This window comes from Vidua macroura, chromosome 7 (assembly GCF_024509145.1).
Source record: "Vidua macroura isolate BioBank_ID:100142 chromosome 7, ASM2450914v1, whole genome shotgun sequence".
Classification (NCBI taxonomy): domain Eukaryota; kingdom Metazoa; phylum Chordata; class Aves; order Passeriformes; family Viduidae; genus Vidua; species Vidua macroura.
Genome location: NC_071577.1, coordinates 26,974,015 through 27,046,103, shown reverse-complemented (window position 1 = coordinate 27,046,103; position 72,089 = coordinate 26,974,015). Strand labels below are relative to the sequence as shown.

The 72,089-nt window shown below is 39.6% G+C and overlaps 1 protein-coding gene across 1 annotated transcript; it reads left to right on the top strand.

The window, feature by feature from the left end:
- Positions 1-14,612: 14,612 nt before the first annotated feature.
- GYPC (glycophorin C (Gerbich blood group)) lies at positions 14,613-47,951 on the top strand. Its single transcript, XM_053982304.1, has 3 exons — positions 14,613-14,760; positions 39,740-39,790; positions 42,063-47,951. Exons 1-3 carry the CDS (start codon positions 14,727-14,729, stop codon positions 42,257-42,259), a joined length of 282 nt encoding a protein of 93 aa, XP_053838279.1. The 5' UTR covers positions 14,613-14,726; the 3' UTR covers positions 42,260-47,951.
- Positions 47,952-72,089: the final 24,138 nt, after the last annotated feature.

Sequence of the window (72,089 nt, the reverse complement as noted above, 5' to 3'; positions counted from 1 at the left end):
ACTCTTCAGCTTCTATAAACCTTAATGGCTACTAGCATGGTCTCAGCCAGCACAGTGCAAATGTGTGACTGAAGACATGACCTCTCTGCAGCCAGTCATGAGATACAAGTGGGCAGATCAGTCTTCAGCACTTAGAGGGGTTGAACTGTGTGAAACATGCTGAGAGAGGCTGGCTTCTCTTCTGGCCTCTAGATTATGACACCACAAGAAAGAACAAATGCCCCAGAACTGGGACTTGGTCCCAGCGTTGGACCTACACATGCTGAAAAGTAGGTGGACTAGTTGGGTGGCTGATGTGCAAATGCCACTATTTTTTGCATGAAATAAGTGTGTAATCACACTCACTTTCTTTCCACATTATGTCTTAATTGACTAGTGTATCAGCAAACCTCACAGATAAAATGATCAATTTCTGCCATAAACTTCCCCTCAAAGTTTTCAGTTACTTGGGATCTTGTTTTTTATTTCTTTTGCCTACAGATATTTCTACACAGACAGGAATTACAGGACTTTCCACATGTTTGGTATAGAATTATTTAGACATAAGAGTTTAAAAATTATGAAAAATATTCATCATAGCAAAAGGAGTAATAAAAGACATCTCAAAAGGCAAATTATGATTCAAACTTTTTGTCAAGACAGGTTTTACTGCTACACTTAGATAAACAATGGCATATCTATATATGAAAAACTATAGCAGGCTCCTCTGCATAAAGGAATAATAAAATAACTGCCCAGACATCAACAAAGCAGCCTTTTTCTAGTGAAAACATCCACCAGCACTAGTCTGGAGAATGAATAGTAAGATTTAGCATTGCCATTGCTGGTTCGGAGCCCCCCTTTCTGTGAAAAGGCTTTCAGTGACAGTTCATTAGCACTGGTCTCCATCTTTTTCTTCATTGCCTCCCAAGGATATATTCCCTTTCTGAAGAAATGCACACAGACCTTTGAAGACTACTGGCAAATCATCAACTGCACTATGATACAAGGAGTTTTTTCCAAGGGGGTACATTTTTTTTCCAGAGTCTGCAGCCCCATCCCGTGGCATATGGACCCACTTTGATACAAGCTCCTTCCAGAAACTTCAGTGGAATTGCACATCATATAAGTCAAAGTGAGGAAATTTAGGGACAGGTGCCCTCAGCTTTGAAAATTAATGCCTCATAAATAGCATTCAGATGTTAGAAAACCCAGGGATTCCAGAGGACTTCATAAAGCATAAAAGGGAGAAACATTAATACATTGTTTGGAGAAATCTGGTGTCAAAAAAAAAGTAGATATTAAAAGTAAACATGGAAAAGAAATAAGAGTTGTTTTGAAGAGTTTCTACAGTATTAAGCATTGGGAAGCTGTAAAACCTCCTCAGTCATTCTTGTTGCTTCATTTTCCTACATTGTTACTAATATCCAAGGTACTATAGTGATTTAATTTTACTTTATTGTGCTGCTTTTCCATCCCTTCTAATGAGATAAACATTTCTGACAGTGTTGAAAATTGAGCTGACAACAATTTTCAAGACAGACCAGACACAGAATACAAACTACACATATAAGTTGTTTATAAGTTATAAACAAGAAGGAGGAGGGGGAAAAAAGAAGTATATTTTGCATTCCTTAGAGTCATACCAGGGAAGAAGGACTCCAGTTCTCACTGCTGAGAAGCATTTGAGGCACTGAGCACTTGGCTCAGTGCATGACTATCCATAAATTTGGCTCCAACACAAAACTGGCTTTCTGATTACATTAAACAAGAGGATGGATGCCTTTGTGGTTCATGCCCTTGAACTCTGTTCAGGACCACACTGAACCTTTTACAGGGCCCATAGGAAAGGCCTGCTTTCTGTGGGGAGGGCATGTCATGAAAAGCCAGTTTATTTAGTAGAGCAGCAGCAGTACAACCCCAGGAGTGCAGAACTCTGCCAGAGCTGCTTTCCTTTCCAGAGCTCCACACGGTATTGGCACACCTACCCTGGTTCCTGAACGCTGAAGGACAGAGACAGATAGATCATCTCATTCAGAGGTAGCTTGGTGTACTTTATTACACTCCTACACTAAACTGAATAGAAACAATCTCTATTCCTCCTTTGCCTGTTTCTAAAAGGAGACTTTCTTCTCCACTCCTTTTTCTTCCCCTTTGCATCTTCTGAATGAGTTTGCAAAAATATCACATGCTAAAATACTTCAACTACTACTGTTTTTTATCTTGTTACCTTCTACTAAATCTCCTACTTCTCACTTTCAGGCACCAAACCATCCCTGACCCCCTTGTTTGCCATATGTTTTGTCAGCAAAACCTTTGCTGGTAACACCACATCCTTCCAAGAGTATTTTGGGAAAGGAACAACAAGCAGGTTATTTTTGGTAGGGCACATTTTGTCACACCAGGGAAGAAGAGGTTACACTGTAAGGACAAATATTTCATGATTTCCAGGGGACACCAATCTGTTGAGGAGTTGTAACTGCAGGTGAAAGAGAGCTCATGGCATCAACCACAGCAGGGTAGCAGAGAAATCCTGTAGTGAACAACTCTGCAGTGAGAAACTTTGATGCCTTGGGCTCAAGCTGAGAAAAGTAGTTGTACTGAAATCGTGGAATAAAGTAGAAAACAATATATATTCCTGCTCAATTGTTCTCTCTGGGTAGTTTCTAAATATTCTGAATACCAGGTCAGAATCTCTTTTATTTGCAAGTGAGTCCCTATTGCTTTACATTAGCAGAGAATTTGGCCCTCTCTTTCACACAGGGATGGGTGATGTTAAATCTAACATCTAATGTCACTCTTGGTAGCACAGTGATAAATCTGAAATTACTCTACTTTTGAGCTTAGAGTACTGAGTGCAAATACGAGAGGTTTGTCCCACTTTTACAGGGAGATAACAGAAAATAAGCTGAGCTTTGGTGCATTAAGAACAGAAGAAAAATACTGCAAAATTACTAACTTTGGACATAAATTATTTGTATTATACAAATATAAGAAATTAAAATCTTCAAAGGCAAGGAGAGAAGAGTTAAGACATTCTGCCTGGAATTGCAATCTATTTTCTTTTCCCAGTAGAAGCTGCCCTGGACCTGATATGCCAGCTGCTGCCTGATATATGTCTTCTGCCTCCCCATATGCTTCATGTATATGCTTACATATCACTTTGCAGTCAGCCAGCAGCTTGAAAATGTCACTATGATAGCTTGCTTGGTGACACCCCGCACCCTCTCTGCTCATGACTGAATGTGTAGGTCCCAAATCTACTTATATGTACAAAAAAAGCAGAGCAAAGACGGTAGTTTACAGTGAGATTCTTGAGCAGAGCTACAACAGTGAGCTCTGGAGTGAGCCAGTACAGATGGTTTCACCTGCCTGGGGCCTGTAGGGACAGAAGAGACATCACGATCGTGTTGTCGGATACTCTGCCCTTTACAGGCCATAGATTTTCACTGGCTGATTCACAGATTAATATCTTCAAGGCCACTCAGGCCACAGAATGATATTGAACTAATAACTTATGTTTGACTCATAAATCTTTCAGGAAGGTGTGTGTAAGATTTCAAGAAATAGAAAAATTCACCCTTTCCCTCAGTGCTTTCTTCCAAATCTTGAATGCCAAAAAAGCGTCTTTTTATTACTTGCAACAGAGTAATTGCACAATTGTTAACACTCATTAAAATTTACTCCCCTAGATTAAAAACCTCTTTTAGTACCCAATTTTTGCTTCTCATTGAGATCCTTGTGAGCAATAAACATATTGCTTCTTTCTGATAAGCTAAACAGAGGCATTTCTGCAGCAAGGTCTTGGCCTTGCATGGATCATGAGCCCAATATACTTTAATATATTTATCTTCCATGCTTTAAAGATGGAAAAGAGAGAGGTCTTCCATGCTCTTGCTTCTTGTTTTTCAAATGTAGACAAGAACACAGATGTTAGCTCAAGCCACCAGTTTCCAGAATAGGTGAGGTTAGCCATGGGTTGTCCATCACAGACTTTTTACAAAGAACTGCAGCTGATGAGATATTTTTTGTAGGACTGGAAAGGCACATTCGGTTTCAAGGAGCCAAATGGCCTAGCCAGGAATTTCAGCTAGTATATAAAAGAGAGGTAAAGTCCTTGTACAGTCATTAGAGGAAAATTAAATGACACCAAAAGGCAAGTTAGTGAGCCTACGAGCCATATTCCTGTGCTCTCCTTTCACAGGTAACCTCTGTTTCTCCATGGGGTGATCAGACCCTCTGACACTCTGGATCCCTACAGTGGGGCTCAGGGAAACTCCAAATATGAATCCAAGGAAATCCTGTATAGCAAACATTCTACCTTCACAATGATTATTGCACTATTCAAAACAGATGCCTGATAGTGGAAAAATCAACGAAGAATGAGCTCTAACCACAGCACTATGCCATGACCCCAGTGGAAGGTTAACTTCTCAGCAGAGAGTTTCAATATCTATCTGTGGCAAAGACATCATTTAAGAGTAAAGTGGACATGAGCTTAATTCTCATTGTACTTGTGCATATTTACAAGGAGACATTTTATTCTGACATACATTTTTTTGCTTTATTTATGTCAAACGAATGTGATTTCTAAATGGAGAAAAGCCCTTTATAGCTCAATATTGTAGGTGTATTTCTCTTTATAGATAATATTTGCAGTGCAAGATGTTTTAAAATCTTTTTTTCCCCCAGTGATCAAAAAACTCAGCATTTCCAAATTTTTCTGGCAGTACATTTTAGATTATGTTCTGTTCCTCCAAGGAATCCGAATAATAGGTCTCTGCCAGAAAATGGCAATTTTGCAATATCAGCACACTGGCAGAGTACAGAGAATTGTTAGAAACACATAATCACAGAATATTTGGGGCTGGAAAAGATCTCTGGAGATGATCCAGTCCAAGCTCCCTGCCAAGACAAGGGTCACCTAGAGCAGATTACACAGGACCTTGTCCAGGAGGATTTTGAATGTCTCCAGAGCTGCTATCTGAGCAGCCTGTTCCAGTGTTTTTCCACCTTTAATGTAAGGAAGTTCTTCCTCATGCAGAGGTGGAACTTGCTTGCTTGTCTTTTAGTTGATGGTCATTGCTCCTCATCCTGTCACTGGCCCCACTGAAAAGAAGCTGTCACCATTCTCTTGACGCCCAATTTTGAGATATTTATATGCATTATGAGATCTCCTCTCCTCTTCTCCACACTAAACAGGCCCAGTTCCTGCAGCCTCTCCTCTGACCCCACACTGGAACAGGGGAAGGGTATGAGGAGCCCTCCCATGAGGAGGAAGGAGCAGCAGTGATAGCATGGGATGGACTGACACCGTTCCCTGTCCCCTGTGCCACTGATGGGGAAGAGGGAGGAAAAATCAGAAGTGAAATTGTGCTCTGGGAAGAAGGGCAGTATGGGTAGAAGGTGGTTTAAGATTTGGGTTTCTTTCTTACTATCCTACTCTGATTTGATTGGCAAGAATTTTTTTTCCTAAGGGAGGTCTGTTTTGCCCATGACAGTAACTGATGAGTGATCCCTCCCTGCCCTTATCTCGATGCATAAACCTTCCATTATATTTTCTCTCCTCTGACCAGCTGAGGAGGGGAGGGCTGGACCAGGTTTGCTGGGCACCTGGAGTCCATCCAGGGCTAACCCACCACAGCAGGACATTTCAGAGGACATCTGAGAATTGGTTTTTGAAGATAAAAATTGCAGATGATTGTGGCAGGTGAAAATTTGAATGGTGGAATATTGATAGAGTGTGTTAATTAACACAGAGTGTTTATTCATGCTACATAGTGCATGTAATCAGTTACACTCACTAAATGAGGATTTGATTGCCCACTGTTCCAAAGCATACCAGCACTTTCGCATCGTAAAGACAGGGACTCTGTCCATTTGCATTTGCTAAGTACAAGCAGAATGGCCTCTGGGAGGAGCACAAAACAGTACCAGAATAGAAATAGCAAATTTAAATATTCCTAGAAATGCTACAACATCCTTTATGTCTGGATCTCAGCAAAGAATACTGTTGGCTTTTTCTTACGGAGAGAAAATTTTTGAATGTGATGTAATCCATTGCACCTAATTTTAGCCACAGAATGAATAATCTTCTGGAAACCTCTATCTCCTCCTTTGACTCCAGAGGGTATGCAGAAGATTAGGATAGATTATGTGACTAATATTTCAAACACAAAATGTACATAAAATGACACAAACCCCTTATCTTTAGAAAGTTTCTTCAATAGACTGCCTTGTCATAGAATCTAATTAGGAAATTTAATTTGGGTGATGCTGTAGAAGAAGAGTCCGTATATTAATATTTAAAGGAAGCCTTTGGGAATCAGAAAAATTTTTCAGCATGCTTTCAACTTGTAACAAGACCTCATCACATGCTTAAAATTTAGAGTAATCTTTATGCTTTCTTAAATCCTGGAAGCCATAAGGGCATTCTTCAGTGCTTCTCCAATAAAAGTTTGACCTCCCAGAGATGAATCAGCAGTGTAGCACTGTGCTACACAGCATTACTCCAGCTCTTATTTCAATGTTTGAAAAAACTGACAAGATCCAGGGATCCTAAAGATTTCTGAACTAAGTTTTTTCTCATGACTTCCTGATATAAACCAATTCCATTCCTGAACTCTCCCTGTAATATTTTTTTCAGCCTGACTTCAAAAGAGAGAATTCATATTTATCTACCTCACAGGGAAAAGATATGTTTAGATTACTCAGATATTTTCCATGTAGTTATGTTTATTGTTCTGAATTATAACTTCCTGGGCAGCTCTTTGATTTAATAAGGAAGAAAACTATTTCCAAATAAAGCATTGCCTATTTCATAGTGAAGTGTATATATTTATCTCAGTTGAGTTTGCTTGTAGCTCACTTCAAGAAAGGAATCATTTCTATACATTGTCTTTCAGAATCTCATCTTTCCCTTGCAGTTTAATGCTTACCATGTCTAACAGGAGCACAAGGACAATAAAAAAGTAGAACTGCATGAGTGTTGCTGAATTGACAGCTGAAATCTTCAACCACATTTGTATGTGTCATTTAAATAAGGTTCGAGGAAGTCCATGACATTGTACCCAGACGGAAACTATTGTGCCCATTTGGATTCTGCATTAAACAAAAACAAAACTCATTGTGCAATTTTGCCAGCAAAAGCATTCATTGTGTGTCCCAGTGCCCGAGTCGCTGTGAGCGTGAGCTGCTGCAGTTGGGCTTGTTGCCATCCCAGCATGTGCAGTTTGAGATTTTTTAGCGTTGTTTTGTTTCTTGCAGCTGTATATTCTCCTGCTGAACATCAAAAATCTTGAACTAGTGCCAATCAGATACAGCTGAATTGCCTTTACTGCAGTAAGAAAAATTATCAGCATGCAATTTATTATTAGAACAGACCATTCTAAATTTTTACTTCCATCACAGCAGACAGCTATGTCCATTTTTGTATAAGAACTCACTCAGCACAAATAAAAGGAACAGCAGATTAGCTGGCTTTAAAACCATATCCTATTTTCAGCTGGACTCTCTGGAAAGTGGGCCTCAAGGATAGCCATGTCCAGGGCATTTAGTTGCACTTGGAGAGCTCTTTCTCTCCCACACCCTGTATAAAACCAATAAAACAAACTTCTTATCAGTGGCTTAGGAACCTCACTTCAGTGAGATTAATATTTTATTATTTGAGAGAACTACAACCACCCATTTAGTAGGGGTAAGCAGGAAATGAAAAATTCTTTCTACTGTAGCTGTAAGTTTACCCAAGGGCTCTGTGGATCCTATACCAATGGTGTTTTAGGGGTTGTTTGAAGTAAGATTTAAAAGACAACAAAACAAACAAGAAATAGCCACCACCAAAAAAAAAAAAAAAAAACCCAAACAAAAAAACTCCAAAAACAACAAAACAAAACAAAACAAACAAACAAACAAAAAAAAAAAACACCAAAAAAAAAAAAAAACACCACCAAAACAAACGAGGAAAAAAAAAAAGCCAAACCAATACTACCAACATGAAAGTATTGATGCTCTGCTTGCAGGATATGATAACCATGTGCTACTTTGGGAATTATCTCCAAGAGCCTAAGGATTTGCAAGTGTTACAGTCAGGAAACAGAGGAGAACACATCCTGAGGGACCTTGAGAGGACTAAGGTCTGTTCCAATCTCTTGTAAGCCCTTTCTTCCCCCCCACAGTGCCAAGTTATTTGTGGGATTCTAATGAACTCCATTACTACTGCTGACTGAATCTTCTAGTTATTTAACTAATCACTTAACAAAGGAAGCAACCTAAGTCAGTAAACACAAACATCCTCATGATAGTTCAAACAAGTTGCAGAATGAAAGAAAAATATTAAAGTTTAAGGTTCTTTTAAAATAAAACCAACTCAAGTCACATTATTTATGAGAAAAATGAAGTGCAAGCCTCCCTTCGGCTAATAATTTTGCAGAGTTATTTTTAAAGCAGTGATAGGAGCAGTGCTAAGCAACAGGGTCTTGGGGTCATCACACACATCCTTATGGAGCCCTAGTTTCATTCAGTGTAACTGTGACTTTACCACATGCCAGCTTTGTGCTCAGATAGTGGTTTGAAACACTAAACTTCACTGAAGTATCTCTGAAGAGAAGCAAAAGAGTTTTGCTCTTGCACTTATAGAAGAAAGTAATCTTAAAGTGCTGCCTTTTTCTCTGGAGAGAATAGTACATGCAGGCTAAAAGAGCAAATGCCTCAGTGTTATTATATTTTAGAAAATATCATCAGCCAATCCAGCTGAGTCTGTTTGGCTGAAAGTTGCTGCAAGGGGGGAAGCACACTCAGGAATGGATTTTAAGCACACACACTTATCCAACACCTTTGTTGGATGTAACCCAGTTACTGCTTTGGCCAAAGCATTTGCACTGTGATTAGAAAGATCTCTGCTTTGGTTGTATCTCCTCTGTGCCTCATACATCCAGGCTAGAAAAGAGTAGAGGAGAGTCTGAAGCCCTTGTTAAAGTACAGGAGATCCAATCTCCCAGAGAGCTCAGGCTGAGACAAGCCCATCATTACATTACATAAGGACAGGCCAGATGCTGTACTAGCACCCTTTGAGAGGATTTTCACCTGCACTTAAATAGCCACGAAAGCAAAATTTAACAGGTAACAAAACACAGCAGGGTCCACAATCATCAGAACTCTTGATTTTCAATTTTCTGGCCACTTCAGAGTTATCACAGAATCACAGAGTATGCTGAGTTGAAAGGATCATCAAGACCAACTCCTGACCCTGCCCAGCACCATTCCCAAGAGTCACACCATGTGCCTGAGAGCATTGTCCAAACGCTTCCTGAACTCAGGCTTGGTGCTGTGGCAACGTCCTAGGGAGCCTCTTCCAGTGTCCAGCCATGCTCTGAAGAACGTGAAGAACTGACACTGAAGAACTTTTCTCTAATATCCAACCTAAACCTCCCCTGACACAACTTCAGGCCATTCCCTTGGGTTCTGTCACTGGTCACTACAGAGTGATCAGGACCTGCCCCTCCTCTTCCCCTCAAGAGGAAGTTGCAGCTGCAGTGAGTTGTAACTGCAGTCCCTACATTCTCCTCTTCCTCAGGCTGAACAGACCAAATGACCTTGGCCACTCCTCACTCAGCTTCCCCTCGAAGCCCTTCACCATTTTGGCTGCCCTCCTTTGGACACTCTCTAATATGCAGCAACTAAAAAACCCAACTTAGCTACAGTGACACAGTCCAATCTATGTAAAGAAGAGTAAAGGTTTTCAGTCAAACGGAAGCTCAAACTAGTCAAACTAGATCCTCCAGGAATTAAGACTTTCAGTGTTTAATTCTGCTTTGTGTGAGCAAGTCTTCCTTTTTGTTTTAAATTGCAGAATGATTCACTTTATTTATCATTCTGTTCTTTTGTTATGAGAAATCCATGTGCTAAAGCCTGCTCTGATTTATTAACTCAGCAAGAGCTGATAGTATGATTCACCCTCTCCACATCTACCCAGATGACATTACCATTGTTCCAAATATGCACTATCAAACTGCATGTCAACATCCTGTTGACTGGTCTAGAGTGTGAGCAGATGTGCTTTCCAGTGGTGCTGGAAATTAGATTGGAGAGGAGGCGGTGGCTCTAAGACATTCTGTCTGATCTTTGGACATGATGATACTATATAGTTACAGAGGCTCTGCACCACTGAACTCTTGACCTTACCCATCTTCCCTCTATGGTGTCATTAAATGAACCACAGTTCAAGGAAAGCCAAGCACCAGAATCAGGGAAGATGTAGAGCCTCCTTATACTCCATTACACAGAGAGATGGCATGTTTTGAGAAGCATTTGCATTGTAGTGACACTGAAATTTCCCCTGAGTACAGACACAAATGGAAAAGAGTTTGACCCAAATAAACTAACAGATTAAGCAGGAACCTTAAACACAAACAGGCACACTACATCCTTTATCTGCAAATATTTGTGCAATAAGGTAAAGCAGGGGATATATGTGTTCCAGGGATAAGAATATATTCCAAAGGTTCAAGCAGAAGTCAAGGGAGTGGTAAAAATAAAGACAAATGCCTGGGATGCAAAGTAGGAAGGAGAGTTGATCTCTTATCTCCATGGTAAACTCTTCTCTTCTGGCCTTGTATGAGGGTCAAGAACTAGATCAGTGTTATGAATGCAGACAGAAAATTCCTCCTCTCTGTTCCAAGGATTTCACAATCTTGTTGCACTTAAAGTCACAGGCTGCGTATACACCACATAAAACATGAGTTATACAGGCATCACAGTCCATCCTGTATAATAAGTCTATATTGATCCCTTTTGCATCACAAAGGTTTCATTCTCCATGACTTTACACCAGATCTGAGATGATCCACACAGTCTATGGCAAATATTCCTTGCCCTTTCAGCACAAAAATAAATGGGAAACAGAAAGGAAACAAGGTGGGGGAGAACCCAACACACAAGGTAACAAATAAATAAACTATTGTTCCTTACAGAGATGGAGGGGAAGATAATCAGTAGAAAATAGTATTTCATGGGATGTCCATAGCTAAATGCCTTCCTACGAAGAATCCCTCCTTCAGGATTCAGCCTAGCAGTTAAATCCCTGCTTGTGTTTGACCTGTACAAAGTCTTCAAAATTTGGGATTCCACCCAACCTCACCCTGCTCAGCAGCTTGGCCTGTTTAAGATAGTCTGAAGTGTGTAGCCAGCAAAGGAGAGGAGGAAGCCAACACCATGTCTCCTGCCAGCTGGCCAGGTGACCAGGGCAGGCAGCCCAGTGGTACACTAAGCCACTGGCTCATCTGAATGTGCCCACCAGTGCTGTCACAAGGCCTATCTTGAACTCACAGCCAGGCACAACGGCTGCTACACCCTCTCCTCAAATGTCCGGATGAGGGATCCAAACACCTTCTCCGAAGCTTGCAGGCTGGGCAGGGTGGACAGTGAAGGACATTATTGATAGCTTTCCACTCATCCCCTTTCAATCTTGCCATTGCCTTTACAGGATGAGATTACAGATTTTGCATTGTGTTTTGCCATGAAAATCCATCAGAGAGAGGGATTTCTAGTGTGATGTCCTGTTGTTGCAAAGCATAACTTCCTGGAGAGAGCCTCCTTCCTTTGTTTTATTTATTTATTTTCCTCCAAGTGCAGCCTAAACCCTCCCTTCCTGTTGGGAAGAACAGCTGCAGCATGTGGCATCAGCTTGCCAAGCCTGAATGACTGTGGAATATAATTTATCATGGAGCAAGATAGCATCAAAGAGAACAACTATGTGGGCCTGACCATGCATTCACTACATAGCTGGGCTTAGGAGGAGTAGGATAAATTGCAGTATCAGAGGCAAAAGAGGTCCCACTTCTGAGCTAACACTCTTGGACCTGAAAGCACTGTCACATCTGAAAGCACTACTGAGAAAAAAAAGGGAATTTTCATTTCCTTATTCAGAAAAAGATTCTTTCAAAGGCTGGAGATGCAAAAGTATTCACCAGGGCAGGAAAGCGATACCTCTGTAGGTTAATGGGAACACCATGGCCTCGAGATCAAGTAATTGGCTGATGGAAACCACAGAGCTGAGACAGATTTCCTACCATACCTGTGTTTTCCCACAGACCTAGTGAATCCTGTATGGATGCCACAATCCTTAGATAAAAATTACTTTCAGATACCCTTCTGTTATCTTCTCCCTTTAACCCTTTTGGGGAGCTTTTGGGTTTTCTTTTTTTTTTTTTTTTTTTTTCCCCAGAAGCAACTGCTATTTAAGTTTAGGAGAGAGTTCAGTCAAATTGAAAATTAATGATTAATCACACATTTTCCCCACCAGCACTCTACTCCCATCTTTTGCTCTGGGTTCCTTTGCTGCCTCCTGTCCCACATGATCAGTTGGCTGAGAGCACTGAGATGCTTTCTGTTCAGTGCCCAGTCTCAGACTCCCCTGGAAGCATGCTGGGCTGCATGGTGCTTCCCTTGACAACATCACATATTTCCCATTAATGATGAGTGGAAAAGGTCAGGCAGGTCTCTTTAATGGCCTATTTGAGAGCATTGGGAAATGGCTCTCTGATTTCTGGGAACCCCAGCCTATTCAATAAGCAAAGAAAGAAATCCCAAGAAAAGTGGAGATAACAACACATTAAAGGAGACTTTCCCATGTGATTTTGGACCTGCCAGAATCCCCCTACATAACTTGGATATAACTCTTCCAGTGATTTTGATGGTGGGGAGAGCAGCTTTAATAAGAACACAGACAGAAGCAGGAAGAGTTGCACAGAAGCGGAGGGGTTAAGCACCAGGACCTAACTGTGTATGCCATTTTGAGTCGTTTGCCACAAAATTGCTAAGATGGTCCAGGCCACTGGCTGCAACATAATAAAGCCATCATGACTACAATCCTTCACATCACCTGCAGCAGCTAGAGAACCTTTTCTCAATAGAAGTTCTGAAGTTTCTTAGGGATCACAGAATCATAGAATCATACAATGGTTTGGGTTAGATCATCTAGTTACAACCCTCCTGACATCTTACACTAAGTCAGGTTGCTGCAAGGCCACCCAGCTTGCCCTTGATCATGATAATAAAAGATTTAAATGTAAAAACTTCACATGACAACAAATCTCATGCCTCAGAACAGAAACCCCTTATTTTACCTGCACACATTGTGTTTCTTACACAGAAGAATCAGTAATCAAAAACAGGCCGATCAGTATTTTCATAGAGAAGCTATCAAGTGTAAATGAATGTCACGCTATGGAGCTGAAGCCAGTGCAGCAACGTCAGGAGTTTTTCCTATTATTTCAGTGTCTTTGTTTTGTGCCTTTGTGCTTTGCTCTATCACTAAATGTTCCAGAGCTCTCTACCACGAGCCCAGAGTGTGGAAATGCTGACTGAAGTAATTTACTGCATCCATATTCACAAACAAGCTATTAGTTACTGTTGGTATGTAAATAAGTCACTGTTCTTTCCATCCTATAGCTGTTAAATAAATACTGTGAGCCAAGTTCATGGCACTGATTTCTTGTAGGAGGTCACTGAGATGATTTCACAGAAATATCCTGTGACAATTTTGCAAAACAGGATGGTTTCAGCCTGAATTTCATTACTCTGTTTTTTTCCACTTCCAACCTGATTGTGACTGTGTTTCTGCTGTCACAGGCAGGCTGTTAATTCATCCTGACTTCATAACAGACACCAAGAAAATGGAAACTTTGTCCACTCTCCTTAGTGTTTAAGGCATATGCATTAAAAATTACTTGTATTCTCTATAGCCTGGAACTCCTAGTCCATGTCAGCTACAGACAGGCTGTGTATGCACACTTACAGTGACTACAAGCCACTGACTGCAGTACAGCATGCAGACGACCAAACAGATAGCTTTAAATGGCAGCTATATAAACAAGGCAGCTGGCACCCTAGTCCAGGCTGAAAAACTTGCAGTGGAGTAGGCAAATTAACCTCTGCAGCCCAATAAATGCATCTTATTTACAAATAACACCTGCCTGTACATTAAAACAAAAATACCAGGACTAGGGAGAAAGCAGGTGTCTCATCTTTATTTTACCACTGGCAAACTGGATCAGAGATTAAGTATTTTGCCAAAGGTGCCATAGGAAGCCTGTGTCAGTAACTGGAGGTGCTACAGCACAGGCTCCTCCTTGCTCTGAGCACAGTGTAGATTCATGGTACATGCTGATATAACTACTTTGACCCAATAAGTGCCATTCTCAATTTTCACCTGTTAAAAGGACAGAATCAGTCAGACTGTGAGGGTTAAGGGGGATGATGAGCAATGAAAACTGAAAGTTCTATTTTCAATCTTACCCACTAATGGTAGACATTTTAGGAAAGGGAGTCAGCAGCAAGTTTTGCACTTAAAAGTAATAACATCAACAGCAGTGGATAGGAGTTTGGGAAGTGGATTTAATAGGTGTGTCTAGATTTGGCTAAGAATGAAAAGAGCATTTTCTTTCCACTGGTTGCTGGCTAATAAAAGCAAAGGGGTGGAATACATCCAACTTGCAAAACTTGAATGCAGTTACTGCTATCTGCAAATGGGTGCCCCTCCCCGCTCATGTGAGCTACACAGGCAAAAGAGAATGACACATGTGCTGTTTCCTTTTCCAGTTGTAAAGGGGTCAGGAGCCAGGCAAGGAGAGCCCGAACAAGAGGAGCATTTTCCTGGGTTCGTCCAGCTGTTCTGTTCAATCCCGCCGTCAGTTCTGAGCAGGGAAGAGAGACTGTCAACACAAATAAGGCATTTTTCAAAGGCGTAAATTATGAGTTCCCAAAACAATACGACATCTCAACCACGTGAGTACCCTTACCCCCCCTCCCCCCTTACAATAAGAGTGCATTTATCAGTCCATCGCTTAAGGAACAGATTGTCTAATGCATTTCGTATGGGGGGAAAAAGAAAGGAATGCTTGAGATTAATCCTGAAGGAAAAAAAGTTGTGAAAAAGCTGTTTTCTTTCTTAATTCTTTGTGTTTGTGTGTGCGCATGTGTGAGGGAAGAACTGAAACAGGCTCTGCAAACTCTGGCTCCTGAATAGGACCACGCAAAGTTAATAACGTTTCCGCCTAAACCCCAGCTTAGAAAAGTTTCATTTGAATGTTTTTCCCTCCCCCCCCCCACCTTGAGGAATGAAGTTATAGAGCATTTTGAAAGCGTACTGACGCTTTTCTAAGATAGTAATGGTGCTGGCCAGCTTGCGTTTAAGAGTCTCAAGCTGTCTGTGTGTAACATGAGACTCAAGCCACAAACTGACAGTCTATATTTAAAGCCACAATGTGTTTCTGCTCCTGGAAATTTAGAAACATGGGCTTAAGGACAAGCAAATTGGTTCTTCAGCAAGAGAGGGTACAGGAGGGCAAGTCCTCTGTTTGCATAACTCTGCATATTTCAGTAAATTTTAAAAGCGAGAATTTGGCCTGAACAGTCAAGCGAGCACAGAGGCTCAGCTGCCCTATGGTAGTGTTCATTTTGGGGCAGTATTAAAAAGAAAGGTGAAGGAAAGGGGGTGGATTATGATTTGATAAGCTGTGAAAAACTCTTGAGTTTTTGGTGCTGCAATATATCTTTTTTTTTTTTCTTATGGTTTTAGTGTGATCTTTCTTGTTTTAATTCAAGAAAGTACGTTTGTTTTATTTTTAATAAATAAACTGCCAATAGCAGAATTGTTTGTCAGACCATGGTATCAGTAATGAAGGTAGAAAGTACAGACAGCCCTGCTGGGAGCAGCCTGCAATTCAGGGTTTGATCCAGATACTGTTATAAGGATATTTGTTCTGTATGGCTGTAGACAATGACAATGTTTCCCAAGCTTTGAATGAGACACGCTGATCCAGCAGAAAAGACACAGCAAGCAGAAGCTCTGGAATCTGAACCAGCAATTTCTAGTTACCCTTTAGTCCATTTTGCAGATTCTAACCAAGAAAGATTAGATGTTACCTTTATATTTTATTCTACTTCATTCTGCAGTTTAGAATGTTATATTTTGTTTTCTGTTATAGCCAGGAAAGATACAGGCAGGCTAATTCAGCATTCTGAGAGTTTGGGTTTGGCACAGATTGTGTAAATTACTGCTATTGGTGCTTTCCAAGCATGTCCAGGAGGGTGGTCATGACTCACTGAGGTTCTTCTTGTGTATTGTGAAATATCAACAAGGGTCCAGACTCAACTTGCATATTTAGTGACAAGCTTGGCCAAGTGACACATCCAGGACCAGCTCTACAGTTCTGAATACATTACAAACAGCCTCTCTGGCAGACCCAGGTTGTCAAACCCCACAGAAGTCCCTAGGGGGAAACCGGATGAGGAGTTAATGCCCCATGGGGCCTTTTGTTGCCTCATAAGGAAAAAAGACAGATGCATCGGGTTCTCCTGGGTTTTTTTCCAATATGTGGACAGGAATTCTCAACTTGAACTATTTTAAGATCACATGATTCTCTCCATGAAAATAAATTGCTAGCAATCCAGCTAGGACTATTCTAGCTGAAAAATAGTAATGATATATTGTCTTTGGTTGGGGGTTTTGGTTTTGTTTTGTTTTTTTGGTTTGCTTTGTTTTTTAATTAGATGGATAAAATTTATAGATTAGGAACAAAAGTTAAAGGGAAGTCTAATAGTACCATATTTCTGTATAATGCAAGTTTGGTGCATTGATAATGGTTGAGGTTTTGAGGGAAGTTCTTTGGGAAAAGGGTTTTATTTCCTATTAAAATTCCTGCTATTTTTGTAAGAAACAAGACAAGAAACTGAAAGTTCAGTGTATTGACAGGCACTGTGCAGCATGGACAGCAGATGTTTGCCAGAGAGGCAGAATAATTGGGAAAACAAATTTGCTTCATAGCCACACTGAAAATCTTTGAGATGGGTGTGAAAATGCTTAAAATAATCATCAAAAACTTTTTGATACATATCCTGAACATATTAATTTTTTGCTGAATACCTGCAGGTGAGACCACACAGCATCTGCCAACTGATGTAAACTGAACAGTGTTAAGTTACCTAATTGCACATGTACTTTGCTTATCTCCTTGTATTCACCCACGGCTGATAAGGAAATTTTATTCATTCTATAAATGCAGTATGATCTTGTCAATCCAAGGGGGAGCACGCACTGTTTCAGATTTTAAATATTCAACTCTGTGAAGGCTGTAAATGTATTCTGCCTCTCTATGGGGATGCTCCACCACCTCACCTTGGGCACTTCCCATGCCCAGCTCAGATATCCCCCAGATACCTGAGTGGGCTCTCTGTACACATAACAGAGGTGAGGGAGACAGTAACTCTGTGATGCATTTGCTTCCTGCTCAGATGAACAAGCATCAGATGAACATAGCTGCCTGACTTAACTATGAAACCTGAGGAACTACACAGGTTTGGCAGTCTCAATTCAGCTGGCAGCTTTTGCCCTCTTCCTGTTAGACTGCAGTGACCCTATTTTGAGGCAGTGGGACAGCTCAAATGAGGTGAAGAATTAGGACAATAAATGTCACCAAGTCAAAAGTTCAACCTGGGGAGGCAGTGATCTGTGCAAAGCCATCTTTTTGGGTCAAAAGTGTTCACCCCTTTGGAGAAGGTCCTCGGCAATTTACAGGATTTCATCTGTACCCAGCAGGCTGGGAATGTTTATGTGGAGTCTCTTATACTCCAAATGCCAGCTGTCAAAGAAGTTAGTGGTTAAGGAGAACTGTTTGTGGAGGCTTTTCTTCCTCATGACCCATCAACGGATAAGGTCCTCTTCCTGGAGGGATAGGGAAGCAGCGTGATGTGTGCAGTGCAGAAGAATTGGCCCAAAAGGAAACCAAGCAGCAAGGATGGTCCTCAGGCCATGCCCCAGCTGCAGAGGAAGGAAGAGGGTGAGGAAGAGGATGAAGCAAAGCCTTCTTGAGCTGTATGCACTCCCTCTGCATTGCCAGCTGTCCTCCAACAGTAACCCAGGCACTGCCCTGCTTAGGGAAGCAGAGTCTGGTGCTGCCTCTTTTTTACAAGCAGGAGGTCTTGGCTCCATCAGCCCAAGCTTCTCCACCTGCCCCGATGACAGAGGCTCTGGCAAAATGAGTCACATATGTGTGGGCTGTCCTCTCAGAGTGGCTGAGAGGTTCAAAGGTGGCTTCAGATAAAGGCAGAGTGACTTCTGGCTGTGAATGGGGAGTGTGGTTCTAGGAACAGCCTTTCCACATCTTCAACTCATAATGAGATATATTTCGGGGCTGCAAACTGGTTCTTTTGTATGTTCCTGGAGCAATACCACTTGTCTTTCACACAGGGCCTGTGAAAAGCCTTGAATGAACCCTTTAGGTTTTTAATCATGTTATTCACACCTTGGCAATATATGTGATTTCATTGCCCTTAATCAACAGAAGTGCTTGCCTGTGACAGTAAGTGATAAACAAAAACAGAGGCTATTGATTATGAAAATCTGGTCTTCACGGGTAAACCTGTGAGCATTTATACACAAGGAAACTTACAGATTATAACAACCTCTCATTTTTAGCACAGAAATCTCCAAACCTATCCTACAAGCATTTATGTAAATTGAATGTCTCTGCTTGTATGTTTGTTTCCCACCACTGTGCATACGAATTGGAAAGTTTGGCTTTATACCCCAGGGCTCTCCTGACACCCTCGTTGTCTGACATATTTATGTGAAAGTCTGGGAATTGAAAGGCTCGGAATGCACCTGAAATTTCAGTAATTAACAGCAGAAATGCTGGCAAACCACTGAACTGGAGGGAATAGGGAGGATGTCGATTCAAATAGGAGTCTGCTGTTTTAAAATACACAATTTTCAGCATTGCTGGGCATCATTAAAAAATACACAGTAGATGTTAAAGATTCAGGTTGTGGCTAGTTGTGTGCTTAAGCCTGTTAATATTATAGAATTATTAAATGTCTGCATCTCATTGCTGATACTGCTGCACCTTTCTTTCTAGGCTCTTGTGTAATATACCCTGTATCCATCACTATTCAAATGACTGAGTCCAATCAGCAAAGTCTTTTGTAAAACTGGCTTTCAGGACTGCATTGTCTAATGAAAGTCTATTTGTGTGTGTGCTCTGTGCAGTGCCTGTCTCTATTGTTGGGGAGGGATTTATGCTATTCCTATAGCATAAATTCAAGCCAAGAGAGGGATCTGATTGTGCTAGGTGCTGTACAGTCACCTCTTCTTCAAAAGTCTGGTAAAGAGGAGAGATTACAGGTGGGAGAGAAATGACCGCTCTCATGGACACTGCTAGTGAGGCGCTTTTAGCTGGGAAAAGCTGGGGAGGCAGGAGTTGGTTTGATTCCAGTAGATTTACTGGTGCAACAGCTCTGCTTCCCACTGCCTAATTTTGTAATGCATGCTCAGGAAAAAAATATAGCTCAGAAGTTATTTAGGAACTGGCCTGCTTGTTTCCCATAGAAAGATCAGAAAACCTTTGAAAACAGCATTTGACATGAGTAGGAGCTTTGTTTACAATTTTTTGCTTCAAAAACAATTTGTGATAGAAAATGCACGAAAAGCCCAGATGCCACAGTGACAAGAATATAGGAACACCTTAGGAGGGCAAGGATTCGGGCAGCAGACAATTGTGTTTTACTTCCTTAATTTTCTAAGTCAGATGAATTTGACAGCATTACCCCAGAAATGAGTAGATGAAAAATTCACCAGCTGCCAAACATTCTGAAAAAGTACTTAGAGAATGGAGAAAAGTGTCACTTGGAGAAATCAGGGTTTGTTTGCCAATTTATGAACATGAATGGAGGAAAGGCCTCCCTTCCCCAGATAATTTATTTGTAACTGATAACTGCATCAAGTACCAACACTGCAATGCTGTAACAACAGACATGCACCTCATAATTTGACACTGAAATAAGATCTGGACTCCTCTGTTTCTTGAAGAGTCAGCACAATCTAATTCACACCAGATTCCTATCTCTGCTATGTTAGCATGGAAATCAAATGCACTGCCTGTGCTAAACTGATCCCCTATTGCAGATGTACCTTGCACGTGTAGTTTCACCAATGAGACAGCTGGCTAAGTGATTTTCCTCTTAATTAATCATCTCATATGCAAAAGATGCCAGTTTCTCATATCTTCTTCTCTTCTGACATATGTTTCACCACAGGGTTCTTCCTGATGAAGCAGAAAACTTCACTAAAAATCTCAATGGGTTAAACTTGTTCTGCTCCATTGGAGTTTTAAAGAGATTTTTCTTTCCTTTCCTCTGCCTCTCTTTTTCATCTTAAGAGGGAAAAAAAGAATTCAGTTATTTCATGAGGGTCTCTACCTCTTTTTTCTCCAGATAAGCCCTGAAACTGAGTTAAGCTTTTTATCAGTAAGTTGCAGGGGGGCATTTGAACACACCCTGAGACAGTTCTTTGTTATTGTGAGTGACAAATGCCTATTTTACTGGGGACTACATATTTAAAATATCTAGGTTTATGAGGCAGTCCACACCATACAGGACATGTGTGACAAGTTCATAGCCATACAGAATCAGACATCAAATCCTTATATATGTGTAGGTGTTTACAGTTGTGAGCAGAGACTCTTTTAGTAACACCAAACCTAGAAAACGAGTTTGAATTCTGTCTGTTCACATATATATACACACCCAGAGTGTAAGTATATACAATATACCTTATATCTGTATGCATACATACACAAAGACATGACTATTTATACCCACCATCCTTTCCACTACTTATATGGCTTCGTTTGTTCAGTTTTATATTCCTCTTCTAGCTCATCTGCTCTGGGAGAATTTGGTAGTTGCATCTTTAGGACAGTTTTCTAGAAACGCTGATCATATTAGTGTATTCATACCAAAATTAAAGTTATTCTTCAAAAAAACTACCCTCCTTTGAAAACAAAATACTTATACAAGAATCAATTCAATCATGTTACATAATTCTGTGACCCCCCCTCAAACAGTTGAGAAGATTAATTAATGCTGGAAGAGATTTTACAGAACTGTTATTCCAGATTAACCTTTTTTTTGGTAGGCAAACTTCTCTGTTGTTCATCTCATTTTCTTTGAAAAGTGTTCTTACTAAGACAAAAGATGCTTCGTGTCTGCTAATTGGATGTCTCAAAAATTTCAGTCACTTAAGAAGGGATGAAAAAGCAGGTCTTTATGGCTGACTTTAGATAAACCAAATAATCCTTAGGTGAGACAAATAAACCACAAATCACTTAAACACAAGTGATTAAAGAGTTTCTTGTATGAATGAGTAAAGGGAAAAATATTTCTACTGGATGGTGAAGAGTTACCATAAAAATGTAGTCATCCAAGAGTTCAGGAAACTTGTGTACATTTTCAGAAATTCTGATGTTTAAAATGATATGCTGGATTTTTCTATTTTATTTCTGTCTTCTAGAATATATTGTTGACTTCTGCTTTCAGGATTTTCTTAGCATGTATTAGGCCTAGAAGTTTACCAATTTTTTATTAAATAGTCTAGTCTTTTATTTCCTGAAACTTTATAAGCAGCACTCATGAGCTACTTGAGGTTGCTTTTCTAACTGTCAATGGTTCATGCAAGTGTAAAGAGCACATTCCCAGTCCCATCCAACAAAGCAAGCAGGAAATTAAATCCTTGATACATCTGTGGCCTCTCTCACACCTGCTCTCTCATATTGTCTAGTTCAGATATCTTCTGCACCTCCTAATCTTACCTGTCTGTCCCTTTCTTAGCCCACAAGTAAATGGTCGTCTCTGAACATTTGAGAGACACACAGGTCCCAGCTGTTAAACGCCATTTCCCCCTTTCTCTCAAGGACCCTCCACAGTCCTGCCAGTGGGAAGGAAGAGGAGAACAGGTCAGGAAGACGTAGATCTTTCCCTGTCACCATCTGGGCTGAGGCTTTGTTTCCTTTGGGAGTTACCCTCTCTTCCACTCTCCCTCTTCTCTATTGATTTCTCTTTGCTCTCTCATCTTCACAGCTTGCTATGAAAAAACACCTCCCCTCTGCAGATCTTTCCTGTCATCACATAGCAATTTTTATTTATAACTGATGCTTTTTACATTCTGAATGACACGACTGGGAGAGATGATGATTGTCTGTCTCTCTTGAATTTCCATAATTATGTCAATGGCCTTTGATTTTTGGACTCTATTGCATAAAAATCCATTTTTCTCCACACTGAACTCATAGGGACTTTTTTTTTTTTTTTGGCTTAAAGAAGCTATGCTACCAGTTACTAATGGCAATTAAGCCCTTGGTGGAAAGAGGGGCTATACACAAAATTAGGCTGTATCTCTCTCTACAGAAAACCCTGCATAACATGCTGAGTACACTAGGAAACAAATTTGCAGTTGGGAACCAAGTTCCAGCTTCCCCTTTGCTTTGGGAAAAAAGGCAAAACCTTTTGCAAAACCACTCCATATGCTCTGAACACTGTCACTTTTCCTGTTACTCAACCTATCCCTGCTCCAGTCATGAAGAAGAGCAGAGTGAACAACTTCTGCTAACATCACCAAAGCCAAGAAGAACCTTGCTTCTTAATCACCAGGTCAGGGAGAGGAAGGCCAGGTTGGCTGGGACTTTGAAAAACATAGTCTAGTGGAAGATGTTGCTGACCATGAGGGTGTGGTTGGAAACAGAAGGTCTTTAAGGCCCCTTTCAACCCAACCCATACCATGATTATATGATCCAAAGGGGGCTTGGTAGGTCCTTCTTGTGAAGGCTGTGTCCACCTAAGTTGAAGAAATGAATTCTTTTGAAACCTTGCTGATTGCCTTTGGCACTTTACCATCTCCCACTAAGAGCTGTCTACTCATCATACCTACAGCTCAAGCTGTAGGTAGGGACTGGACCCATGAGCATCCTTTAAAAAGTGAAAAATCCCCCTCTATCTTACCTTTTCTATAACTGAATGGATCTGGTTCCTCACAACACCTCTTCCCAAGTCAACCATCCCACACCCTGACGCAAGAACCCAGATCTGATTTGTATTTGCTGTACAGGGGACAATTTGAAATTACTACAAATCCAAGCCATTACCACAAGGGTAGTGACACATCACCACATGGCATGGTGAGAGATGGAAAAGATGGTGTTATGCAACCCCCAAAAGAAGCCGTTTTTTTCCATACCCTTGGTTATCTGAGTCTTTCCTCTGTCTCCAATTCTCCAATTAATGTCTCCTTCCTACTCATGATTAATAGCAAGATTTCCACTCACATCCTTCCCATTTCCTCTTGACAAAATACAGTCTTCTTCATTGCAAAAGTGCATCCTTTTTCCTTTGCTTAGTCTGTAAATTTCTCAGGGCAGAATGATCTCTCCCTCCATCTCCTTTCTAAACAAGAATCACCAAATAATTATTTGACACTTTGGTGCTCATGTGACGCTGACCACATCTGTCTTCTCAAGTTACCTCATCAAGTTGCTGATTCTGGATGTATTTCAGCCTCCTGAAGCACAAAGATAAAATGCAAAAAACAACCTTAGGTATGACATCAACCGGTAATGCATATCAAGCTGGAAGGACTTTAGGGCTTTCTCCTTGAAAATATTTTTCCCCTAAACACATTTATTTGTATTCTCTGAGATAGTCTCTAGACTGTGAAGATCAAAGAGAGCTGGAAATCCAGCAGGGTTTTTAAGTGCATTAAAGGTACCGTGTTTCAAAGCCACATGCCTGAACATTTAAGCACCATGGAAGAAATGAAATAGCAGGTGGTAATACATGTAAACATGATTGTTCTAATCTTAATACTTTCCAATTTGTCAAAGCCTGTGTGAGAAAGAGCCAAAATAAAGGAAGCTGTGGGCACATGCAGACACATATGAGAGCATAAAACCCAAGGACACCAGCCAGCTTTGGGTTTTTCCTTTCAGCCACATTTCTGATCTTGTAAGTCATTTACAGTAACAAGGATGTGTATTTACCAGACTTATGTGGAACCTGGCAAATCTAAGCATGGAGTGCTTCTTGAGAGATTTGAATACAGAAATGTAATTCTCTGCTGCACTTCTTTTTGCTGAGGTAAAAAATATAAAATGCCATCCACTATAAAACAGTGGCATATTGTAAATGTCTGCATATTATGAATATATATAGAGACAGTCTGTAATGTACCTCATTTAGCAACTGAGACATTATATAAATATTTTCAGGTGCTTTCACAGAGTCAAAGTGAGACAAAATGAGACTATTTTTCTTTTTATTACTCCTAAAGAGATGAGAAAATATTAACAACTGGTGTCCACCAGATCTAACCCTTTCCTATCATAAATTTTTGTGCATGTTTTCTGTACAGCTCTAGCTGTAAGTTGAAAACTTCATCAAGATCACCTAAGATCCTGGCCTGTAAACAAATACTCAACTATTTGTGTGTCCTTCCCGTTTCTGCAGAGTTTCTCAGGAAATGCCTTACTTACTGCAAGCTGCCATTGCAGCGCTGAAATCTGTTGTTGAGATAATTGTACCCCAGAACTTGAGATTGATCATGTTGATTTTTCTGGACTTTGTATCAGAATTTGCTGATTTCAGATCTTAAGTTTTTAATACTACTCTGCTTCAGATGCCTTGGTTTAGCTCACAGCAGACTCGTCTACTATCACCACAGATTTTATTGAAGTCAAAGTGATTTATCAATGGTAACTAGAACCCTTGTAGGAAACACTATTGAAGACTGGGGGTAGTGGGGAGCAAATAAAGATAAACTGATCCTGTATGCTCCCAAAGAAAACCTCCTGATGATTCAAGGTTCTTGCACATTAAGAAAAGATGTCTGTGGCTCCTGAGCTCATTCCCCCTGTGGATTAATGATCCATAAGGGATTCTTTGTACCAAGGAGGAGTAAATCACCCCTCCTGCTTTTGGCAGACAGGAACATAACTGGGGAGATAAATGCTTTTACATTTCTCAGAACTTTGCTGTTGCTCCTGGGTAAAAGATTTCCCTTCTGGAATCCATTAAAATCTGTGAATCTCAGACAAAGACTCTTCTTCCTCCTCCCACATTCCGTGTGAGATGCTTAATCTCAGCATCCTGGGGACATAACCATTTGTGAGCTGGAAATAGAGCATGAGCTGAGCCCTTCTGCTCTCAAGGTACCTTCTCTGGCTTCCTTTGCTTGCAATGAATGAAACCTTTCATTTCTACAGCCTCTGACTTATGTCAGAAAGTTCATGACTGAATGGAGCAAACAATGGGTTGGCAGAGAAGTATGAAACTCTTTAAAATGTGGCATTGCTTGATAAATAAAGATCACCTTTAAACACAGGGGAGAAAGTGAGATGAGGTACAGCTGCATGACACTGTTTTTAAGAAAAAAATGCAGCCTGGATTTTTCCTCCCTATTCCTCTCAAAGAATTGCATTTCCTTTAAGGAAAAGGTCATGCCTTCTTTCCCAGGCTGCTACAAGCCTTCCCCAGACAGGAAGCATATCCTGTGTCCTGTTTTCTCCAGAGTTCAGTAGCAGAGCAGTCAGGAGTGTAACTTCCACGCTGCTGCTCACACTGTGCTGTTTTTAAGTGACCTGAGTACCAAATCTCTGGCTGAATCTTTCCCCCCTCAATCGTGGTGCAGCCCCAGGGCCTTGCAAAGCTGGCAGCTGCTGAAGATGGCCAGAGGGAGAAATACAAGATCCTCCCTTTTTGAGGTCTGGATGGTTGTTTTTGTCAGATATGAAAGTGCAGCAGTCACTGGGGGGAGATGTGGGAGGGTGAAAAGCACATGTTCTATAATTGAAGATCGTGTCTGTGTTTTATTCCAGAAGAGAGGGGTATATTTTCTTCACTGAATGAGAAAAAGAGACTTGGAAACCGTAACAGGTAGCACATGCCATTTTCCACCCAAGTGATTTACTTCACAGCTCACACCTGAGAAGAAGCTGGGGATCAACCCTCCCCAGTCATGCCCTGCTGCCTGCAGCACAGAGCAAGGTCCAGGACCTGTGGGTGGCCAAGGGAAGTTTGCCAGGGAAATACGGATAAATGTGGGTGTTCAGCTTTGCAATTGATTTTGTTTTCCACTACTTGGCACTTTAGGGCACCAGCTTGCTGTCTGTGGACATGAGCATCCATATCCCTTAGAGGATAATTTCCTCCCACTCCTCCCTCCACTGAAAATATCCTTGGTGGGAGGAGATGTAGCAAGAAATGCAAACTCTGTCCCTTAACAGACACAAAGCCATGGCATGTCAGCTGTGGCCGAGCGTCATATGTCTCTCCAGACTCCCAGGGCCACACACATCTGTCTTTTCCATTCCCCAGCCTTGCTGGGATATTTCCAATCCATCTTCTAGCTAATGGGATTTGGTACCAATTTTCCCTGTCCTTTGTTTCACTGTCATTGCACGATGAAGTGATTTTGTAGCATTACCAGAGCTGCCTGTGTGTCTCCCTTAGCTCTCACCACCTGTTAGGTTACACCAGCATTAGGAAAAGAGACTTCCTTTCCCAGGGACGATGCCACCTCTTCCCATCTGCTACAGAATCCATGACAAGTGATGGCTAATGTGGGTTTGATCCTGATGGTGCTGGGTTTTCTTGACTGACCAGGACTTAAAATCTTTTTAATCTCTGCCCATGGAAGTGCTGCATGGAGCTGATGGGCTGTCTTACCCACTAGAGCCAGTAGCAGATGCTTAATGGAGAGTTAAAGCACAGGCCGACCACCAAGGGATCTGACGAATGGGAAAGTTTTGAGCCAGAATTAGTAATTCAGTGTTTAAATGGGTGCCTTGGGGTGTAAAAGCTTTTGCATTTACCAGAGTTTCTCATATGAAGTACTTTAACCTTCTGCTCACATCCACACTCAGCACTTGGTGGGAATGAACCTTGTCTGCCGCTCTTCTTGAACGAGGTCTTTCAACTTGTAGTTGAAAGAATTCAACCTTTGAAGCTCAGCATTACTGAGTGCACAGCTGGTGGCAGGGAGCAGGGAACTCCTCTGTCCAGTTCTCCAAGGTAACTCCAGTGCCTGCAGGGGTGTGTGACCATGACTTTATCATTTTGTCCCCTCCATCTGTGCAGCAGCTGCCCACCCCAGCAATGATAAAGGCTTTTGTCTGAAGCCAGCTGTGCAACCCAGCACAGCACAAAGGTGCTGGTAAGCCTAGCCCCTCTCTTGGAATGCAGCCAGGGCAGGGAACATCTCTGCCACCCCTTCTTCCCTCCTCATTAAGCGGACCTCCTGCCTCTCAGGCAAAAATATCCAGTGTAAGGTCTTTAAGAGTTAAAGCCAGACTGCTGTGTATGACCCTTCTTTACAAAGCATGTGCATCTCCTAGGGAGCTCGTCTTGCTGACTGTCTCCTAAAGGGACTCTCAAGAGCAAAGAAGCTAGAAGGACAATCCTCAGAGCTCCTGCCTGTGTGTTTAACACTCATGGGTGTAGCAGGGGAACAGGGAAAGACTACCACGTCTTGTGAAAAGAGCCTGATGGATTTGGAAAAACAGACATTCAGGCCTTGTGGAAGAAGGAATTAAAATTGACAGAGAGGCTTGTAAAGCTGGGGCCTGAGGCCTGTTTTATCAACTCCTTTAAGTTTTCTATTTGATTTATACAGACAGAACCAAAAATATGCAAAAAGGAAGTGGGCTTTACTCCTCTCTTGTAGTAGATACATACTTGTGTCCAAGCCTTGCCATGGCATGAAGCACAGCACAGCTCCCCCTGAAATAAACTGCAGCCCACACATATCTCAGGGTGGAACTTGGCTCTTAAACAAAATTTAATGGGAGTCTGCTCTGGCTGAACTCTACTTATGACTTCATATTTTCCAGGGCTGTGCTACTGCAGTTGGCTTGTTCATTTTTCTTTCTTTTTTTTTTTTTTTTTCATTCTCTGTATAGTAATAGGTGTTTCAGTGGGATAACTTGACCTTATGAGACTGTTCCAAAGCATACTTCTCTGGAGGCAGTGATAAATAGTTTTGCTATATTATGAAAGTGCTTTGAGAAATTTGCAGGCTGTCTCATGACTTCTTGAGAAGGCAGACTTCTGCAACCTGTTAGGCAGCATCAACTGGTGAATTAAACTAGTAAGTTGGAAAGCAGAGAAAGTGGACAGAGGCTATATATTATGTTTCTGGCTTGATTCTATCATGTTTCTCATACTCATAAACTTGAGTTTTCAAAACTTTTACCATCAGCCCAACTGAGCAGGTGGAATGTGTGAGAGAAGTGATTTCAAAGGAAGCAGAAGCAGTTCAGCAGTGAGAGCTCTTGCAAATCCCACCTTGGATGTGAAGCACTTGGTGTTTCACTTGGTGTGTTGGGAAAGTGCCCTGCTTTGAGCCAGTAGGGCAGCAGTGGCTGCTGCTGCTGCTTGGCCACAGAGCCCCATGGCTGCCGATGCATCTGTGGAGGAGCAGCACCTCTGAAGGAAGAATGGCACAGGGAAACAGCTCTGCCCTAGGGTCCCAATCTGACAGCTGAGAGAGGGGCCTGAATTCTTAGTGCATTCCAATATAATTTTACATAGGAAATGCCAAGCCCTGCTTTTTCCATGGCCTTCTAGAGCTACTGTACTTCAAAGGAGTCACTGGACTCTGAATGACTGGAGTTCTCTGCTCTGCTCAGAGCACTCTAGAAAAGAAGTCTCCAGCTTTAACCAGCTGCTTTTCTCTTTATGCTTTTCTTCTGGGGAACTTGTTTTTCCTGCATGTAAATTTATGATGTATTTCAACCACTCCACTCAATGCACAAAGAGCATTCCTGCTTTTTGCCCTCCGTGTCTGCACCTAGCAAACCACTCCCGGTTTGACAGTCAGACTACAGATTGACTTGGATCAATTTGCCAATAAGTAAATAGTCCTCTAAGTAAACAGTAAATATGAGTAAATAAACAAATATTAAATGGGGAAAGGGGCTTTCCTTTTTGTGAGCTGGTTTTCTGCTTGGAAGGAAAATGTTTAGGAACAAGAATGCCCTTTACTGCAGGAATGTAGTAGCCAGCTCAAATCACAACAATTCACTGTCAGCTTTCCTCCATGGATATTTCATACACTTGGAGCAGTCCAAAGGCTTTACAGTAAGTGAAAAATATGTTGATCAGAGAAGTACCATAGCAAGCATTTGTTGCTATTGAAAACTACTAGACCATATTTCTTTGCTTAATGATACACATTAATCCTCCATTGAAATTTCCAGGGCTGTTCAAGCTGAATCTGGATAAAGATTTAAAATACAGTCCAAACTATAAAAATGTAGCATTCTGACTTAAAAAAGGAGCTGGAAAAAAAGTCTCAGCAATGTTTCTTTGTTTTTTCCTTTGCTGTTTAAACTACTAAGGATGTCATCTACCAGCTTTGAAATGGTTTCAAAAACATGGCATTTTTTTAATTGACCAGAATATGAATATTATCCAAGTACCCACTGCTACTTCTGTTTTCAGTCCAGTTTCCTAATGAAATGAGTCTTATGTGTTCCTGCTGTCTATCTGTCTGCCTAGTCATCTGTTCATCCATCTGCCAGTTCTCATCAAGAACTTTTGGGTCCACTGACCAGTCTCAACCAGATTTGAAAGAGAAACAAGAGCCTTGGAAATTATTGTAATTTACCATGTTGCATGAAAGTCAACACTGTTTACAGACAGCCATTCAGGTGAACAGTAAAAAGGACTCCTTATTAGAAGATTAAACTAAATTAAGTTCTTTCCTACTTAAGAATGTAGCAGCATCAAGTTTTGGCATGATTAGTTTCCTTCCATAAACATGACTCCAACTTAACAGGCAAAACACAGAGGGTAAGACCCCATTTAAGCACCTACAGGAGATATCAGGCCCTTCTGACCAGGGCATGTTGAAAGCTCTGCCAAAAAAATTGGGTCTCACTACCTCATAGCGAGATTAAGCCCTCAGCACAAGCTTTGGAAAGGGATGGTTAAGCGGTGGTAACAATAATGTTTGGGATTTATTTTCCCTAATTATAGACTCTAGAAATCTAGGCTTCTTTAAGCTATTCTAAGTTTGCTTATTGGTTGATGGGAAGCAAATTCCCACACCATACTTTAGGATTCACCACTCTTTGTGGAGGCTGAATAGATCTTGCAAGAAGGCATGTCAGAACAGAACAGAACAGAACAGCTCGAGTTGGAAGAGACACACAGCTATCATCTCGACCAACTGCCTATTAGTGTCCTCCTGCAGCACCTGTGGAGACAGCTGAGATCACACAGACTCCTTTCCAGCAGTCAAACATCTCATCAGGCTGGTTATTAGCCTCCCACCTACATGGTCCTTGACATTCATCTCACATTAGGAGACAGGAACATTAGCAACAGACCATTAATGAATTTTACAACAATATAATTCTGTGCTGAAAAACATTCAGTATATGGCTTCAGTGCAGGTCTTTTCATGCTTAGCTCTGTTAATATGTTCAATATGCTATTTTCCAAATAATTCCAGACAGTTGTCCAAAATTAATACACAAACGATTCTTTTTCCTTTTTTCCCAACAATGTCTAGAATAGCTCAGATGAGTGATAGATGGTAAAGAAGTTTTGCTAAAATTCCTCCTCTCTGTTCAGACATCTTGAACTGGTGCGTAAATGCTTTTCAGATAATAACGTGGCCTTTGTCTTTAGATCAAATATGCAAAAGAAATCTGCATATTCATTGAAGAAACTTTGGGAAATAAGAAATATTGTTGCCCTGAGCTATTTACCTTGCAAGTTTCTAAGGTGTTTCAATATGTTTTATTTTCTTTGTTTAATATGCTCAATATTCAAAGCATTTGGAAGATTGTTTCCACTACAGATATCTCCATTAATAATATTAATCTCGTCTGTGCTCCAGGAAAGATCTCTGTGTCCCTGAAGAACATATGCTAAACAACCTGACATTTCCACTTTCAACGCACAGTAGACAGTGCCTTAGGCAAGCACTGCTGTATGAGCTGGATGGAGCTGAATACAATTCATATCAAATAAGCCAGGGGATGGAGTACAGAGAACTCCTATTTCTGAGAATTATCACCTGTTGGACTGCTTTGCTACAAAATATTGACAGTGGGAATGAGCATAAATGAAGAAACGTGCCCATGTTGAGAAAATTATTCTACTTTTCTAAGGATAGGAGCCTGGTGCTACAGTCTTTGAACTCTTACAATATTATCAGGCTTTCACCAGTTTCCAGGTGGTTTCTAGGTGACATTCTGTGTAGTTTGATCATATAATCTTTAGTTTAAGCACAAAGTCAAGCTTTTTCATCTCAATGAGAAATAGACATTTATCAGCCTCAATAGAATAATGACCATGTTTCTATCTCAGCATGTCTGTGTCCATTAAAACTAGTTTTCTGCCAGCAAAAGAGTCAGTGAAACACTCTTGCTTTTGGATCTATGTCCCCTAAATCCCACCCCCAGTATGCAGAGGCTCCCTCCTTCAGCAGCTCCGCATGGGGAGGGGGAGCTGCAGGGCCTCTGGATCTATGTGCCTGATGGCTGGAAAGCTCATGGTTACCAGACAACTGACTGCTGCTAAACAGAGCTTAAAAATGCTGAGTCCTCGCTGCCTTTCCTTTTGTGCTGAGCTACTCTGGTCTCCCTTTTCTCTCCAGTCTGCAGTTTTCACGAAAATTTAACCAGTCCTTATCTTTGCTTGCTTTTCCTTTAAAAACAGTTGGAGTTGAATAATGGAGTCAAAATTTGTGAAGGATAAAAGGACAGTCAGGCAGATAGCAGGAACAGAGAAAATTAGTGCAAAAATGCTGTTGAATGTATTTGATGTTTCAAATGTTTCAAATTCTAGCAAGTAGTTCTGACTTAGTTGTCTTAAAAGACTTAACTGTCTTAGTTAAGGGGACTAATTTTAACTAATGTTTGTCTTAGTGCCAAATCCATAAATGCTTAGTGCCATGTCCATAAAAGAGGGTATGTTTCAAATGTAAGCCAAAACCTAATCTTTAGAAGTTATTTCAGTCATAAAATCAAGCACAACAACATTAAGAAACAGAGATCAGCTTATCCTCTTACGAAACAATTAAAAGGCTTGAGAGCCAGGTCTGAGGCTGCTAGACCTGTTAGGTACAAATTAAAAACTTGTCTTGGTAAATAATTACAAGCAGTTTAGCAGTTAAGTTGTCTTACTGCTTCATGCAACCACTTACACAAGGGACTGGGAAGGAATAATCACTTACTCCAAGATTTCTTGGCCTCTGACTGTTCACTAAAAGGTTCTAACTCAAATTTTTATGCTTATGTTTTTAACAGGAAAGGTTTGGATCAATGGGATATGCTGTTTTCATGAACTGTTTCTTGAGAATTATAAGATAAATATCAGCTACAGGTTGTGAGATGGGGTTTCACTATGTCGGTGGTGAGCTGCTTGGATTACCTATGGTCATCTGCAACATTTGCAATGATTAATCAGTTAAGCCAGCAACTCCTGTCTATTCAGCTTTGACCTCAGTGAAGGAGCAAATGACTGGTTTGTTCCCATTTTAGTTCAACAAAAAATGAATAGAACTTAAAATTTCCTTGGAGGAAAGTCAGGCAGAAATTATCAAGAATCATCAGAATCACTGGATATTTAGTGTTTCTTTCAAAACCTCCTCAATTATAAAGCCTTCAAAAAGAGTACTCTGCTCTGATGAAGTAGGAAAAGGTGGGAGGAGGAGAGGCAAAGGCAGGAAAATATCCTGATCATGGACTGTTTGTGACAGATTGATTCATACTCCATTTGTCACTCCTTCCTCAATGAAACAATTCCAGGTCCATTTATCTTCATGTTGTATATGAGCTGGCTTTGACAGCTATAGAGGAAAACTGTAAATGATGGCTTGGTTACATTAACCTATTTCCATGGAAAAGTAAGGAAATTTTGCAGTGATGTAACTCTACATATGAAACAGACAAAATAGGACACAACTTCCAAATTGCCACCTGCAGCATTTTTTCAATAGATTGGACCTTCTTCCAGGTTCTCACACTTCATGCAACTTTGTATGATAAGAAGGCAACATTTGGTCTTCAGACATTGAGCAGCTTTCCCATAGGAGCACAGCAAAAACTGGTCAGTCACTGCAACATTTATAGTACTTCTAAGGGGTCATTTGACAATTTTAATACTCTTGCCAGACGGACTTAATTGCCATCAGAATTTGTGGCAATTCTCAGGGTTCAGCAACCCTTAGCAATGAAGTGAAAGTATCCAGTTACTTCAAACTAAAAAAAAAAAAAACCAGTAAGTCGTTCAAACTGTTCAAAGTGAAAGGGGAATTTGAGGGCACTGTCAGTTCTTTTTCAGTTCTTTTGGGGGATAAAGAGAAAAGTTAGTTTAAAAAAATCTGTATGTTTTTTTAGTTTGTGTAATGCTTTAAAACATTTTCTTATATTTTTAAATTGGTTATGTGGTTTTTATTTCAAAATATAGAATATCTGTTCCTTTTAAAACATCTTTATTAATTTTAACCTAAAATAGTTTCCCAAATTTCATTAATATTTTCTCCTTTTCCCTCTTATCATTAAGGGATATCATATGATTACTTTTTGACAAGATGACTTTTGTCTATCTCTCCATCTCTGATTTTCCCCAAGACCCAATGGCAATTCAGCTTCACAAAAGAAGGAGAAACTGTGTGAGTGAAGCCATTACTTCCACAAATATTGTAAAACATATTTTCTCTTATTTACTTCATAACTTTCTAGAATGGTGAAAAACTATTTTGCTAACACTGTACACTAGAATCAAATGAGATTAAAATTATGTGACAATCTAATTAAACTAATGTGATAATTGCTTTTTATCCTATGTTACAAAGTGTCAAAAAATCTTGAACAGACCTTTATTTGAATGAAACTGTACTTAGTCTGTTTAGAATTAATGACAAAGTGCTTGTTAGCTGGGATAGCAAAAGAATTGGGCCCAGAGCATTTTAATTTTGTAGGTATTTTTAATCTTCAAGATGCAACTTACATTTTCAACACAGTCCATTTACTTGTCCAAAAGATCATGTGATTGTTGTAGCTATATGACACCATTATTTTCCTTATAATAATTTAGTATACAAGTGGCAGCCAAATTATTCTGTCTCTTTTCCAGATTGACAGATGAGAAACTGTTCCTTAATTTTGAAAGAGCAGCCTTAATGTGTTTCATAGTCTAATGGGAGATGGTGATGACTTTTTCAGCCGAATATGTCAAATTGATGGGTTCAGGCTGATGACCCTTCGGGACAAGAGATGCCAGCTCTGGCAGTGCACTGCACACTTACTGGCAAATATTAAAATAGGTAATGAATTTTTTTTTCATTCAGAATGGCCTCAGTGTGATGCATCTGATATTGTAACAGGCCAGAGAGCAGCTTGAGCAATTAACATATTTCTAACATGAAGTTTTCAGAAGTTGGTTCGACTCATTTTTACAGATACAGCTGCAGTGAACCAGTTCTAACTATAGCTTGTAAATTAAATTGGTGTGCTAAGGTTAATAGATTAATGATTTTCTCATGAATGCAGTGTGTTGGCAAGGCACAAATATAAACCAAAGGGCAAGAAGGACATATCATAGTTGCATAAACAATGGAGGTGTTAAGAATTCATTAGTTTTTCTATACTATATGTGTGATAAGAAAAGTCCTGCATCAGTGGGACACATTAGGACCTGCTTTTCCAGTCAATAGGAGCCAGGACTGCAGAAGAGCATACAATGAACAAAAAGGTCACCTTGGAAAGAACAGTTATGATAAACACATTTTTATATAAAGAATATTTTTAAAAAATTAAATTGCAGTAGTTATAGAAAAGGTTTTTAACAGCTGCAAAAGCTGCCCAGTAGACTCCATATACTCCTCAGTGCTTTCAGAAGTTTATAATGTTTTACTGAACCCTATCAAATACCTTAGTATCATTCTGAGTGGAAGGCAATTAGAACCTCACCTAAGTTCTTTACATAAAAAAGCCAGTCTTATTTTTAAATTACAACTTTTTGAAAATAAGGCAAGATTAGTATTGTATGTTGTGCTAGGTCAATTGATACAAGCCAAAAAATAGACAAAAATTTACTAGACTCTATTACTGAGTAAACTGTATTTCATTCATCTTGTTATAACCAAAATTCTCTTTCAAAAGTATGGAAGAAAGAACAATCAATACTGAGGTGAAACCCTCCTCTGAGTTCCATCTCTATCTGGCCTGAACCATGAACTGAATTCATGAACCATCATTCAGTTTGAACATCTCCCTTGTTTACTGGACATGCATGGATAGATAGTAGAAATGTTTAATACAAAACCATTAAACATTTAATAGCCGAATTCTAAAGACACATTTCAGGTATCTTACAGATAGAGACTGCTTACACACTACTGCCTGCAACAGCTCAGTATTTGGGGTGGTTCTGCAAAGCAGATCCCTGGATACACTGAGATAAGAGTGGGTTCTTCCTCACCTGGAAATTCCCATTAGCAGCAGATTTTCATAAAGTAATTAGGTGAGTTGATTCAAGATGAAATCTTCCTAGCCTGCATGCCTAGGAAAGCCCTGAGGAGGAAATGACTGCCTTGAGGAGTTCAACCATCATTCACATGGATTGAATGAATTTCAACCACTTCTTATGCAATGAGATCATCATTGCATAAGAGAGATCAAGAGAGACATCAAGAGAGAGAATGGCTTGTGCAAGAAAGCACTTAAAGACCTACTTGAGTGTAATTTAGCAGCCAAGGCTTTGTCTGAGATTGTAACCTAGCAGTCAGCAAGGGAGCATCTTGATAAGAGATGCTGGGGTTGTTAAGACTCAAAAGCACAAGCTTGTGGGTAGGAAGATCCTGAAAGACTGGAGCAGGGCCAGTGCTGCCTGACTGCTGTCGAGTGGCTTTGAAACCTGTGTTGTCAGAGCTGCTTATCACACAGGTATCTGTATATTCACTCAGCCTGACAAACTCCAAAATGCAGGATCACCCACAACTGCATGGGAATAATGACAATGTGAGTTGTAATCTCAGGCTTTTCATTCTCTACTCAACGCTACCAGCTTTAGTCTGGAACTTTATCTTCCAGAAATTGGAGAGGCCTTGAGAAGTTTGGGGTAAGGTTTACAGTTATACCATCAAATTGCCCTTGTGGATTGCACAGTAGAGATTTGGCAGTTCACACCAGTAGATTAGATCTATCCTGTAGGGTCGTTCCCACGCATTCCTGTCACATGTGCCAAATGGGGATCCCTTTGCAGGTCTGGTTTTCCTTTCATCCTTTTCCCATGTGTAAATCCATAGCAATCAAACGTGTAGGTGCTTAAATTGTTGACTAAGATCCTAAATGCAGAACCACCAAGAGTAAAAATACTGGATTTTTTTTTCTAGAAACTAATTTAGCAGGCAAAAATGATGCCTGAAAATTAGAAAGCTTGAAGCTTTCTACAAGTTTATTCCATGTGTCACTGACAGTAGCCATAGGATCACAAAGTATTGTTTCCTGCAAGGAGCAAAATCTAAACTCTCAGCTTTCTGTGCTGAGTGGGAGAAAGTATTTGGGATGAATATGCCCTTTCCCACCACCATATAAATGGAACAGCTTGTCAGTTGGAATGTCTTAACATAGCTAGGCTTCTAGAGTAACTCACTGATAAGTCTTGCGTCTTTATCAGGACTGCCATTATACTTGGTGTTTGCCTTAAAGACCTGTTCTCTGGTGTCACAAAATCATGTCAAAACCTCACTTTCCATCTACAAAGAACTTTTAGTCTTGGCATTGTAAAGAAGAACTGGAAAGATCTACTTGAATGAAGCTCAGATATAAAAAAAAAATTTAAAAAAATTAAAGCCAATATCAGAATTTTGGGACAGGAACTGATTTATGGCTTTTAGTGGTTCAGATTTGCAATTTATAGAACAAAAGAAATAATTACAACTGTCTGAAAAATGCATCATGAGAATAGGAGAGTGCTGAACCTCAAGCAAAAATTTTCACTGCTGGACCTGCCTGCTTCAAACAAGTGTTCCTTCCTTAGCCAAAATGAAAGGGGATAGATTAAAATTGGGGGTGGGGGTGGTGTGGAACTACTAAAATAAAAATCAAGTTTTATTGGAAAATTGCACCTGAAGGAGGTAGTTTAACATTCACCAACAAATTTAGCAGAAATAAGTCACCACTGGCTATGTTAACTTACAAGTCAGTTGCACTGGTGTGCCACCTGTGAAGCACAGAGCCAGAGATCTGCTTGCAGTATTTAAGTCAGGAATATTTCTGGGACTTTCACTGGCTGCTGCCTTCTCAGCAGGATGTGATTGACGAGAATGAGACAGGTAGCAATTGTCATTTTATTGCAAAAATTCCTTATCTGTAAGTTTATGAGCAGAACTGGAATTTGATGAATTTCAGGTCATGACACAAAAGCATTTCTTTCTCATCATTCTGCCTTTTAGAAAATACTTTCCACCAACAGACAATTTGATTTGTGTGTTCTGTTCTTGATTTGGTCAACTCATTCTGATGGCCAGAAATTTTATGAAAAACATGTTTTTCCCCACAATCTTTTGATTTCTGTGTGTCATGGTAACCAGTGGCAGTAAATAACAACAATGTTCAAGCACATTCAGAACTAGATTGTAGCTGGACAAGGGCCAGTATAACAGGGAGAGGAGGTTTTGCAATGACAATTTAGCAACAGATAACACAAAAGATGTCCTTGAAACAAAGGGAAACAATCAAAACAGGTGCAACAGCAGCTATTGAAACACAGACCTCTGAGCACTCTGCATATGAAAGAAGAGCAGAATAAAGAAGGTACAAGAAGGCCAAAGCCATTGCTGAGCTAAAAATTCCTTCAGGAAGCTGGATGTCTTTTTTCCTCAGAAAGTGAAGATTCAGTCCTCAGTAGTGCAGTAATGCACTGTATTTCTCACACAGACTGACTTTAGAGAGGCCATGCTGGGGGTCCTGCCCAAGCAGGGATTCCCTTCTGGACAGCAGCCGCTGTTTCACTCCTGCTCAGGGAAGATGGTCTCATTCCATCACACATGCCTTGCATGTTCCTCAGCCATATTTCAGGAAGGATGACACTGCTTGAACCTCGAACAACGCCAGTACTTTCACACCTGCCTAGCTATACTGTAATATTACCATGAATCACATAGATCTTTTTGGTCAAAGTGAAATTTCAGAGATAGTGAAACAGGGATTAAAGGTGTCTCTGTGATCTCCATCAACAGTGCTCCAAAACTGATCTGGGGAGCAGACCTTGACTGTCTGGTCATTGGTGGTAGCTGCAATGTTCTGGCACTCCGACTGATGCAGCAAAAGGCTGTCTGGGAGGACTGCAAACCTGTTCTGTGGTCAAAAGGAGGCCCTGGTTCTTGTAGTAAAATGGGAGCTGTGGTGAGAGAAGCCATCCCGGTGTCAGCTGAAGGGCACAGCACTGCCAGCTTAGCAAATCAGTGCCAGCTCTACTACAGCTCAAGATGAGTCCTGCATTCTGTTGCAAACCTAGAGAGATGGAAATGAACTTTTCTGCAAAGTGATGATACTGTAATCCATTATCAAAAAGCACTGTGATGGCAAGTCCTAGAGATAAGGCACCTGCTTGTTATCTGAATCTGAGAGGCACCTAAGAATGCCAGGTATGAGCAGAGAGTTACTCATAAACCTTTTTTTAATTAAGGGGATAATAATTTGATCTGAAATTAATGTTTGGCAGCAAGCTGTGTGGCTTGGGAAGCACTTTGGAATTCACACCTTCAAGTGTTTGATTGCTGTAGAGGACCCTGCTTTTTTGGCATGCAACGTGTATTTGGTGTGTAAGGAAATACAGAGCATTTTTGACCTTGAGGTAACTAATCTCTTCTCAGCACGTGGGTTTTGAATAGACATAAACATAATAAGAGTTTTTAAATTACAGGAGATGTGCTCAACCTTCCCATCAGTATATAGATGGGAAGGATCTCTAGGGGAGAGAAAAGCACTCTTACTTTCTAAAAAAAGCACCTCCCATGTTTGAAAAGAGGTGGATCCTTTGAATCTCAGCTCCCCTCAGTTTGTTGCAAACTGATGTTAGAGACTAGACATGAGCAAGGAAAAAACTGCTGATAGTGTTTTGTCCTTGAATCATATATACAGATATAGCAAAAGGCATCCCAGGTATCAACCGTAGTGTCACTCTTGAGTTTATAGAAGGATTTGGAGTTACATTTTTATGTTTTCCAGAGAGCTTTTCTATGTACTACATTTACCAAAGGGAAATTTTAAATAAAATTTTAAATAAATTATAATGCAAGTGTTGTTATTTGATTTATCAGCACTGAATTCAGACTTACTCTAAGTGGAGACTGTGTTTTATACCACACACATGAGAGACTTGCTGTGATTTCAAATGTAAGCTGAAAAGAAAGCAAATGCAAAGATTAAAAACAGGACATTGCAGATAAATAAATATTAATTGAAATCAATATATACATATTAATTTGCACCAAATCAAGATCCAGACCATGCTCTGAAGAGCCGTAAATGGGAAAATAAATAGATGTCAACCTTTTTTTTTCCTAAAACTACCTTTCTGAGAGTAATCACAGTACCTAAATGCTCTTAGTTTAAGCATTCACTGGAGGATGTTACAGTTAAGTGCTCATAATACACAGTAGGTGTTTCCCTGGGGGCCATGATAGTTTGCATAAAGTGCTAGCTATTTCTTTTCCAGTGTTATGATGGCAGAAAACTGTTACAGTAAGGCTAACTCTAATGTGAAGTTTCATAAATGTCTTTTGCTAACAAGAGATATTGATTAAGTTCCAAGTTTCACAGGTTAAAATAATACAAAACTGCCAGTACAGTCACTGCTCCTCCATATGATCCAATTTCTTTTTTATAATTAACTTTTTTGTATTCTATTCTATTTATAGATGGAGAAGTGGAGAGCCCCACAGCTGGAGCAGATGTGGCTGTTATTGGAGGTGAGTAGCAGACCGTACTAAGCAGCACCGTAAGAATTAAAACAGCAGGTTTGTTGATTTCTTGCATTTTGCAAAACCCCTACTTTGCTGACAAGACAACAGGAATGGCACAATTAGAGTTAATTAGGCCAGTGGGAAATCTGCTCCCAGAGGGGCTATTGGCAAGATAACAAGATGAGATAATGAGCACAAACCATATACTGAGCAGTACCACCCTCATCCATTCCCCATTTTAGGACAAAATACCAAACAATCCAACAGAAAAGTCAGTCTCTGATTTCCTTCAGTATTCACTGGGTCAAGCTTGTCCTTTAGTACAGAACTGGTGGAGCACCTCTGATGTGAGCGATGTTAGCTTATACCAGCTGACCCTTTATTGTTACAGAATTCACCACACTATATTTCCTGGTGTTCCATTAAAGCTCTCTCATGCATTTAAACTAAATACAGTTGTCAGAATAAATGAGCAAAGCTACATTCACGGAGTGAACTTGTCTTTTTATTTTTATTGTGTTTGCTCATTTCCATGCTAACACACTAATTTCAGCCATTCACAAGGGGTTATACCAATCATTAGTGCAAATTGGTGAGGTTCTGCTATATTTCCCTCAGGTCCCATCTCTGTAACTTTAATTTCAGCTTCCTATGAACAAGTAGCAGGTAAATTGATTTGTACTTAGTCCCCTAGGCTTATTAATATTGTGCTACATCTAAAGCCTATTAGAGCCTCTTGTGTCAAGGGATACCACTGAGGTCCTAAAAATTGATGAAGCCCACACTGCAACCATGATATCATTTTCAACTTGAAGTTCTTTGTATAAGGGATTTCATTTCTGCTAGCAGTAACTTTACCTTCCAGAACGAAGCACCATGAAATCTGGGGCATAATGTTAAAGCATATCTTTAAAGACAGAGTTATAATCTTTATTTACCCTGCTAATATTGTGTCTATTCCTGCGTTTTTATGCCAGTAGGGTTTACTCAGTTGACCAGCATCAGTAACTCAGTTTACTGATGCTGGTAAATTTAAAGCTTTGGAGATACACTTGCCACTTATCTTGAATATAAAATGCAGAAAAGAGGTACTCTCCACCTTCCCCTCATTGTCTCTGCAGAGTAGTAGGCATTTCCAGGGAGCAATTCTTCTGACAAACATAAAATTCCCTTCTAGAAGAAATTAGCTCCCACACACGTCCCCTTCACTGACAGCAGAGAAAGCCCTAGGGATGTTCTGTTAAAGTTCTTTTTATTGTGTATTTCTTTCATATTTGGCTTATTCCTGGATTCATATGAATATAGCATCAGCTCAGTATCATGTACTCATACAGAATCACAGCAAAAACGTTTATAAGCACATCCTGGATCCATACAAAAAATCATGTTTAAAAAATTGTAAAAGTCACACAAGTAGAATAAACTTCAAAATACTTAATTTTTTTTCAGAATTTTTAAGTCAATAATTTGATCTGGAAGGAAAGGGATAGACTTTGTAGGTTTATTAAGAATGGACTTGACGTGCACTTGTCTCTTTTATGGACTTCTACCTTTCACAATGGAAAAGGATCATGAATTTACTTTCTTTCACTAGGAATGTTTCCATTCACCATTTAGTCCTACACACATTGAGGTCATCTATAGAAATTTTTGTCCAGTCAACACATAGCTGGAAATTAGCCTTAGTCCAGGAGACAAGAAAGATCTACCCAGAGCCCCTTCCTTCTGCCAGGTGTCACTTTCACATTCATTACAATCAAACTTTCCTAATTAGAGCACAGAATGAAATGGCAGCTTGCAAATACAGAGCAGTTCCAGAGCCACACAGCTCCTGCTATTTGTTGAATGTCCCCTATGAAATACTCTGTACCCTGAACATTTCCTGAAATTGAGAACACTTGAGAAGGCAGGGTTGGGTTGTCTGCAACACCCCCCACCTCTGGTGTACGTTACCAGAAGGGTGAAAGAAACCTATTGCTTTTCCTTTATGTTCTTTTATTTCTCCTCATTTTGTAATGAACTTTTAGCTCCAATATGTTCAATCAAATCAAGCCACTCATTTAAAAGAAAGGCAGTGAGAATTTTTCTGGTATTCCTGCAGTATCTACATCCCATCTTGTTTTTTGCAGTGTGTTCTGACTCTGGCCACTGCAACATGCAAACCTCTTATGACACATGGGCTTTTCCCTACCCAGCAACTCAGGTCATGATGTCTGGCTGTGAGACACTTCTTGTATTTTATCACTGGTGATGCATTTAAGTGGTCTCTTTCCTCTAGGTGTGATTGCTGCCGTGGTATTCATCCTCATTTGCCTGCTGGTGGTGATGGTGAGGTACATGTACAGGCACAAGGGCACCTACCACACCAACGAGGCCAAAGGAACCGAGTTCGCCGAAAGCGCCGATGCCGCTTTGAAAAACGACCCCGCTCTCCAGGAGGCAGTGGATGAGAGCAAAAAGGAATATTTCATCTGAGAGGCAAGGATTTCCATGGAGACTTCCTCAAGGGAATCAGTCAAAAGTATAACAGCAACAGAAGTACTAAGAGATGGTTAATATGAGGATACAGGCGAGCATCCTAATTGAAAAGTATCTATCTGCTTTTTTTTGTCACTGGGTTGTTTCTTTTCCTCTAGCAGTGAAGAACTAAATGCCAGATACTTGCCTGTTGATTTTGTTAGCAACACAGCTGGTCACAGTTGAAATCAATATCAGATAAGAAGAAACAAAATCTCAGTATGAGTGATACACCAAAACCAGATAAAGGTAGCAAATGTCAAGCCTTGACATTTGGTGAAAATAGCAGATGCCAAATGAAAACATCCTCTTAGAGTTAATGATGCATCCTATTCTGATATGATGAAGAACTACCTGAAATTGAATTTCAAATGGTAATAGAACAAACATTAAACTAGATAAAAGTGATCTAGCTCGAAAAAATATAAATCTATAGCCCAGACATCCCCCTCCATCCCCTTAAATGTGCATTTTTATTGCACAGGGGAGTTTATGTTGGATTTTTGGGGGGATTTACACTGGGATTTCTTTTTTTATATTTGAATTTTATATATATATAAAAATCAAAGACAATTCAAAGAAATAAACCTCTTGGAAAACATGGAAAAGGTAAGAGTGAAGAATTTATTACTGACTTTCTCTGCATGGCAGCTTGAGAACTGCAAGATGTTGGAATTTACAATATAGTATACCAAATAGTCAGTAGATGTACAAATATGATTCCAATTAGTCTGTAGCTTTTCTGCACACATGCATAAATAGGTAGATATTAAAAGGTAAAGCATCCTGGTTTGAGCAGGCCCTTTGAAACAATGGAGCTCAGCTACATTTTTTTTCATGTAAGATATTTTTGCCTGAATATTTATTTATTTATTTTGCATTAGAAAATTCTCTGAGTGCCCACCAACAGGACTGTAGATTTTTGCAGGGAGAGGAATTCAGTTCTGGAGCAGATATGAGTACATCTTTCACAAATGCAACCTTATAATTGTCACTATAAAGAAGCTTGTTCATCTGCATCCCACTGGCTTTTTATTTCTCGCTCTGTATGGCTTCTGTGTATCCTTTGCAGTGTGCTAGACCAGAGAATTACACTGCCATCAATGCTTTATTATAAATAAATAAATACATAAATAAATAGATTATTCATGGTGGGTCACATGAAAAGATATTCCTCACCTAAAAATCAACAGTGATGAGTTTCGTTACCCCAGTAAGTTGGCTTCCTAATTGAAGCCCACAATTACCTCCAGAAATAGGATAATTGTTCTCTGCACCTGCTCATCCACAGCTGTCATGGTGCCCTGGACTACTGAAAATAGAGGTGGAGAAATGCAAGATAACAAACAAGATACTGATGAGCTCTACTCAAGTCGATATATTTTTTCCTGTGCTTTGATCTATATATGTGTGTACATATATATAAAGTCATCTACAGCTGTGCTTTCAAGACACTATTGCTGATCACTTGTGCTCACTTCTTGGCACGAAAGCTTGGAAAGCTCCTGGACTCTGGTGTTCGTTACTGACCCTGGCCTCAAAAATGCTGTAAGAGGTCTGAGCAAGGTAAGATTCTGAGAACCCAGCTGAAGAAACAAGGTATTTTTGTCTTTCAATCACAATCTCAGTCTTTTGCCAGTACTTGAAGAAGATGGACTCTGAATTATTTTTAGAATCCCAATACCTTTAATTTTGAATCTTAAATCCACATGTGTTAGCATTTTAACCAAAGAATGTGAAACTCATGCCAAATTTATTAAATGCTTAAGATACTTTCTGTAACACCATTGCAGAACCATATTGTAGTCTGTGGCTAGTGCAATATAAAATGTACAAAACACAGAGGTCAAATATTTTGATATTATGCACCTGTCTCCTTCTTATACCCATTAATATTTTAATAATTTTACTACTTTTGAAACAGGCACTATTTTATTTCTCTAGGACAAGTGTTAGAAAAAAATCACTGATCTTAACTGTAAGACTGAGTTTATAAAACTAAAGATCCCTGATCCTCCAGTTCAATAAAAATGTAAATATTTCCTCTGAGAAAAAGATAACTGGGGTGACTTGAGCTCTGCTGCATCTCCCACACAAAGTGTGGGAAGACCAAAGAACTTTCCTCCAGCCCTAGCAGTACCTATAGAGGACTACCAGCCTTTTGTCCCCTTTCATACACTCAGAACATGAAACATTATTATAACTGTTAAAGAAAATTAATTTTACAGAAAAGTGTGATGGACATAGAGAATAAATTTGTGCCTCTCTCCTCAGTCATGAAATTCTGGCTTTTGCAAGTTGAGCTTAATTAGACATCTGTGTTGTACCTGTTACACACGGGAACTTGACTTAGTGTTTCTTTTGGCATGGGTGTGAGTTTTTTAATTATGAGGTAGACTTAGACAAAGTGCCACACTGGAGTTGTAGAGGCCAGATTCTCTGGTGGTATAGCATGAGCTCAGAAGAGCTCAGCCAATTCTTACCAGTTCAGTCAACTTCAGACTTTGTGTCATTGCTTCCCTTAAATCTCAACTGAATGCAACTTCTGGTCTCTGACTATATCTCTTCTTTGTAGATTAATTAACAATCTTTATCCCATTTTCCCTATTTATCTAGGCTGACAAACAGTCCAAGCATTCAGGAACAGCGTCCCTGTTGGTAACAAGCCACTTAGAATAGTTGGGCAGCAGCACTTCTGTCATGAGCTGTGGTTTCAGTGAATTTATTTCTTTACTGTGTCCTTCTAGGTTTCAGGACCTTGTGTATTTAGAAATTACTAAAGCACACTCAACAGAGAGAAGAAATGGTTTGAGGAGATTTTCTGTTTCTTTGTTTTCTTCAGGAAAAACTTTGCTTTGTAATGAAGCAATCTCATGATATCAGGTGACTGGCACATTCTAATGGCCTCATCCTGCTGTTTTTTACTCATACTATAACTCTACTCAATGTCTTGAGTCATTCAATTTAGTTGTAAAAAGAATGAGTTAAAAACTTCCTATAACTTTTATAACTAATTAGCAAAACATCCTTCTGCAAGCAACATGCTGTGCTAAAACAAACATTGTGTGCAATGCTGAGACATCTCAGTTGGCAGCCATAGCTTTTCATCATTGATGGTTAAATGATTTTTATCATTTGCTTCCTGAATAGAATAATTAATGAAACAGATTCTTCTTCCCCCACATACTTTTATGTGGGGTCCCCCTAATGCTGTGGCCTGCTGTCCTGCAGCTCTTTGATGCTTCATCTTCTCAGCTGTGGCTGCTGCTCTTGCTCGCACTCCCTCAGCTCCCATCTGGATATCTACTGCCTTCACATGGCAAAAGATTAGCCATTTACTTATGTATTTATTTACCTATTTTTATCTATGAAGTTGCTCTGACCATCTATGCTAGCCAATAAAATTTTTCAAAAAGGTTTTAGATTTGGATTGCCAATCCTATACCAAATTTGAGCAAACATGACCCATCTGACCTGAGACAGATTTACAGAGTAATCACATATGCCACATTTTTACAGACAACAGGTCTAAAAATAGCACTGTAAGTTCTGTAGTTGTTAAACTTAGTGCTGTAAATCTCCAGTGACCATCTCCAATGTTTCTCCCTAAACAATGCATCATTATGATGATCCCTCAAGCCGCTTGATTTTGTCCCCATGCCTTAATGCCCTGTGAAAACTTGTTGAATCCCACTTTGCATAGGAAGTCATAGGTCCATATTTACAAGTATAAGTAAGTCATTTTTCAATGGTGTATGGGAAAGCAGTGCACCAAAATGACCAATATATGCTGAAGTTGGCAGACAGAAAATAAATATGATCCTGTAGGAACACACAATATTTTTTTAAGATATATGAAAATGACAAAAATTAAACATAGTATTTCTGGTGACATTAGTGAGCTTTAAGAGTAGGTTCATGAAGCTTTCAAATTCTTTCACTGATAAAAATAATCCCTTGCAAAGGGAAATTAATCTCTTTTAAACCATTTCTTTTTGTCAGTCTTTGAAAAAAGTTTTCACAGATTCAATATTCTGACATTCTGTCTTAACATCTCAAGCTCAATTTCTTCTAACTTTATGAGCATAAAATGACTGCTTGCCTATTTCAGCCTCTGAAGCATCATTACAGCTCAGCAGAGTAATTCTGTCCAAAAGAAGTCAGTCCCAATTGTGTATCTGGCCAACCAGACCATGGACCTGGTGTGCATTTTTTCTGGGGCTTGGCCTCTATTGTTCCAGGATTTCCCTAGTTCCAATATGCCATTGCACATTAATGCAGACCTGAGGAAAATTTTGGCAGACACTTGTCAAGGAAACGAGACATATAGAGATATACATATGTGTAATTTTTTTTGTTTTTAGAATACCAAGACCAAATCACTTTGGGATACTATTTGAAATAGGACTGTGGAATTTCTCAGATCATCAGGTTTTCTCTTAAATCAAATCTAGGGATCAGGGGTACATCAGCATATAGAAATAAAAAGGACTATTTTCTTTCAACAAGGAATGCAGACAAAGTGCTGAAACATTTATAGTCCCAGGATAAGCAGAAAAGGACTGCAGTAGTTAAAGCCTGCAAGAATTCCTCACAGAACAGAGGAAACACTGAGGCAAGATGCTGAGAAAATGAGTAAAAAGGTGCAGAACAAGAGACGGTAATCTGATACCAATAGGGATGGAGAGAAGTTCTTCTGCAAACAAAATAGATATTCCTGTCTGGATAAATCAGTGTATTTGCTCACTGTAACTGCTGACAACAATTTTCTTTGAATTTTATGAGATGTTTTCTTTGAATTAAATGAGATGTCTAGATTCCTTGTGTGTGCAAGTCCAATCAAAAAATGATGGCACATACATACCAACAAGACACTCCTATTAAATGTATTAAAAGCTGTTTAGTGCATTTTCTAAAATCTCTCATTCTTCACATAAGAAAGCTTTGTATGTTTAGAAAGTGCAGAAACCTCACAGCATCAGTTCATTCAGGACAGAATACTAAATACTTGAACAAGGAATGGACCCACATCTGATATTTGGAAATTTGGGTAAATAAAAGAAGCTAACAATATCAAAATAAAACATAGATGGTGAGCAAAAATTCCAACCATATTACAAAGAAGTTGGATATTTGTTGTAATAGAGATCCTTCTCTAATACAAGATAGTAGTATTGTAAATGACGGAAAATAAAGAATCCTTATTCTGTGTGGTTGGGACAAAATCCCACTGCATTCAGTGGGACAAGCATGTTATTGATCATATTTATCCTTCCTGAAAAAAAAAATGCATTTCCACACATTCCAGAAAGAAACACAATAAATTAAAATACAATCTTTATAAGTGCTGATCTTGCAGCATAACTTCTTTCCTTTACACGTTTTCTGTTGTTTTAAACTGTATGTATGATGGAAGGTATCTGATATGTTGTACTAAAGTCTATTTGGATTGCAGCATTGCTATGAAAAGAATAGAAGAAAAAGAGCATCCAAAGCTTACTGCTGATTTTATGTTAAAGCTGACTATAATGTTTGTATTTACCAAAGCTATTAATACACTGATGGTGTAAATCTACTATATTTTGAATGGAAAAAAATATGAAGAAATTAATAACTTTATAATTAAAGTTCTAATTTTCAGCATTTAAAAGACTCTTCTCATATTTTTCTTTTCTTTCAAAACATCATAAACTTTTAGAATTGCCAATTATGTTGCTTTCATGTGAATGTAGATTAAAAAGTAATAGTCAGCTAGAATTTTTCTTAATAGAGCATACAAACCCTAAAAGATATACTGCTGGTGTTTGCATTAAAAAGCAAGAGAAGCTTTTGATAGATCTAAGAAGGAGTCAACCTTCAAATGAGAAATCAAACAATTGTTCTCTCTGAAGAAACATTACCCTGTGGATGTCTGTGTGGACCTGTGTGCTGCTTTGTGATCTAAGGCATGGTATTCTTTAAAATTCTGGGCAGATTATAAACATCTAATGGCTATTTGCTGTTTGCTGACTTGCCTTCCACCCAGCTGGTAACAAATGTGAATACTTCTGCTTTGTTATTCATGCTTTCCATACAACTTATCTTTTATCTTAATATATCCCCAGTTAAAGAGTATGGCGAGGATATGCCTGGTATAACAAGTATTGTAATCTTAATTACAATATCTTAAAATATCTTAAAGTATTGTAATCTATTTTAATCATAGAATCATTAAGGCTGAAGAATCTGTAGGATCATCAAGTCCAACCATTAACAATGTTGCCACTGTCAAACCCTTTTTGAAAGATTACTCCTGTTAGTGAGAAAAGCTCTTCAGGTAATATATTATTGGGTCAAAATGGTACCTTAAAATGGTCAAACCTGGAGGATCCAGAAGGACAGTGGATCACCTCAGTTTTGATATCTGTAGAGAAACTGTTTCAATGGGCCTTTAATGTGCCATAGGACTTGATGTGTAGACTGGAAGCCAGCACCAGCCAAATGGTTCATCAGCAATGTTCTAATGCTGAAGCAAAGATAAGCAGAGAGGAAATGCTGCTGAAGACTATAAACCAGATCCTTCATTATTAGCCAGCACACTGTGGAAAGAGGACCTTGACTTGGTACCACATCAGACAACAGGATCCAGTGTTATTGGAGGTGCTTCCAATTTGGCAGCCCAAACCTGTGATGTCTTTTACTGTTACCAGTGCCCTGCATGGCAATTCTGTGGAGACTGGCCACAGGCTAGCTGCCAAGGAATTGTGTGTTCACACCAAATGAATCCTTTATGGATGGCCAGTAGTTGACCAGCTTACAGCAGAAACAGAGGTGAATAAAGAAAAGATTAGCAAATAAAGAGCAGTACATGAAAATAAGAGCTTTCAGAATGAAGTGCCATCCATCACATTGCATGACCTTACACATACACATGATTCGTTTCATACCGATTCTATCAACCTAAAGCTTCAGCACAAGATATTTTGATTACACTGAAAAAGAAAAGGGTCCAAACCTTGAAGTGATAAATCTGTTTCCCAGCAAATATTTTGATTAATGTTTCTATTTCAGCTTCAAAAGAAAGATTTCACACCTTAGCAACCAATCCTGCTAGAACTATACATAGAGATGTTTCTTAATTTCTGATGTTTGCTTAATGACCAGGAACACCTGAATGGTCACTCAGATTCCAGTACCTTGTAAAGAAAGTATTTAATTTCCCTGAGGGATTGCTACCAAATTCACTTGGAAGGACTTCTCAGTGTGACATATGGGTATGTTGATAAAATGCAACTCAGTAGAATGTGATGACTTCCTTAGTTACTGGGAACAATCATCTTTATTCATTCTAACACCTAATGGAGTGATCAATAGCATTTTAATAAAGCCCCCCCCCCCCCCCCCATTATTCATATTTAACATAAATTTTGTATTGTATTTCAATTAAATTACACTTTCTGCCATTCTTTACTGTCATTTTGCTTTCTTCCCCATTCATAAGTTTTTTGTTTCACAAATACATGTGAGACCCTCAGGGCTCTCCATACCTTTCTTCATATTCCTGTAATGTTCTGCATAAATAGAGCCTTGTGCTCAGAATTTCTTCCATAGAGCAGAAATATCTCGATTCCCTTCTGTTCAGCAGCAGCACAACTTACCTAGCAGAACAAAAGTTGAAGAATCAGAGATTATTACATCTCTCAGTTTCTGGTAAAGATATAAAGACCCTTGTTCCATGAAGGGAGTTCAGGACTCTCTGAGTCTCTCTTCATGCGTGACATGAGTGATGCTTCTGACACCAGGATGCAAGAAAGCAAAATGAAAAATGGAAGGCGCAGCACAGAATCAGGAGCCAGAGCATTCCCCTGAACAGCAAGATGCTGAACACTTGCCAAAAAAACCCACAGAATTATTTCTCTTTTTCTTCTCATTCAATACCTCTCTCACCTTCTTCCCTGCAAAGAAACATCTGGCAGCTGTGCTTAAATTTAACCAGATCTCTCATCTCTGCAACTTCACTGACTGCAATGAAAAATGGATTACAGGCACAAGGATAAGAGCAAATAGTTCAGGATCAGATTACTTCAAACCTTATCAGACCCACCAAGTCAGCTTACTCTTAGCCCCACTCACAGGTATAAGTCACATGAGCTTTGAAAACCTGTCTTCATTTTTTCATTTTGTTTCAGCCCTCAAGTCCTGGTTTCATCCTCTCCTGCTGTAGGATTAGGAATTTTCTTATTAGACACTGTCTGACCCTTTCATGGATGCAATCTTCAGGGGAGAGAAGAGACTGTTTTTGTATTGGTTGTGGTGGGTTTTTTTTCCCATACAAAAAACCTTAAAACAGGACAAAACTGTTTTGTTAAGCTCCAGTTGGTCAGGCTTTTTGGTAAGGAAGATAATGGAATAGTTGTGAGTGAAGGTCATATTCCCAAAGATCAGCCTGCCTCCCCAAAGCATAGGGGCATTGAAGATTTAAAAGAAAACAGCACCAGAATATTTTTCTGACATGGATCAAACAATATGTTTTCCATAAACCAAATTCTTGGCCAAAGTTGAATTGTTTTTTAAAAAAAAAAAACTCTCTGAACTCCTCATAATTGTCTCTTCTCTGAAATAAAAAGTAAATAAATAATCAGTCTGAAGAAAAAACATTTTTAATCAACCAGATGAATAAGAGATCATTATTCACTAAAACAATTTCTTTTCCAGGAGCTCTGTTTTCTACAGTAAAATTTATTAAGACTACACAAAGAAAGTAATATTTTGTTTCATCTTCCCTCTGCAGGAACATTCATGAAATGTGTTTGTGCCATTTTAGCTAATAAACATTTTTTTGTGCAATGTCTTCCAGGGCCTTGCCCTGTCTCTCGGTACGAATGGTATTTAAGGTGGAGAAGGGAAAATATATATAATCATTCACTGTCTAGCTCCATGTCCAGGCAAAAGTTCCCATCTTCCAAGTGGTCTTTTTCATTTTATTTATATTATTATGGCAAATTAAACTGCTGAGAAAATTCTATACAGTTTCCTAAAATTGTATATTTAGCATGTATCTCTCTCAAGCTGGAATTCTTAGCCAAAAAGACAAGAGTCTACAATGAATTGGGAAAACAGGAATGAAAGACTCCATTAGTCCCATGAGGAATGCCTCTGCCTGTGCTTTGATTGCCCTGGGATTTCAATAAAGAGGGGGAGGTTAAATGTTATGGGGGTTTTTGCTTGTTTCTTTGTTGTTTTTTTGGAGGTTTTTCCTAACAGTGATATAGCCCAGCTGGCAAAATTCCTGATAGGAGTAAAATAAAATAATCCCTCCAAAGATACATAGCCTTCTCCTCCAGCTGCTGGGATGCAGAACATACACATGTCCATTTGTAAGGTCTAATGCTAAACCCATATGGAGAAAGTTAAGCTTTGCTCCGCTGTACCCATTAACATTATTCTGAACAAGATCAGGGAATTATTTTTATCCCCAGATGTGTCTGCCCTAAATTTGGATCATTTGAGAGCCAGAAGCTCTGTAACAGAGCAGCTGCTTCATCCCATCTCTATCACAAGGAGCTCTGATGTTTCATGTCTCAGATATCAATAACCTCCACACCAACATCTGCCACCAACTTGTGAGGGCCATCAGCTATTGACAAAATATTTTCCAGAGGGTCTTATTACCTGCAACTGAAACAGCAAATATGGACTCTGCATTAACTTTGGCAACAACTGAAAGAGGCCACAGATGTTGGGCAGAGTCCATAACTTGTAGGAGCAATTGGATCAGATGTGGTAAAACCAGAGCAGCCTATGATCTTGAAATGCTGTGTTGGTGGGTGAACACACAAACACATGGATGTGGGAAAGCAATGAGGTCTCCCCTGGTACCTTGGGAATGGTGGAAAGTGAATTCATACTGCCAAGCACCTCACTGTGTAAACACAGCTATATACTTGTATTCAAGAGCAGCATAGCCTAAAAGACAGGCTGAATTAACCCAGCCCCCTTTATCTGTGGTTGTTCAAACTCAGCTACAACAAAATCTAAGAGAAATCTCTTCTGACAGCTGAGTCAGAAAGCAGCAGGAATTGATGGTAGTCATTCACTGTGAAGATCAAGCTGTGCTTCTCACAAATATTTTATCACCATATAGCACAGAAAACCTCTCTATGAAAATCGCTGCACCTGCACACTGACAAGCAAAGTCCAAGCAAAAGCTTGCTTGTAAAACCTTTTTTCTTATTTGTATCCAGAGGTTTGACTCAGCCCACGAGCAGTTTGTATAAATTAACACAGGTCCCTTCACTTCAATACCATTCACTTCAGCTACTTTGACTGAAAAAAAACCCAACAGAACCAAAACTAAAAAACAACAACAAAAAAAAATAGCGTAAATTTGTCAAGGACCAAGGAACACACTGAAAAAGGAGATCTGCATGAAGAGAAGTTATGAAAAGACTTGAATCCAACACTTAGGACTAAAGTGTATTTTTTGTTAAGCTTCCAGGAAAAATTAATGTTGCAATAGGTAAACTGGAGAATGAAAATGACCTTAAACACAGCAAAAGAACGAGCATCTTTGAAAGCAGAGGGTTCTGATCCTTTCTAAATTATGTTGGCAGAGTCTTAATTTTGCAGAACTGATGGCTTTTGTTTTATCTCCTCACCATAGTTAATCTGACAATGTGCTACTGTAATTATAAGCCAAGACAAACTTGCACGCATTCTAGGGAGACCATCACAGAAAAAAAAAGGAAGAAATATGCTCTTGTGTATTAATGACTTCATTAAAAAAAAATTTCATGATTTTGTGATGGAGGACTGAAATGATGGGCAAGAATTATCTTCTTCAAACATCTGGGAGCAAAGCACAGCTGGCTCTCTCTTGGAGCTTGGCACTCAGCGTGCTATGAGACATACTTCAGTACGTAAGAGAGGCTCTTATAAAGCTGAATCATTTGGGCAATTAACACTCAAAGCAATTTTCACACAAGCTCTTGATACATGAAATTTGAGTTTTCCATAAGTGACAGGCAGGCTGCTGTATGCAGACAGAGCCAGCTTTGCTGTAGCACTTCAAGGTTTATGAGGGGGAAAATTCATTCAGAGATGGAAGGTGCTTTAAACAAGTTTTTCTGCTCATTTGAAAAGGAAGACTTACTGACAATGTTTTACTGTTATGGGCCTGTGTAAAGTTAGTTACCTCACAGGAAAATTTTGAAAGTTTTACATCACTAGAGTTTAATGTCTTAGAGGACAAAAAATAATTTTAATTGATTTTTCACCTCTTGCACAAAATCATGCATTGGGTGTAAGCTGAAGAGTCTCTCTTAGAAGGTGTTTCACATTTTCTGTGAAGAACAACAGCATAAGTTAGTGGCAAGAAATTGAACCAGATGAGAAAAAAATATGGATTTTATAAGTGCAATTACTTTTGATCAAAATTCCTGGAAAGTAATTGATTTAGAAAAAATACATTCCAAAAAGCCAACTATATTTAAGTTTCCTATTACTGTTAAAAGTCCATGTACAATATGGTTTCTGACTCAGAATTCCCAGTGATCTAGGAGTTGACTGATAGATTTATCATGCTTCAAATGGTTAATCACATGGCAGCCAGGAATTACCACAGACAGAAAAGGATGGTAAAATATGGAGTTAGTCACAGATAAAATAAGAAATGGAGAATAAAATTTGTCCTACCATCATACATAACCTAAGCACTTTGCAAAGTAAAGATATCACCCTTAAATTTAAAGAACAAAATGAGAGGAAAATCAAAATTTTTCTCCTACACCAATCTGTGAACTGGAAGTAAAGGTCCAATGTTAATGAAATTAGTTTTGTTTCTTTTTGAATGATTAGGTTAATTTTTCTTTTTTCTTCTTTAAGTGCGGGACTGAGTAAAACACAACCCAGAAGAATACTCTGAATTTTGCTGTTGCTTTGGTTCTGCAGAGTAGTGATTTCAGGTACTCTTTGAACTGGAATATAGTGATTTAGTGGCAGTACAAGGAAGGTTATTTAAAAGACAAAGTTGCATAGAGCAGTTGCTGCCCATCATTCAGCTCTTAAACTATCAGCTGGTTTTGATAAAGCTGTTCAATTTCCACAGAGATAACTGAGAACAGAAGCTGTCTGAAGACCCCTGACTTGATTAGAGTTTTTAAGTCAGAGTTGAACCCTATCTTCAGAAGCAGCCTTCCTATCAGTAGCTGCTTCAGAGTAAGCAATAGGGATACACGGCTGGATCCTTTAAACCTAAGAGAAAATTGAACAGAGGTGCATTTGAGAGGTAAACCTCTGCACCTGAGGTATCTCAGAAAGCCTGGATTTACTGACAAGTAGGGTCAATACCAAAGACTTTATTTATGCATTGCTGTTAAGACTGACAATAGCACTTTGCCATTAAGTGCCTCAAACTCATTTTGCCTAAACTCATATTCCACCAAAGCTATTTTAGGCTTCAATGACCAGAAGCATTTTATCACTGACTCAGAACTCCCAGGACACCTTGCTTCTTAACACTGACTCAATTGCTGCACACCTGGACTTCATTCTCCAAAATACTGCTATTATCCAAGAGTCACGAATCCTAGGAGTCACCTAGGGTTTGCAATCTAGCACAGCAACTAGTTGTAGTTAACTTTCTGTGCTTACTTCCACTAGGGAGCAAATCCTCTCTTATTTAGCAAATAGTCACAGCTGGGAAAAAAGATTTTATAAGGAAGTTTTTCAGTCATCCTTTGATTTGACTAGAGGGGTGCAAAACAGCATGGTTTTCATTTGGATTTCAGAATGTATTTGTAGCCAAAGATGAGGTATGGAGAAAAGTTTGAAGGAAGAAAAACTGTAGTGTGAAAACACAGTGATGTTTACTGAAGAGCACCTAAAAATAGCTCTTGGAGAACAGGACACTCTGTATTAAAAGAGCAGGTCCATATTTCTGTATAATTCTCAATGGCTTTTCTATGTAAGGCTGGTTTTCTGGCAGACCAGGATACTTAGAGGTAGAGCAATTTCTTCCACCCTCCTTTTCTCTTTGTGGTCACATCATCCAAAGTGGAGTGGACTTTTCAGTCCAACCTCAGCATTGCACCATTCCCCTTGAGGAACGAACAGCCCACACACTCTGGTGTGTGCTGGGCAGTGCCTCTCCTACCCTGCTGTCCTCTTGTTACCCTGCTACCAATATCTTGATTTTGTCCAATCCTTGTTTCTTTGCTACTAGAGTGGTTGCTTCCCACCAGTGAATACTGAGAGTGCTTCCCTGTGTGGTGAGCTTTTCTTTGAGTTTATTTTGTCTCTGGTTGACTCAGGTCAACTAATCTCTCCCACTTTCCTCGTAGTGACATCTGAGTAAACTTCAGAAGCAGTTAGAGGCTGACTCTGGTAATGTAGGGAATGTGTGTAAGAGAGCTGTAGTGAGACAGAAGAAAAGTCCATGTAACCTGGTACCTCTTCTCCAAATCTTTACTGATAGCAGGTCTACAAGGGAAGGCTACAAGAACAGAGGAACCTTACAGTGCAATTTCTCTAAAATATACTCTGAATATTTATGATTTAGAGATGTCTCATATCAGAGTAAGATTGTATTTTCAGATTGTAAGGTTTTTTTTCTCCATTAATTTTTTAATTCATTGATAATAGGTTATGTTTTGAATTAACATAATTCTTTTTTGTCTCAGACATGCTGAAGCAATAAGCTACACAATTTTATTTATTTAATAAAGCAGTACTTTCTTTTCTTTGTTCTGAACCTGTCCCTGAGTTTCTCAGCAGATTCCTAATAGTCTTTGCAATGACAGAGTTATTTCAATTAACTTCCTTGGTGGTCCTTACATCACTTGGAAACCCTGTCCACCCTCTGCAAAGCTATTTAAAAGAGCAGCAGTAACATGACCTGTCTTATGTGAGGAAAACTACAGCAACAGTTTCAAAAAATGTTAAATTAGCTGGAAAGTTACATTCTTTAGATTTTTTTTTTGTATTGTTCTCAACTTCTGTTCAATGAGTCTTTTAAATCTTGACATCCATTCTCTGCATAATATAGTCAGCAAGACACTACCTTTGTGGCAGCAGCTTTATTCAAGAATGTAACGCTCTGCAATCCATGCCTTCTATGCAACAGACAGCATTTCAATCTTCATGTTATTATAGACCACTAGAGGGTTTTCAGGACTGTCTTCATGTGTAGTTTTGATAGTAAAAAAAAAAGAAATTTGGCTTCCACACTTTGTAGTAAAGCTATTCTCTTTCCCAGATAATGAACAGAACTCATTGGACTCAACTGAGGTAATTTGCAAGGCCAAGCACTGATGGATATATGAGAAACTTGAGCCCTAAGTTTGTCATATTTTGGATGGACTTGGTTATGGTACCCAGATAAATTGGTGTCAGGAATCTCTGCTAGCACAGAACAGTTGCAGGCTGCAGGTGGGGTAAATTCTAGTTATGAAGGTGCAAATTTCTCACTAGCTGACAGCATGGGAACATTATCAGAATGTTTCACCCATTGGAGTTTCACACATCACCCTCCAATGTCTTTTCACAATCATAAAGCTGTTCTTTACCAATGTTAAATAGAACTTCTCTTGTGTTTTCATAAAACATGAATCAGCTCTGCATTAGAACCAGGGAATTTCAAGCCTGTAGAAGTCCTAGTCCACCTTCCCATGGGGGATCACATCAGTGAGCTGGAGGCAAATATAGAATTGCTCCTGATCAGTGATTTGATGAATATAGATCAATAAGGGTAGTTACAGATTTTGATTGGAAGTGAGGAACAGAATGCTAATAACCAGTGTGAACTATATTTGTAGTTCATAACAACGAAATAACTCAACATACTTTGCAAGGGTGAACACCTTCCTTGGATGCACCAGCAGACAAGAATTGCAATGATTTTTTTTCCCTATTTGGCCTTGCTCACCTGATGCTGACACATTTCCTGCATAGTGGAATGACATGTCCAGTTCTGGTGTTGACATTTTAAAGAGGATGTTGAAAAACTACAGGGTGTGTAGGGAGGAGTCACAAACATAGCTCAAGGGATGGAGAGAAATATTTATAGGAAGGGAATTTGATCTTATCTCAAAAGAGGTCCTGAGACAACCATGACTGGTGCATTAGTAACCTTATTCAAAAGAAAATAGAATATACAAAATCATCTTTTAATCTTCCAGAGAAAGGCATAACAGAAAATTTACAGAAATTGAAATTGAGCAAATTCATATTAAGCATTTTTTACTGAGTGTGGTTAACCATTGAAATACACAGAATCAGACCATAGCAAGTTCTTGATCTCTGTGCCTGTGTCTGTGTTAATACTTAAAAAACCAAAAAACAACCAGGCTCTCATCAGCAAAGTTATAGCCTTTCAGCCTAGATGTGGGCTTAAATGGATCACAGCCAAACTTTTATGGATTCAGGTCAAGACTTGCTGTCTTACACATTTCTGAAGCAGTATGTAAGCCAAACACAGTACAGGCTGTTGGACTCCATCCAGGAATAAAAGTGTGTGATCAACTGGCCAAGCACTTGGTCTTTTCCATCCAAGGGTGATGTTTTGTTACCAGATCTACAAATCTTGACAGCCTTCCCTGTTCACAAAATGTCTTGAATACCCACAATCTCCTAAAGCAAGCCTGATTGCAAAAATCACTTACTTTCACAGAGGGCAAGTACCACAAGAAGTCATACAACCAGCATCACAGCTGTGCCTCATGAATGAGTGAAGCCAGTAGCTATTGCTACTGGAAATAAGAGTGTAGGAGGCCTATCAGCTTCTCAGGTGCTGTTTAACCTGCAAGTATTGTCGTTTGTGTTGCTTAACACAAAAATGTGTTACAGTGTTATCGCTCACTCCAGCAGATATAGCATTGCTAATTATCCCATCATGAACTGCTTTGCAGTGATATAAATAGCCCAGTTAGTGTCATTTTACATTATCTAGGAAAGAGCCTCCGTAGCCTGCATAGGGAGTAGAATTGCGTGAAAAGAAAAGCAGGTCACTTTAAAGACGGATGCTGTGATTTCTCTGCACATGTTTCAGATGCTATGGTTTGCTTGAATCAGTTCAGTAGAGAAGGAAAAGGGGAATGACAAAGAGGGTGATAAAAGAGATTAATTAATGAATAGTCTTATTGTTGAGAATTCACCTAAAGCAGAGATGTAGAAGCTGATGCAAATACTGTTTGCCTCAGATTCTCCTAGATACAATACTTCACAGACCACCCCTCCAAACTGAGTCCATAACCTAGATCTCTTTTCCCTGCCTGCAAAAGGTCATGTTTCATTGTTGCCAACAGAATGACTTCTAGACCCTGCCTTAGGCTCCTCTTGTGTGTACACCTGAGCTCTACCCGACACCTGAGAAATTCTGCTCTATCTGATCTGGGCTGCTTACTCAGCTTTGGTGCAATGGCAGACTCTATATGAGAGATTATGCCTGATGAATGGGATTCCCAAATTTCAAGCTGAGATTTCCAGGCTATAAATAGATAAAATCAGGAAGAAACTGTGAAACACAGGATGGTTTGGGTCATTTGTGCTCATGCATATGTATGGAACAGCTAGAAATTCTGGACAAATATCCTCAAATTCTGTCTAGGTAAAATTTCCAGGCAGTAAATATATCTAAATGGGAAAATATGTTTAAAAGAGTATCATTATTAATCTAAGCATCTGTAAGAAAATATTAGAAAAACTGGGAAGTGTAGACCTATATCTTGGAGGGGGAATTGACTGAGAAAGTTATTAAAACCAAGCTGAGGGAAAGAAAATTTATTCTTAATGAAAATTTGATGGTAGTGAGATATTGTGCTGCAAAGTTGAATCACTGAAAGGAGGTAGTGTGGGCCTCATTTCAGAGCTGAAGAATGAAGAGCATAATCCCAGTTAGATATTGGGAAAAGGAGGTGACCCAGGGGTCTGAAATTTGTTTAATCTTTTTCCAAGTTCCATAATCATTGTTGCCATCACAGTCATTTATCTGCAGTACATCTTGCTTGTGCTGTGTGTCTGGTATGCAAGGATGAATTATTTACTAAGCCACATGGGTTATTACCGCAGCCAGCTTGGTTCCAGGGACACCATTTGGCTACTTTATGCCAAAAGGCTGGAAGTTCTTCCAGGCAGGTTGTCATACATGAACTTAGGTAGCACAGGTTACTGAAATGAGATCTGTGATCTTCCAAGGGTACTTCATTCTGAGATTGGCTTCTGCTTGTTCTCAGGTAGCTAATTTTGCTTTAAGACATTGAAAGAATAAATGTTTTCCTGGTGTTTCTTTTCCAATTGAGCAGCCATATGGATTGCCACAGGGAGAGCTGTCTGACAGCAGGAGAGAGGACAGTCCAGTTCACAGTGCATCAAAGGGTGGTTCCTCTCCTCCGGGGTGTCATCCACACTCTGGAAACTGAGACCTTCTGTCCAATGGCAACCACAGAAAATAGTCAGAATGTAATAAAGGGGTCTTGACAAGGAGGTGTGGAGTCACTAAGTGGATTAAGGGGAATGTGAATGAACACCTCTTCAAATGTACTCATGGAAAGGATGACACTTCCATAGAAGGAAGCACTTCTATACAGGAATAAAATTTCTGTAGTGTTGGATGTGAAGATTTTCCCCAAATTTGCACTGAAGTTACTTACACTTTGTGTCATAAATTCTTTAATCTGAGGAAGCTCCAAAACAACCTCAGCATATTACTTTCTGAGCAAACACTTGTAAAAGGAATGTTGTAAATCTCATCCTTTCCTTGAGATGACACTCAGGCACCTGCATGTCTCAAGGCACAACCAACGTTTCAAAAAGCTTGTGTGCAGTTCTTCGGGGAATTTTTCATTCATGTCTCAGGCACTATTTGCTATGCAAATTGAATAGCAGCACGCCCAAAATAACTTACATGTGTCTGCCTATTTACAAATTGGACTATGTAAGTTAATAGGCAGCAGAAAACTGCGTCCCCACAGCAAAGTACAGAGATCTATAATTTATAAATCAGCAGGACCTCTCTGTTGCTGTCTCATAACTCAGTTGTCCAATGAAATTACCTCCCATCTTAGATACCTCTAGCAAATTTGGTTTTCATCTGCCAGTCTTTCTAACACCGCCATTTGCAAGCACGCCATCCCTACACAGGCTGGCTCCAGAGCCCAAGGTCGTCAATAGAAAACTTCTATTTCAGCAGCCCTTAGAGTAGTCAGGAAATAAATAGGCATGTTGCACACACTGTCCTAAAGACGCTTTTCTTCCTACCAAATTAGTCCAGGTACATTTGTGAGGAGTTCAAAAGGGTCTTGATGGAAATTAATATGTGTCCTGAAAAACCAAAAGAGCTGGAGGTGAAGTCCAGGAACTCAGAAAGTAGCATGTATTGTGTGAGTTTTTTTCTAAAGATTAATTTACAGCACTTCTCAGGGGACTCAGCCTAAGTAGTTGTGACAGACCAGACAGAAAAACCTTTCCATGCACATTACCTCAACTTCTAGCAACACTGCTGTGATGTTCTTCTTAAGTTTTTGGTGTTTTAAAGAGAGATGGAAATTCTATTACCAAACATTTTTAGCTTTCAAAAAAATGTTGCTGTCTTTGAAAAAAAAAGCTTTCAGGAAGAATTAATCTATCAAGACGAAACTCCTACATGAAAAGCATTCTCTGCTGAAAAAATAAAAGTTTTAATTACCTATTTTGATGTGCTTAAAGTTTTATTGTCCATTCCATCAAAATTCTATTTGCAGATTGGTTTTCAGCAAAATAAGTAAAACTAAACTAACTGATACTGTTTTGAAATTGCAGTGGTGATTTTTTTCTTACACCAATTCACAATCATAATTGTTTCTATTAATCAGATTTTGCACCTCTCACCTGATTTGTGCACTGAAAACATGACAAGATTATCCTTCCTTTCCACCTCCTGCTGAGCTTCCTGGAGTTAGGAGAACAGGGTTTTGACCACTTGTGTTAGCAGCTCATCAGTGATACCTTCTTTTGTTCTGTTTGTGTTCATGCAGGCTGCTGCATTTTTAAATCCTTTAGCCAAGAACGTCTCTCTCATCTATCCTAGATCAGTGTTGCCTTGAGCACTTGGATGAAGTGCTCACTGCAGGACTGGGAGATCTCATCTAAACATGCACCATGGACATGGACACAAAGAATTCTAAGCATTTTGCAACCCTAAATTTAGCTTTTGCTGGGCTATGAACTCAGCCCAATGGGCAGTACATGCCAAAAGTCCTGGCACACTTCCTGCAAGGTAACATTACAGTAGAAATAAATGAAGAAGAAGGTATTTCTAGACCTTCTCTGTGTAATTCTTCAGAAGTTTTTCTTCAGCATGAGTGCAAACAGGAGGGCATGGACTCTGGCATGACTTTTGCAGCCCTCCCTCTTTACCCAGCCTAAGTAAGTTTCTATTTATCTCAGTGTGGCTTTGTGAAAACTAAGCCATTAAGATTCAAGTGACTGAAAGGTGATAGAAATAGCATGTATATCAACATAATCAGATTTTAGACCTGCAGACCTCCCTCCTGCAAGGGAATTAAATACAATTGTCTGATACCTGATCATTAAATTTTGTTCCAGGATAGCATGATTGCTTTTATTTATTGCATCAAGCACTTACGATCATAGAATACTTGGTAAAATACAGATTAACTTCCCTGAAGTAGGCACCTACAGACAGCTGGATTTTGAGAAGCCCAGGAGGTCTTACCTCTCTCTCTGAAAACTTTTACTTCTTCTTTTCAATTGGGATTTTGAAAGAAGAATAAAAGGAGTGAGCTTTCAGCCACCCCCAGTCTAAATCAGCATATTCCCTTTTGCTGCTGGGAGCTCATGTTGTGACAGGTCGTTGTAAGCTCTGTAAATGCAAAGATTAAAGTAATTGAACCTCTTTGGGGAAAAGCAGAGAGGTTAAAGCTGGAGGTAGCAGCAGGATGCCACAAGGTGGGAGGGGAAGTCTAGAAAGAAACCTTGAGATTTGCTTTTTCCTGCGTGGCAGGGTTTGAGCTGCTCTTGTCTCCCCTAAGAAGGCTTGCTGTTTCTGTAATGGGGTTGTTATAATTTGAAGACTAATTGTCAGTCACTGAAAAAACAGACAAAACTGGAGGTGTTGAGAGAGGAGGAAGCTCTAACAAAGTGAAATCTGGCAGAGACATATGACAGAGCCCCTTCCCATCCTGTTCAAAACCACAAATCTGAAGAGACTCTCCAGTTCTATTAGCGAAGAGAGATGCCACTATCTTATATTACCCAACCTTATCACATGAATTGCTATTTTCCAGCTCTTGGTGTTCTCTAAGCATGTAATGCTCTAAGCTGTCTATAGGTGAGCATACACTGAGCTGATCACCACTCTCTGACTTTCAGACTTTGAGTTTCACTAAAATTCAAAGCAGTGTGGGCTTAGGAAAGGGGAGATTAATTTTGGTTCTTTCATCTGGGATGATGCATACCCAATACAGGAAAAATATTCAATTAAAAACTCTTTCAGAAGAAAAAATGGGTTTGCATATATATAAAATATAAAAAATACAAAATTGACTTTTGACTGAAACAAAATTAACTACCTGTGCCAATTTTGTCCTTTTCCATAAAAAATTGTTTCCATAAAAACTGTGGTGTTTGTGGAGGACAATAATTCTTGTGTGCCTTGACCCATTTTCTTATGTGATCCAGGGTGTCATAGCATGGTTTCATCTCCAGTACTGCATGACAGTAGCACCCCATGTCACACTTTCTGCTGGCATAGGAGATGTTGCCATTGAATTTTGCAATCTGTTTTTAACTTTCATCACTTGCTATGCATTAGAATTTGATTAATCTCTCTAAAAATGAGAACTTTAGCAGTTTGGAACTATTTTGGCTGAAATAACTAGAATATTTGGGCACAAGTCAGTATTGGGAACTCTGAAAATGTTGCTGCCATTTCGTTAGAGTACTCCCTCAGCTGCCATCAACAGGGCCTGTAGGTCTGGCAGTCATACCCTGTCAAACACAAGGAGACTCTACCCTTAGCTGTTTGATATAGAATGTTCATTAGTATCCTGCGCATTCCCAAGAACCTGTTGCTTTCATTTTCATCGGGCTTTGTTTAAGCATGTTTGAGTTCATGGGATATGTTGATTGTCTCAATACTTTTACCCACAAGATCTCTGCTATAAAGCTGCCATCTGCCTCTGAAATATACACCAAACATGCTGGGGTTCTCCTCTCTAGAGACCTCCTATTCTCCATGAAAAACTGAATAAAATTCATATGGGTGTTTCAAAGGCAATAATTTAAAAAGAAAAAGAAAGTTTTTGCAGGACTGAAGGAGTCAGATTTAACTATCTTTACCAGCATTATGTCATCCAAATGTCCTCACTGCAAGAGCAAAAATGTGAAGTTAGCCTACCCTATACAATTCATCCTCAGACTACACCTCAAATATTAAAAAATTTGTGCCACATGTGAGTTTTATACTCTCTTGACCAAAAAGGTGTAGAAGAAGATTTGGCTTGTACAACAAAATGGCAGCCAACACTGACTAAAAGTCATGGGCACCACTCATTGAGTAATGATGAACAGTTTGGTGGCCATAATTGCTGTCCCTTTATTGTCACTGGACCAATCCGTCCTCTGATGCAGCACTGGAGGCCATTGTTTTACTGTCACTGACCGAGTATTGTCCACTGAGGGCCATCGTGATGATGAGGCTCACCATCAGTTCAGGTAACAAAACTTTTGATCGTGGGGTCTGATAAACCAGGATAAACCAGAGCCCAACTCATACATTTTACTCAAGGGGCCAGCAGCTGCCCAGTTGGCATATGTGACATCCTGAGCTTTCCAGTGTCCTTAGCAGATAACTTAGAACCTGACCTGGCAGATGAGTGTGTCATACAACAGGCAGACTTTGTCTTCCACCTGGATAGGCAGTGCCACATGAGCAATGTGGGCAAAGGCTGTTTGTGATGCACAGCCCAGGACAATCCCATGGGGAATTCCTTCTCTTTCCATGAGTGAGTTATAATAATGCTCAGAAGCCCACCCAGGAGCCTGCTGCCATACTGAAGGATATCACAATAATCCTTCATTATGGGCTGAACAGGCTGCCATCTTCTGTCAACTCCGTTGCAAAAATTGGCTCCACTGTGGATTTCGTTACTTCTCTCAGCTGGAAAGTCTTTACAGTTACTGCTAACTCTTGTCACATGCAGTAAAGGCAATCCCTGTTCCCAGAAGTTCCAAAGGTTTAGATTAGAGGACAGTAAGTTGCAGTGATGTGAAGCAACTAATTTCTCTCTTCTGCTGATGGATGAAATGCAAGTTTCAGCTCTTGCTGAAGAGAGGTATTGCAGGTGCACAATGCTGCCTTCAACACACTGGAAGGATTTTCTGATTGGGCCCTGCTGCAAAGAGCTACATCAAGCAGCTCATTCACTGCTAAAAGCAGCAATATGCTGTATCAGAGCTGCAGATCTCAGGCATCATGCTCTGTGTGTGTGCTTGGTCAAAGCCTCTGACATTTGTGCATTAGTTGAGAACACAGCTGCTGTTGTTGCGACACAGCAGTTCCTCAAAGTTGTCTGAGTTCCCTGCAAAATGAGAACAAATTCTCCAGCTGTGGAAGTTGTACCACAATTATTTAGTTTGGAAAAAAAAGCAAGTAGAACTCTGAAGAAAAGTTTTTTCTTCATCACTGGTTTTGGCAGAATAGAATCTAGGTAAGGAATTTGCCATAAGGAGTAGATGGAGGATTTCTCAGAAGAAATCCATGAGATACACCATTAAAACTGTGTCTTTGTTGACTTCATCTGGCCCAGGCCTGACTCCTAACATTATGAGTGACTCACAGCAAAAATAAAAACTGGTGGCCTCTGAGCTGAGAAAAGATTCTGAGGCACAGTTAGGGAAGGAAGCTGGGAGTCCTCACACCCTCCTGCTCCAGCAATAGGTAAAACATCCATGTACACTAAAGGAAACAGAGAAGTCCTTTCACTTTAAACACTGTTAGAGCTTTGGCACAAGCTGTTGATTTTTATGGCCTGTCACCCTTGAGGCAACCGAAAAATTATTGTTACCCTTATTGAAAACTGCATCTGTTTTTGGGATCAAGCACTGTGTGCTGTCCTCGTGATAATGTGGGACACAGCCGAAGCTTCAGAGCTTGATGCTATCGAGGGGAGTTTTTCCACTGACTTCCATGGGTACCATATAAATCCTTTATTCAGCTACTTCATTAAATGTTTCTTTTTTACAGGGTTATTACTGTATAGGTCTGTTGTACACAGGATACTGGAAAGCATTTTTACTGCCAACCCTCTGTTTGAACCAATGGGCAGTTTGGAATATTATGGTCCATTATTTTTGACTGAGGCTCTAAACTTCACTGTAAAAATGCTGTCCTTGTAAGTTTGCTATCCTGAGTGTTGCCATAAACACCGGTTCTTGCCAGCTGGGAGACATGTAAGGTAATTTCTGATGATCTGATCAACACTTGGGTACTCCCAGGAAGCAGCAGGATGCCTGAGCTAGGATCACTGCAATTTAAGCAGTGGACTGAACCAGGAATGGGACTGTATTATCCTTTCAGAGATATATCTCCTCCTTGGCTATTTATGCTTTGCATGCCATCAACTCACACGTGAAAGGATAAACCAGAGCCCAACTCATACATTTTACTTGAGGACTAAGCTTTACATAAATCCTGTTAAAGCTTTTAACGTGCATTATGGGCGAGCGAGCAGGATATCCCCTCCAGTCTGGTGAACATGGAATTTATTGACCCTGTTTGACCAGTGGCATTCTGGGGAAAGCTGTGGGTTTGTGCCAGCAGCAGTGCTGGAGAGAGAGATAACAACCTGCACCTCCTGGCATATTCCCACTAGCTTTTGAAGAGCTCGGCTGCATTTCATCTAACAACTTTATTGATCTGAAGCAAAGAAATAAGGAAAACTTAAGGAAATTATGCTAGGCAGCCCAGCTATAAAGTTTTGGCCCAGATTTTGCCATAGCCACTGATTTTAAAAGCTGACATGGTTTGAAATGGAATTTGAATAAATAATGGAAAAATAATAGGAATGTAAATAGTGATGCTAAATATGAAGATAGCTCCCTGGAAGTTGGGATCATATTTCTATGTGTGGCAGCACTTCATCTTGGAATTTCCTATTGGCACCATTGTTGACAGGATCCCACCTGTGGCTCCTCTTTTCTAGTCATTTATGACAGCAAGGTGCAGGGTTTTTGTGACAAATTAGAAAAAATATGAAAGCTTTTAGAGACTGAAACATATCAACATTACAGCTAAGCAGTGAAGTTCTGTATTGCTTCTTCTGCCTTTTAAATCAAAGAACATTTCACAACTGCCCAGTCTACTTGCTTTTGCAGAGCTAACTTCTGCAGTGGTACAGTTAATAAACAGCTGTGTTCTTTTATCTACCAGTTTGAGAATGAGAGGTGTTTAAATGCTATAAAATATTTCAATAGGCCTTTTTAAATTAAAAAAAAAAAAGGTGCCAAGAGCCTTGTATCTTGCTCTGGCTCTCAGAATAAATTTTTCAAATGTATATTTGCATGTAGATTGTACTTTGTTGTGAGAGAGCTGGGCCAGGCAGTGGGATGACCAGGCAACCCAGAGGAGCCATTGTCAGTGATGATTTCCATCCAGTTCCTTGCCAAGAGCAGGGAGCTATGGGGAAAGCCCATTTCTGCTATGCTGTGGTGAGTGGGAAGGCCACTTCTCTGAAATGTAGGCAAAGCTGAATATTGAAGGCAAACATGAGACCATTCCTGCTGCAGAAATGGGAAAGAGAAGAGAGGATGAAGAATGGCAGTGTGAGGTGCAAGGTGTGGCATTGAGGGGGTGAATTGGTCATACAGGTGTTCCTTCTTCTTCCTCATACATGACAGCAGCAGTCTGGTGCTCCACAGCTTTGACACAGGGTTTGTCTAAGGGCTGGTGCTACAGCCCCTGCAGATCCAGCAGCCTTCAGCCAACAGCTTTAACCCAACAGCAGCCCTGCAAAAACGGGCACCAGCCATTAAAGCTTCAGGAATTGTGAGTCCTGAGGTGATGTAAGGGAACAGACATGATGACTGCAAATACGTGTTTCACTGTGAGACTGAGGAGCAAGAGAGAGTTTTGCTGTGGTTTACATTCAGTAAGTGTTCCTGGATTTTCACTGGACTTTTAAAGGGGGGATATTCTGAACTTGTTATACACCTTTTTTTTTTCTCTCCTGCATCTCCAGACAGCTTTCTCCTGTAGTTACCTGTGCTTGTCACTGTGATCAGGTGAAAAGAGCAGATATATTTAGCAAAATGATTTAAAGCACAGCAGGGAATAAAAATAAATCAATTAAGGTTAAAGTATCTGAAAATCAAAATCAAACGTGTTTGTTCTTAATGATACCGCCTTTATCTGTCTAAATTCAGAAAGAGCCTCTTGGGTTGAGAAGGCTATTATCAACAAATGCCACTCTTTGAAAACAAACAAACAAACAAAAAAAAGAAAATACCTGTTAAGTACTGAATGCTAGCAAGTTTAATTGGCCAAGATTAAATATGCTTTTAGAGACATATAACTACACAGAAGGGGGAAGGTGGTGGAGGGGGAATTATAAAAAAAACAAGTTTCTGCCTATGAGATCTGTTTGATATATTCAAATGTATCATTCTGCTCCTGTGTCTCAATAGTTTAATTCACACTTCTTTGGATCCTTTTTCTGGGTCTTTTCCTACTGGTCCACAGTCACAGACTTAGGATACTGCTTTGGGATAGTTTTACACTCAAACAAAGGACCTAAATGAAAAGCTATAAAATATCAGAGTGCGTTGGTATTTGGCCCAAGCTTCCCCAGTACAGACATCTGGATGAAAATACAGAGCATTTTCTTCATCTTAGCGTCATTATACAGGCCAGTTGCCTTCTTCCTGTGCACAAGCAAATGTGATGTACAGCCCTCCTGTGGTGGTTCAAGCCAAGGCATTTGTGACATATTTAAAATGAACTTGAAGTATATATGTGGCTGGTTACTGCTGTTCAGTTGATGGGGGGGGGTAACATTAATGTTAACTCCTCATTGCTCAGACACATCTCATTGCTCTTAAACAGTGCATAAATTTTCACCATAGCTCATGATTTGGGTGACTGAGGTAAAACCTTGGACATGTGTCAGCTTCTGCCCAGCTGACCTCTCTGGGGCAGATGTATCTTGAATATGTGTATCTAAGAAATCCAAAATACTCCTCATTATTCTGATGAAAGCAAAAAAAAAAAAAAAAAAAAAAAAAAAGAAACAACAAAAAAAAGAACAAACCAACCAAAAAAAAAAAAGGAAATCTCTGAGAAAAATCCCTTGACAAATAAGATTTCCTGGTCTCCTATTAAAGGTTCTTTCCCACTGAATTCTCATAAACTTCATTTACAATGCATCTGGCAGACCTGAGATGAGTCTCAATGTCTCATATTATTCATCTGAAAATTGTGCGAGACTGTGAGCCTTGGTCCAAGTGAAGCCAAATGAGGATAATTCAATGACTTCTTTTAAACCTTCTTTTGAAAGTTTGAAACCATACCTTCATGTTCCTTTTCAAATCTTGCCATGAATTATTTGTTCAAGGGAGTTTAGGGAGAAGAAGTAAATTAATTCAAATCTCCATGGCTCCTGCACAGTGCCCTCATTTTTTCACCATCCTTCTTGGCAGGGGATGAAGCACACAGCAGAATTAATAGAGACTGGCAGGAGGGCAGCGCAATGTGTCACTCATCAGTATACACTTCTTTGACTTCAGACCTTTTCCAGCTGGATCTACTCATAAAAACCCTCAGTGCTCCAGCTTGAAATGGCTGGTGACTCCAACTGTGCCGCTGTGACTCTGGAAAACTCCTGCAGACAAATTAACACAGGAGGAGACTGATGGTCCCCTGATTCTGCACACACTGACCCCAGCACCTGCCTGTAGCCTCCCTCCTCACTGAGCAGCAGCATTAGCTAATGTGTTCTTGATTGCTGCTTCACTTAAGCAAATGAACTAATGCAAAGTTGTTAAATGCAGAGCAAACAATTAATTAAACACTTTACTTTTGTGCTGTTTAGAATGGGAAAAATAAACCAAAATGTGACTTTCCTCTCCAGCCACTGCCACCTCTCACACATTTTATCAGCCCAGCACTGCTCTTCTAATGACCTGACTTTTCATAACATGGGCTTAATAGCTCAATAAATACCACTGGGTGAAAAATAGGTTCAGTCAGTATCTCAATCACCCCCAAAGGCTTAAAAAAAAGTTTTCTTGGTTTCACGTGTCTATTTTAGGGAAATATGAATCCTGGAGTTAGAACATGCTAGGAGATACCTACCCTGTTCATTTCTGTAAGGTCAAAACATTTCTCCAAACAGAGTCCTCCCAGTGAGGGTATTTTTAAGTCTTGAAATTCAATCAGTGGAAGCTTTTACAGTCATTAAACTGTGAGGATCCTTGATGAACTAATTCTTTTCTTGCACTGAAAATTGTTTAGCAAGGACTGTATTCCAGAAGTATATAAACCTACTAGAGAGAATCAAGATACCTGTGTGGAAGAAGCTGGACATAAAAAAAAATCAATCTCACATCTTTGAACAAGTACTAAGTTTTGATCCCTCCATTCTGCAGATGATAGTATTTTGAGATAGAAGGCATTCAGAAGTAGGAAACTCAGGAGAAAGAAGATGGAGGGACCAAATAATAGAAGTTGACCATGTTGTGAAACCACAATTCCTAATCAAATAAACATCCTTTCTCAGGGATTTTCTGGGCAAACGCCTTTTCTTCTATCCTCTATTTTTGGGAGATACAAAATTCACTTTGAGCAGTGTTTCATGGCTAAAACTTTTATCAATTATTTGAGTCAGCTAACAATTTTACCTTGCATATTTTAAGGGGGGAAAAAATCTACGAGTGATCTCAAGCTTATAAAATTTGAAATAAACAAAAAAACCCGACAAAAACAAATTGAAGTTAATTTTCCTGAAGATGCTCCTTAGTATTTACATAATGGGTTTGTATTTCTAAAAAGAAAATTTTGCAGATCATTGAACCACAGCACAGTGACTAAGTGAGTTTGCTACTAAATCATTCAAAACAAGAGTTATTTAGCTTTTAGAAGAAGCAAACATATTGTTGCATAAGACTCTGAAAGGACTATTACAGTTTTTGTGCATCATTAAAGCAAAACTCCCAAATAATCCCTTAGTACATAGGTTGGAAAACCACAGCCTGTAATGAAGCTATGAATATTTATCATAGCAGAACTACAGCAAGTGAGAAGCAGTTTTGGCCTAATAGTCTATAATGCAGCTGGCTGCATAATCTGAATATTACAAAGTCAAGAATTTACCAAAGCTAAATAACAGCAATCTGCTATTCAGCTGAGGCAGCTGGAGCTATGGGAAGAAAAAAACCTCCTCTCTTTATCAGACCAGAGGTGACGATGCTCCAGCCTTTGGCCTCCATAAGGGGTCAGCAGCAAGTGGAGAGGGCCAGCAGCATTTCATGGCATTCACAATCCTCTACTATCTCACCCAGGTGTTGGGAGGGGACAGCCCTTGCCTATGCCTCTTTGCTGTCCCTGAGGTCATATTTCATGTGTCCCAGAGAAATTCATGGTTCCAGCACAACACTTGAACAGACTGATCCTGTTCTGGTCCATATACCCAAACTGTGTCATCCCTATGCTCACATATTGTAGACAGGAAAGGTGGGCACAGCCCAGATCTAGAGACTGAATTAATGATCTTTTCTGCCCTTTTCTTACCAGTTTCCTCATAACTTCTGATAGACATTTCTATACTTTCATTTGACTGATATTTTTGACCTCTGCCAAGCATAGAGGGACTGTTTTTTGTGGAAATCTGCAATGACTAACTTCAATCTAACTTATGTAGATAGCTGGAGTTATTGTTCCTGTTGTGTATTATTTTGCACCTAGCAACACTGAATTTCATTTTAATACTCACCCTTTCCATTTTATCCATCCACAGCTATTTATCTGCACCATCAACTTTAGGATGGCAAAACCTAAGTAAGTTTTGTGCTAATACAAACTGTCATTTCACTACTCCCTGCTTTTCTCAGATCATTCATTAATACCATGATTAGCTCCAGCTCCCTGGTATGACTCCCTCGTCCGCATTGTGTTGGAATTCCTTTAAACTGCAGTCTCTGCAAAGTGATGATTTTAGTAAACAAGAAATAATTTATAAGATGTTTTTATCTTATCTCACAATGACTTTATGCTTTACCCAAATATAATTATTTGCACCATTTTTTTTCACTCCAGTAATTTGGTTATACTGTCCCAAAACATCCTAAAAACCTAAGCATGTTTAATCCACCTAAGGCATTATTTTCAGCCCATGCCTTGACTTCTTGAATGAACTATATATAACTTTCTCTTACATTGAAAGTTCTATTTTAGACCTTTTTTCCCAGATTCATTCCCTGCATTGGAATGGGATTTCTTCCATTTCTCTTGAGTCAACCTATCTACATATTTATAAATTTACTGGGTCAGTTCTTCACTCAAGACAAAAGTATAGATCCTTAAATGCTCTTTACCTTGAAGTCCTGGTAACAAGTGTTCATATAAACACATCAGTTTATTAGTTTCTACATCACAATGGTTGGGGCTTTTTTCCTTTCCTTCTATATTTCAGAGTTTTTACTAAAAGACTGGTTCTTTCAAAAAACTTTGGAAGGTCTAACTTGTGTCACTAACCAATTTTTTAGGGTTTGGTTTTTACCTTTCATCTGCTTTGAAAAGTGTTTTGTTGTTTGTATTTTTTTT

Coding starts and splice junctions, on each gene's coding strand:
- GYPC (XM_053982304.1), top strand. CDS start 14,727: ATGAGTTCCCAAAACAATACGACATCTCAACCAC. Junction 14,761..39,739: donor CAATACGACATCTCAACCAC/GTGAGTACCCTT, acceptor TTCTATTTATAG/ATGGAGAAGTGGAGAGCCCC. Junction 39,791..42,062: donor AGATGTGGCTGTTATTGGAG/GTGAGTAGCAGA, acceptor TCTTTCCTCTAG/GTGTGATTGCTGCCGTGGTA.